Here is a 72,089-nt window from a genome sequence, read left to right on the forward strand (position 1 = left end):
AATCTGTTCCTCCATCTACTTGTTGCCCTGCCTTCCCAGCAATTCCCAACTTGCACATAACCATCTTATGTCTTTATTATTAGAAGCTAGAACAGAGATGCACGTATTCAGAAACCCAGGATTCCACCCCAAGTCGACATCAACAATTAAGCGTGCTAGAAACAAGGGTACTGTGTCTGCAAATGGTTCAAATGGCTCTGAGCACTATGTGACTTAACATCGGAGGTTTTCAGTCCCCTAGAACTTAGAACTACTTAAACCTAACTAACCTAAGGACATCACACACATCCGTGCCCGAGGCAGGATTCGAACCTGCGACCGTAGCGGTCGCGCGGTTCCTGTGTCTAGCAGTTCCGTAACTATGTTAAACAAAATCTGGTGATACAGTGTTTCAATTAAGAGTGCTGGAAGAAGCTCAGGACGTGGAAAATCATTAGCAAATCGCCATTGGAAAATTATTAACAAACCGCCATTAGATAGCTGCTCACATTCCCCGACTGAACTTTTCCGGATGTTGCAGCGTATGCCTCATATGTGAATGCATTATTGTGTAGAAGGTAGTGCCAGTGGGACTTTCGAGAAGAAACAAATGCACAAAATTCCACATGAGGCATGAAAACTAGTGAACCAGGGTCTGCGCCTTTTGTCGGTGGAACACGTGTACGTTGTGCTCTTGCAATACTCTCCTTATGGTTACTTAAGCTATGCCCAACGCAATGGTTAAAATTGCATTGCGAAGCCTCTCTTTCGCTCCAATCACAAAATGCTGTATTATCATATGTGACATTCCACCACTAATATGCCAAAAACGTTTCTCTTAGGCTTCAATAAAGTACAGCAAACATACTGCTGTCTTCCTGTTACGAGAACTGATGCTCGTAAATACTATGAGCATATGTTCAAAGGAAGCAAGAAAGGTAGCTCAGGGTTTAATGTCCCATCGACGAGGTCAATATGGACTGAGCAACATTTCGGAATGGACAAAGACGGGGAAGATCCATCTCAGGATTTAAGGAAACGATGGAAATCATTTTGACGCCGGCCGGCGTGGCCGAGCGGTTCTAGGCGCTTCAGTCTGGAACCGCGCGACCGCTACGGTCGCAGGTTCGAATCCTGCCTCGGGCATGGATGTGTGTGATGTCCTTAGGTTAGTTAGGTTTAAGTAGTTCTAAGTTCTAGGGGACTGATGACCTCAGCTGTTAAGTCCCATAGTGCTCAGAACCATTTGAAATCATTTTGGTCGCACCTCACGATCGTATCTTGCCACTGCGCCGCCTACCGTAACAGACAAACACCTCACCGAACTCAGGTGTCAAGAGTGATGTAGAGAGAATTGTTTGAAACGTCAAGAGCTTTCCTTAATCTGAAGTTAAATCTGTGAACTAATACAACGACAAATCAGAGCAGTTTGATGAGCTACACCATCTGTAGTTTGTGCTCTAGACACAGGAAGATGACACAAAGAAGAAAACGTGACTCATATATGGGATTACCTGAGTGAGGTCCACAAAATCGGCTGCCTTTTTGTTGGCACGGTCCGACTGTATATCATCGCCCCACACAGTATAGCTAAAATTGCATAGTTTGGAATTTCGTGCAACTCTGTCGTTACAGTCTGACAAACTATTCTGCACACAACCACAGGTTAGACGCTTCGTACAAACTCCAGGATATGCTAACCAAAGTCAACGCTCAAATGCTGCTCAACCAGACACAAGTCACAGATACAAAAATTGTGTGTGTGACCTTGCTCCAACATCTTGTGAAGTCGTTGACGTTTAGACGATACGGCGAACGTCTAATATAGGACTGGTCGAAGAATAAACCATCTGAGTTTCCGCCGTAAGTGATTTGGGAAGTCTAGTTGGTTATGGACGGGGATTTGAAAGCTGATCTTAGTAAGTGTCCGGTGTCTAGGTGCGCAGCTGTGGTCAGACTGTACAAAAATTCTCCGCCACAGCACTGCAACAAAGGAACAGTCTGCACTGAGGCGACAAGGTTATCGTGGGCCGCAGGCTCTCAAGATAACACGAGTGTGTGCAAGGTCAGGGGCCTCCGTTTATCGCCACTACGCCACGCGACCCACTAGAGCTTCATTTTTAGCGTTTTCGGGAGCGTAACTGGTGATGCAATGTTTTAATGAGTGTAGGAGTGTATTACAGCACTGCAGAGTTCAAATCAACCTATGAGTTACTGATAGTTTAACTCATTTCTTAAAACACGTATAGTCTATGAATATTTGCTTTGATAAATATTAAATAGTCGTAAACGATTTAGCAAGCTGTAATTATGACGTCCATAAACTTGGATTCGGTCATGGTCAGCAACCTGTTATGTACACTATCTGGAAATACACTACCTGGTCAAAATTATGCGGACACTACTACATAATGTGAAATTTACCAACAGATGCAAAAAAGGTGGAGAGTATCGTTCTGTCAGCTGAGAAGTAATAACAGCAGAATGAATCGGGAGGGAGAGCTCAGTGGCTTCGGAAGCTGACTAGCTATTGGATGCAACCTCACTACAAGTCCATTAGGTACATAAATTTAGACAACACTGTCTGTGGAGTGCAGTGGTCTGGTGATATACAGGGTGATCAAAAAGTCAGTATAAATTTGAAAACTTAATAAACCACGGAATAATGTAGATAGAGAGGTAAAAATTGACACACATGCTTGGAATGACATGGGGTTTTACTAGAACAAAAAAAGTTCACAAAATGTCTGACAGAGGGCGCTGGACAGCAAAACTGCTACCGTGACGGGTGAGAGGTACGCCGATATGTTAGAATCGTATCATCCCCAGGCTGGCTGATAAACACCTGCTGGAACGTAGGATGTTTATGCAGGATGGCGCTCCACCCCATATTGCTAGATGCGTGAAAGATCTCTTGCGCGCGTCGTTTGGTGATGATCGTGTGCTCAGCCGCCACTTTCGTCATGCTTGACCTCCCAGGTCCCCAGACCTCAGTCCGTGCGATTATTGGCTTTGGGGTTACCTGAAGTCGCAAGTGTATCGTGATCGACCGACATCTCTAGGGTTGCTGAAAGACAAGATCCGACGCCAATGCCTCACCATAACTCCGGACATGCTTTACAGTGCTGTTCACAACATTATTCCTCGACTACAGCTATTTTTGAGGAATGATGGTGGACATATTGAGCATTTCCTGTAAAGAACGTCATCTTTGCTTTGTCCGCCATCTGTCGGACATTTTTTGAACGTTTGTATTTTTTTGGTTCTAATAAAACCCCATGTCATTCCAAGCATGTGTGTCAATTTGTACCTCTCTATCTACATTATTCCTTGATTTATTCAGTTATCAAATTTATACTGACTTTTTGATCACCCGGTACTGAGGTTAAATCAACAGTCGAGATTTTTGTATTGTCTCGTTGTCACTGTAGGCTTGTACCACGGGAAGCAAGGACAGGATGGCCGGTATTCTCTTACTGTAACACTACTGCACGCATATACTAACAGGGTTCTTTATTCACAAGAATAAGAAAGCAACTTCACTTAAGCTAGTTGTTGTAGACCAAGCTCTTCCGTATAGTCCACGTTAGCCTCACCGCCGGTGAAGTGCAAGTCCCGCTATGTATACTACCCTGGTTGCTAGGTAGTGATTGATTCTGAGCTACGGGCAGAGCTAATTGCGACCGCGACTCCCACTGGGCTGCGACCGATGACTCGACTCGTTGACTCACTGGATGACTGACTGGGCCCTCCGGTGCTCCGCGGCGCAGCGATCTAAATATTAGCGGTCGAGAGGGCGTTGGCAGCACGTTGCTTGCGAATCTTTATTTGGCCTCTCTCTCGCAACCTCTTTGCCGCCTGGTGTGCTAGCGACAGCTTACACCAGAACAAAGATCGCAATAACATTTGCTTATTATGATCGGTTTCGGCTTATGCTAACGCCCTCCGCAGAGTTTCTGGGCCCCCTATGGCTGGTGCGGGGGGCTCCTCGATTTTTCACTGACGAGCGCAAGATCGTGGTATCACGTGAAAAACCGAGAAGCCGATAGCACAAGCCGTAAGGGCCTAAAAAATCTGAGGATGGCTCTAACATAGGCCGAAACCAATCATAATAAATATTATTGCGATCTTGACTATTGATTTAACCTAATTCCATCAGGTACATTTTAACCCTTCTAAAGTCGCCCAACTCGACGTTGGTGTTGTCATTGCGAATTGGAAACACGAAGCAACAACTACGGCTAAACCAAGATCAGAGAGACCTCGTGTACTGAAGTATGGGGGCCGTCGAGCAATGCAGAAGGTGCTTCTAAAAAATCGCATGACGTCTGCGGAAGGAATCACTCTCGAGTTCCAAACTGCTACCAGCAGTTGAGCTGGACTGTGTGTCGGGAGTTATAAAGAATGGTGTCCAATGGTCCTGGAACTACTCATAAGCTACACGTTTCCGTGGTCAGTGTCAGCGACGCTTGAACTGGTGTAAAGACAGACGCTACTGGACAGTGAATGACTGGAAACGAGAGATTTCGAGTGATAAATCATGCTGTACCCTGTGGCAATCGGATGGTTTGGGATTGGCGCATGCCTGTAGAACGTAACTTGCCATAACGTGCAGTGCAAACAGTGAAGTGCGGAGGAACTGGTGTTACAATAATGTGTGTGTTTTTCGCGGTTAGGACGTTGCCCTTTATTCAAAATGGCTCTAAGCACTATGGGACTTAACATCTGAGGTCATCAGTCCCCTAGACTTAGAACTACTCTAACCTAACTAACCTGACATCACACACATCCATGCCCGAGGCAGGCTTCGAACCTGCGACAGCAGCAGCAGCGCGGTTCCGGACTGAAGCGCCTAAAACCGCTCGGCCGCAGCAATGCTTTTATCACCTTGACGTAATACCTATGGCTTCATCCAAGTATGTTTCCGTTCCCCCCCCCCCCTCCAAATAAACACTCAATGCAATTGTGGCACTAGCAACTGCAGTGCGCAATAACGAGCTGTTGTCCGTCATCTTGAAATTTTACGAAAAATATGACGACAGTGTAATACCCCTTATTAGCGCCACGTCAAAGATCGATGTCAAAGAAATATGATAGTGTAATATCGGCCTAAGCTACGAAAAAGGTGACTGGAGAAGGTCGGACGAGGATCTGAACACCGATCTCCGCAAAACTCAAAATAATACCACAGTATACTCTCACGAATTAATACTGATGGCTTGTGGAACACAGAGAGAGCTCCAAAAGAAGACATTATTCACAGGGCTCGACGGTACCTTCAGTTAGTATGAATTTTCGGTGTTATGTACACACATCAAAAAAAGTTTTGCATCACCCCGGTTCTCAGAACTCCTGAAGATAGACGTTGACTGTGGATACTGTATCATAGACACAGTCCCTTCCACTGTTCAGAGATGTCACTAAACCCGCCCAAAGATATAAACAAGGAGGTACACGGCTCGTGTTGTCTGTACTTCAACCATGCCCAGACGGTCAATACAGCGGCTCGATCACGTCCGCATTGTTACTTTGTGCCAGGAAGGGTTCACAACAAGTAAAGTGTCCAGGCGTCTCGGAGTGAGCCAAAGCGATGTTGTTCGGACATGGAGAAGATATAGAGAGACAGGAACTGTCGATGAAATGCCTCGCTCAGGCCGCCCAAAGGCTACTTACGGATTATGGCTCGGAGGAACCCTGACAGCAACGCCACCATGTTGAATAATGCTTTTCGTGCAGCCACAGGACGTCGTGTTACGACTCAAAACGTGCGCAATAGGCTGCATGATGCGAACTTCGCTCCCGACGTCCATGACGAGGTCCATCTATGCAACCACGACACCACGCAGCGCGGTAAAGATGGCCCCAACAACACGCCGAATAGACCGCTCAGGATTGGCATCACGTTCTCTTCACCGATGAGTGTCGTACACGCCCTCAACCAGACAGTCGTCGGAGACGTCTTTAGAGGCAACTCGGTCTAGCTGAGCCGGCCACTGTAGCCGAGCGGTTCTGGGCGTAGGTTCGAATCCTGCCTCGGGCATGGATGTGTGTGATGTCCTTAGGTTAGTTATGTTTAACTAGTTCTAGGTCTATGGGACTTACGACCTCAGATTTTAAGTCCCATACTGCTTAGAGCCATTTGAACCAACCGGTCAGGCTGAACGCCTTAGACACACTGTCCAGCGAGTGCAGCGAGGTGGAAGTTACCTGCTGTTTTGGTTGGCATTATGTGGGGCCGATGTACGCCGCTGGTGGTCATGGAAGGCGCCGTAACGGCTGTACGAATGCCATCCTCCGACCGATAGTGTAACCATATCGATAGCATATTGACGAGGCATTCGTCACCATGGACGGCAATTCGCGCCACTATCGTGCACATCTTGTGAATGATTTCCTTCAGGATAACGACATCGCTGGACTAAAGTGGCTAGCATATTCTCCAGACATGAATCCTATCGAAAATGCCTGGGATAGATTGAAAAGGGCTGTTTATGGTTGACGTGATCCACCAACCACTCTGAGGAATCTACGCCGAATCGCCGTTGAGGAGAGGGACAATCTGGACCAACAGCGCCTTGATGAACTTGTGGATAGTATGCCACGACGGATACAGGCATGCATCAATGCAAGAGGATATGCTACTGGGTATCAGAGGTACCCGTGTGTACAGCAATCTGGATCACCACCTCTGCAGGTCTCACTGTATGGTGGTACAACAAGCAATGTGTGGTTTTCATGAGGAATAAAAAGGGCGGAAATAATATTTATGTTGATCTCTATTCCAATTTTCTGTACAGGTTCCGGAAATCTCGGAACTGAGGTGATGCAACACTTTTTTTGATGTATGAATGTCGCACATGCAAGTAGAATACTTCCTAGATTGATTACTCTAAAAGGAAGGTAGTGTGTGATGAACTGTTCAGCTACGCTGTATGACACACTTCTGAAATCCGTGTTTCATGAACATATTTAAACCAAACCGATAATCATATAAACAAATGTGGGAAACCGCCTGAAACCTACGATCTGCCTGAAAGTGAGTGCCGGTAATTCGACATAAGAGGTGTTGCCTCTCTGATGTGTTACACTCGGGTTCAGGGGTTGAGTTACCGTAATGACAGACAGCAGCTCCTGGGCTGGAGACACCGGGTCAGGACGGATCCTCGAGCAGCGCGACACAGTTGCGTAAATATGCATTCCGCGACGCCGAGCCTGCAGACTTTCTCTGGCAGGAACAACGACCCAGCAGAGCTGAATTCCGAGCGGCGACAGACGGACTTCCGCCGGTACCGCTCGCTCTACAGCAGGACGCGTGACGACAGCTGCGCCCGCACAAACGCCGTGTCTACACAACCGTGGCTCTTATTACATTACCATACACTGTTCGAGTGTGGGGATATGCAGGTACCACGTCTGAGTCGCCTGCAGGTAATTCAGAATAGAGTTTTACGAATCGTAAGCAGCGTTCCGATTTACACACGTACCGTGGACATAGAAAATGAATTCGGCCTCGGGATCATCCCTGAAGCATTCAAGAAACTCCCCATACGATTGTGTAAGCAATGGAGCCACTCTAATACCCCCTTCACCCTACTCCAATCTCGCTCTATCGCCTTCAGTTTCACAACCTTCGCATGGAGCTTCGCGAAGGTACCTTTGTGTACACCGATTACTCTCGGACTGACCGTGGTGTCAGGTATGTTTCGCCACTGGCTCCAATTTTTTTCGATATCGGCTTCCGGCAGCAGACTACTCAGTATTTACAGCCGAGCTCTTCGCCCTGTATCAGGCATGGAGTACATCCGGCGACATGGACTTTTCAATTGTGTCCTCTGCTCAGATTCTCTCAGCACCCTTCAAAGTCTATATGCGCTGTACATCGCCCAGCCCTTAGTGAAACGGGTCCAGGAAAACTGTCACTTGATCACTCTTGGTGGAGCCACTGTCATGTGACTGCTGACGCTGCTGCCAAGGCTGCAGTTCTCGTACCTCAGCCCACTAGTTTCTATATTCCCTCCAATGATCTATGTGTTGCCGTCCGTCAGGAGGTGGTGTTACTCTGGCATCGCCATTGATCCTACATTACTGGGAATAAGCTCCGGATTATTAAGCCTCTCCCAGTGGCTTGGACGACCTCTCGGACCTCCTGTCGGGAGGAGGTCATTTTAACTAGGTTGCAAATTGGGCACTGCCTTTTTAGCCATCGCCATTTGTTAAGTGGCGCTCCCCCATCACTTTCTACCCATTGCGCCCAAGTTTTAACTGTCCGCCACTTCCTGATGGAACGCCCATTTTATAAACGCTTATGTTCCTGCTTGGGTTTGCCGTCTAAGTTACCGGCCGTTTTAGCAAATGACACGCGGGCTGTCGACCGTTTTACTTTTTATTCATCGTAGCAATATGGCGAGGCCCATTTAATTTTTAATTCTGGACCTCCAGTCCTATATGGTGTCTTTTGTAGCCCTTTCTCCACGTCCCTGTTTTCAGCTGTTCTCTCTTACGTCAATTGGGATTGACGTATAGTCGTTTTTTAACCCCTCTCTATCTTCGTATTCTATAATTTTGACTTTGGCTTGTATGGTTAGTTGGTTGAGGTTTAAGGGACCAAACAGCAAGGTCATCAGTCCCTTGTTTCAAATATACTCCATTCTGCTAATGGGACATCTCAGAAAATTCAGAACAATAAAACGGAAAAAGGGAAAAACGTAAAAGGGCAGTCACGTTGTCATTGGTAAAAAAAAACAAAATGAGGGAAGTCGGCAAGAGAACGAACCCAACACTATGCTGAAGCAGCATAGGCAAGACCACCTGTGACTTAAAAGGTACAACTGCTATAAAGCAGGAAGTACGTATGGGAATAGAAAGACTAACCAAGCCTTAAAAAAAAGGGTAAAAACAGAGTAAAAGGGGAAGAAAAGAGGATTCCGGTCAGGGAGGTGAATCGGGAATCTCTGAACACTGCCTACAGTGGGAGACACCCAAACACTCACCGCCCTGCCCCAACACCAGCGAGAGATTAAAAACCTTAAAACTGAGAATAAAAACCACTCTCCCGGAGGAAACCGAGAACCAGAGAGACCATCCGGGAATCGTCAGCCAACATCAAAGGTAAAGTGTGGGGGAGTCTGTACTTAGCACGCAGAGCCAAAAGAAGGGGGCATTCAACCAAAATGTGGGCCACTGACTGGAAGGCTCCACAACCACATAGCGGGGGTGGCTCATCACGCAAAAGAAAACCATGGGTCAGCCTGGTATGGCCAATGCGGAGACGACACAGTATGGTCGAGTCCTTTCGGGAGAGGCGAAAGGAAGAACGCCACGGGGTTGGTGTCACCTTAATTGCACGAAGTTTATTAGACAGGGGAGTAGCCTCCCAAGAATTGGCCCATGACTGTGCAAAGCGGGATTTGATGTGAAGCCGTAAATCCGCTGCAGGAGGGGTTACAGAAAACGGGGGGTAAGTAACTGCTCCCCCAGCCAAACGATCAGCGAGCTCATTACCCGGGATACCCACATGGCCAGGGACCCAAAGGAAGTCAATAGAACAAGCAGCACGGTGAATATCAGCGAGATGGTCATGGATGGCAGAGACCAAGGGATGGCGCGAAAAACACCGGTCAATAGCAAGAAGGCCACTCATCGAGTCCGTACATAACAAAACGCGGTTGTGTTGGGATTGTTTAATAAAGGTAAGGGCCTGGGAAATTGCCATCAATTCCGCAGTAAACACCCCACATGTAGGTGGCAGCAGATGACTTTTCCGTTCCAACAGAGGACGTGAAGGCATACCCAACACGATCAGCAGATTTACAGCCATCAGTGTAAAAAACAACAGCATCCCGAAATGCCCATAAAATTTGGCGGAAAAAGGAACGGAACACCACCGGGGGGATGGAATCTTTCGGACCTCGGCGGAGATCCATCCGAATTCGAGGCCGAGGAACTAACCAAGGAGGGGTGGAGGGGAGGGAGCGAGGAAGACAGGACAAAGAAGGAAGCTGAAAATCACGGCAAAGAGACGCAAGGCGCAGCCCAACCGGTAAACCCGCCCGAGGGCGGGAGTCGGGTGGGCGACGTCCATGGTCTGGGAACAGGATAGCATAGGAAGGATGAGTGGGAGAAGAACGGATAGTGAGGGCATAAGACATCAGAAGCTAGGACCGCCGAACAGAAAGGGGGAAGGGGATCCCAGCTTCAACCAGGAGACTATCAACAGGGCTAGTAGGGAAGGCACCGGTGGACAAACGGATACCACGATGGTGGACTGGATCCAGCACGTGCAGTGTGGAAGGAGCAGCTGAACCATAAACTTGACAACCATAGTCCAAGCGAGACAGAAGTAGAGCACGATAAAGACGGAGGAGGAGGGAACGGTCCGCACCCCAAGAGGAGTGGGCAAGGAAGCGAAGGACATTGAGTTTACGGAAACATCCTACCTTCAGGAGTCTGATATGGGGCAGCCAAGTGAGCTTGTTGTCGAAAAGAAGACCCAGGAAACGAAACTGTGGGACCACAGGCAATCGTTGTGCAGCGAGATAGAGCTCTGGATCAGGGTGGATCGTAGTACGGCGACAGAAGTGGACCACTCGCGATTTTAAAGGAGAGAATTGAAACCCGTGTGAGAGGGTCCATGCAGAGGCACGCCGTGTATGTTGTGGCGTAGCAAGACAGCCACGCCACGGAAGTAGCCGAAAGGCACGCATTTAGTGCACGCAGGCAAGAGATAGGTCTGTAACAGGATACGTAATGAATGCTATAAAGAAAAGTACGTAGCTTCTGGAATACTTAACTTTAATCCATCCTTGGTACATCGCTATTGACGATACAAGTGCATAGATACATGCAATGTTACTAATGGCGCCTTGTTAGGTCGTAGCCATTGACTTAGCTGAAGGCTATTCTAACTATCTGCTCGGCAAAGGAGCGAGGCTTCGTCAGTGTAGTCGCTAGCAAAGTCGTCCGTACAACTGGGGCGAGTGCTATCCCGTATCTCGAGACCTGCCTTGTGGTGGCGCTCGGTCTGCGATCACACAGTGGCGACACGCGGGTCCGACATGTACTAATAGACCGCGGCCGATTTAAAACTACCACCTAGCAAGTGTGGTGTCTGGCGGTGACACCACAGTATAGCCACCTGGAGCTGCCGTTCTGCAGATGCCATCGAGGAGGAACTAACCCATATGCAGAATCATCCACATACAGGGCAGGGGCGACCAAGGGACCGACAGAGGCCACAAGTCCATCGATAGCAATGAGGAAAAGAAGGACACTCAAGACAGAACCCTGTGGGATGCCCGTCTCCTGGGTCCGTGGAGAACTAAAAGCAGTACCAACTCGGACTCTGAATGACCGATGGATCAGGAACTGGCGGATAAAAATCGGGAGTGGGCCCCGAAGATCCCACTGATGAAGGGTAAGTAAGATGTGACGGCGCCAGGCCGTGTCATTGGCCTTGCGAAGGTCAAAAAACACTGCGACCAAATGGCGGCGCTGGGAAAAAGCCTGCCGGACTGCGGATTCCAAGCGGAGTAAATGATCGATTGGAGACCGTCCCTCTCGAAAGCCACACTGGTAAGGGGACAATAGATCCCGAGATTCGCGGACCCAATTGAGCCGACGGGCTACCATCCGTTCAAGTAACTTACAAACAACATTGGTCAAACTAATTGGCCGATAACTGTCAACAGATAGGGGGTTCTTACCAGGCTTAAGTACAGGAACCACAATGCTATCCCTCCACTGAGAAGGGAAGTCACCCTGGAGCCAAATACGGTTAAACACCCGAAGAAGATGTTGCCGTTGTGGAGCACTGAGATGTTGAAGCAGTTGGTTATGAATGGAATCTGGGCCAGGGACCGTATCATGAGAAGAAGAGAGAGCAGAAAGAAATTCCCATTCAGTAAAAGGTTCGTTGTAAGATTCTGACTCACAAGGGGTGAAACATAAGGTGGAAGCTTCAGCCCGCTGTTTTTGATGAAGGAAAGCAGCTGGATAGGAGGCTGACGCTGATGCCACTGCAAAATGGGTCGCTAGATGTTCTGCAAGAACTAATGGGTCCGTACAAATGCCATCTGGGAGGTGAAGGCCTGCGAGGGTGGACTGCCGATGGCAACCTTGGAGAGAGCGAAGTGTAGCCCATACCCGTGACAGAGGAACAGTAGAACCAAGGGAAGAAACAAATCGTTCCCAACATATCCGCTTGCTCTGTTTGATTAAATAACGGGCTTTAGCGCGAAGGCGTTTAAAGGTAGTAAGGGTGGCTACGGATGGGTGCCTCTTAAAAGTGTTGCAAAGCTCGACGGCGATCACGGATGGCAATGGCAATAGCCGTACTCCACCACGGGACTTGCCGGCGATGAAAGGGTCCAGATGAGCGCGGGACAGCAAGGCTAGCAGCGCGAACAATCGCGTCAGACACGTCACGTAGGACGCCATCAATACAACCCGACAAAGAGGGAGAAAACGCGACCTGTGCAGTGTATAGAGGCCAATCGGCGCGTTGGATAGACCAATGAGGCAACCTGTCCATCGAGGAGCGGGAAGGGAGCGTGATAATCAACGGGAAATGGTCACTATCACAAAGGTCGTCGTGTGGCGACCAGTGTAATGAAGGGAGTAGAGAGGGAGAAGAAAGAGAAAGATCAATGGCAGAAAAGGTACCATGACCGGCACTGAAATGAGTAGGGGAGCCATCATTAAGAAGGCACAGGTCGTGGTGTGCAATAAATTGGTCTATAAGAAAACCTCGTCTAGATGGAAAGGCACTGCCCCACAAAATATGATGAGCATTAAAATCCCCAAGGAGGTGGAAGGGAGGAGGAAGTTGCTGAAGAAGGGCGGTTAAGGTAGCAGGTGTAAGAGTCCTGTCAGGAGGGAGATAAAGATTGCAAATTGTGATTGCAGAGTCGAAGTGGACCCTAACAGCAACCGCTTCCAATGTAGTTTGAAGAGGAATCCACGTGCTAGCAATGTCTGTAAGGACCAATGTACAAACGCCACCAGAAGCCCGCAGGGGTCCGACCCGATTTCGACAGAAAACACGGAAACCACGGAGGGTCGGTGAGTGAGCATCAGTAAAATGAGATTCCTGGAGAACCACACAAGCTGCAGAGTAGGACGAAAGAAGGGATTTCAATTCTGGAAGGTGACGATAGTATCCATTACAATTCCATTGGAGAACCACAGAACGATGGTTTAAATGGGGGCTGAACACTTTAAATCCAGTCATACCGCCGGGTCCCCACCCGTCACCGACAAGGAGGGGGCGACATCCATGAACGACAGGTCAGAATCCGGTTGTGAAGTCGGGGAAGGGACCTCCGGTGACACCAGAGGCTCTTTGTCCCGGGACTTATGTTTCTTCTTCCGTTCAGGCTGAGATCGAGGAGGGCTGTGTGGCATGAAGGAGCCAGCTGCAGCAAGATCAGGAACAGAAAGAGACCGGGCGACCTGGGGGCCGACAGACGGCGGCTCTCGCGGTCGTCGCGCGGCAGCAGACCTTTGGCCTGGAAGGTGCCGGGAAGGGGCATCCCGGGAGAGGCGCCCTTGACCGGCAGACGCCGAAGGAGTGGGACACTTCTCCGGCTGGGGAGGGGGAGCAGCGCCCATAGGAGAAGGTGTGGGAGCCGCAGGGGAGGGGGGGAGGAGAGGGGTCCGGGATGGGGGTAAGGAAGGGGGAGGAAGGGGTGAAGATGTAACCAAGGCGTAACTAGATGTCATGGACACAGGGTGGAGTCGTGCATATTTCTTACGGGCCTCTGTGTAGGTTAAACGATCGAGGGACTTATACTCCTGTATCTTTTTTTCCTTCTTATATACTGGGCAATCTGGTGAACGTGGAGAATGACTACCATGACAATTTACACAGACAGGAGGGGGAACACAGGGACTCCCCTCATGGAGTGGACGTCCACAGTCACCACAGAGAGGGGCCTGTGAACAGCGGGAAGACATGTGTCCAAAACGCAAGCACTTAAAACACCTCATAGGAGGTGGGATGTACAGCTTCACATCACAGCGATAGACCATAATCTTAACTTTCTCAGGAAGGGTATCCCCTTCAAAGGCCAGGATAAAGGCACCAGTATCAATACGATTGTCTTTAGGACCCTTCTAAACACGCCGAACAAAGTGAACACCCCGCCGTCCGAGATTGTCCCGAAGTTCCTCATCAGTTTGAAGGATGAGGTCCCTGTGAAAAATCACACCTTGTACCATATTTAGAGACTGGTGGGGGGGGGGGGGGGGTAATGGACACAGGAATTGTGCCAAGATGGGTACAGGCACGAAGGGCCGCAGATTGGGCAGCTGAAGTAGTTTTTATCAGCAACGAACCCGACCGCATCTTGCTCAGGGAGTCCACTTCGCCAAACTTGTCTTCAATGTGTTCCACAAAGAATAAAGGTTTGACACTGGTGAAAGTATCTCCATCAGTCCTGGTGCAAACTAGATAACGGGGGAAAGGTTTTGCCCCTAGACGACGGGCCTGACCCTCTTCCCAGGGGGTAGCCATGGAAGGGAAGGCCGAAGGGGCAAGAGAAGCAGCACTTGAGGAATCAGTTCCACGCAGAGAGACGGCCGCAGAAGAACGGCCAGAGTTCTGGACCCGTATGCGTTTCATTTGCATAGCGTCCGCCCTGATACCACCCACTCCGATCAGGGGCTCTCCTCACGGGCGCCACCCAGCCACAGCAAGGGCCGTCTGGCACGGCGGCCATTGCCGGGAGTTCCGATGCTCCAGGATGACGAGCAACCACTCCAAGGCATGCATGAGGAGGTCACAGCTCAGGTATCAGAAGTGTGATCCCTGTGTGTTCAGGGGGCTCAACCAAAAGGGTACATAGCGACCCCACCACACGGGCTGGCTACCGTGCTGGCTATGCACCCTAGCATCAGACAACGACGTGAAAGAAAAGGTGGAATGTACTAGGAGGGCGCACGTCGGAGACACTAGGTAAGGTGCTCTTCCCCAAATGGCTCACACTATGGAGGAGAAATTTTGTAATGGAGGTCAAATCCCAGAGGGGGACCAAGGAATGCCAAAAGGAGGAGATGATTACGCAACAAAGCCGGAGTGTAAAACCAACAGAACCAGGAGGATAGAGGGGGCCAACATAAGCAAGGACACCAATAGAGGGAGAGGAGAGGGCGAGGGGAAAGGAGCATGGAGGGGAAAGGAGGGGAAGGGAAAGGAAATGCAGCCCGGGAGAGAAAGAAGGCTGCAATGGCACGGGGCCCCGTGCTCGCCACGCACGTATCCACAAAAGAGTTGTGGGCCCCCTGGGGGGTTGGCTTGTATGACCCCAGTTGTTTTTGCGCCCTAAAACAAAGCAAAGCAAACAAACCCTAAACCTGGGAAATTACGATCACAGCCACAAGTGCAAGCACCCTGACCAGACACTCTTTAGTAGGGAAATTGATCACCTATGGATAATTCAAACCGAAAGCAAACATAACATAAGGTCAGTGAATACCTGTATCACATCAAGTCTGACTGGCTCTGTCCGGTACAATTAAACCAGCCAACAATGGAGTAGAATTCATAGTACTCCCAGTTGTCGACGGAACTGTCATGACATTTTTACCTGTTATGACTGGGTTAATGTTTTAGAATTTAACGCAAAACCCATTCCGCTGGCCGGCCGGGGTGGCCGAGCGGTTCTAGGTGCTATCGTCTGGAACCGAGCGACCGCTACGGTCGCAGGTTCGAATCCTGACACGGGCATGGATGTGTGTGGTGTCCTTAGGTTTAAGTAGTTCTAAGCTCTAGGGGACTGATGACCTCAGAAGTTAAGTCCCACAGTGCACAGAGCCCTTTGAACCATTTGAACCCATTCCGCTGAGCGTTATCCGGATGTGTGTCTCAGCTTGTGATGGAGCAGATATCGAAATTTGTTACGCCCAAAACAAAACAACCATTCCTTTCACCAAACGAAAACAGATTACCATAGTGATTGGGCAAATTGAATAAAAATGTAAGCCATGTCCGGCGCGCTGATACAGCAGGTAATTTTGGCTTAGAGGTTAGCAGTTATCGAGATGGTCGACTGTTCCACTTATGTGTAAGGGAGTTCATAACAGCATAGAGAGAATACTGGAGATGGTACGCCTTTGACTTCCTACGCCTTTTTGAAATGACTTACCTAGCCAGTTGTTGGGAGACCTGTACTTTAGCGCAGGAGGCGAACCACGGTAAAGCCATAATACGCGAGCATAAAATACGTTCAATTCCACATGTTTACACCAGCGATATAGGCCTATTAAGTAGTTAGTTATGCTCATCTGAAAGACTACCATTGTTGAAAATGAAAATGACCTGCTCTCAATTCCAATCGCTTCGTTGCAACCACGGTCTACGATAAACTATAGCTAAAAGGGGAGCAAGCCCTTTCGCATAATCTATTTCGAATCTTACAGGTCTATTCTAGGGGTGGGAAAAACCGATGCCGGTTTTTTTCGTTCTGAATAACCGGTATTTTTCGTTATTTGTTTGGTGTCGGTTACAACAGTTTTTTTTAATTTTATACTAATAATCGAGCAAAAAAAAAAAAAAAAGCAAAATATCAATTGGCCATAGCAGCTGTGATGTAATTTTTCGATTTAAATAAACCCTTCTTAAAAAGGAATAATTTTTATTTGTAAAATTTGCATTGGTTTGAGCTACTACGTTGTTTTAGAAAACGGCAAAGGCGATCAGTGCTATTTTAATAACAGTGCCGATAGAAACGAGCGACAAACACATGACATACAAATTGGTAGAGTGTAGCTGAGAGAATAAATGTCCCTGTTGCTATGAGTCGTGGTTTAGTAAGGCACACGTGTACGTAGTGTGCATGACCTGGCCCCACCTGGGCTGTACGGTAGGCGGACATACGTTACATTGCAGAATGACACCAACCCAAGTCTGGAAATACTTTTAGGAAGTGATGTAGCAATGAAGTACAATGCATCATTTGCTTTATAGAATTAAAGATTTCTCTGCCATTTCTATGACATAATAAAACAGGAAGGAATTATGGTAATAATGATAAATTATAAAGTTAACAAAAAGTCATTGCTAGTACACAATAACAACAGAAAGCAGCTGATCTGGTGTCTATATCTACGTAATATGCCTTTACCTGCTTGTAGCCTTGAAAACCGACAAATTAACACGAAAACAGAGTTTTTCAGCCTCCGTTTTCATCCTTTAGCACCTACTATTCGTAAAGCCCAACTTACGGCCGGCCGGATTGGCCGAGTGTTCTAGGCGCTTCAGTCTGGAACCGCGCGACCGCTACGATCGCAGGTTCGAATCCCGCCTCGGGCATGGATGTCTGTGATGTCCTTAGGTTAGTTAGGTTTAAGTAGTTCTAAGTTCTAGGGGACTGAAAACCTCCGATGTTAAGTCACATAGCGCTCAGAGCCATTTTGAACCCAAATTGTGGAAGATACCCGATTACAATATGGTTCTGAGCAGAGTTTCAAAAAATTAGAATCAATACCAGAATACGGGTGACTTTTTGTAGTATTCGACTACTTATCACTTTTCGAGAAAAGCAGCGACAGGTGGAAAGACGACGTTTTCTTTTTCCCACATTTACCGACTTAATGTTTTGATTCTACGTATCTTGAAACTGAGAGTAAAAATTTTTCAATCTTTGTTCGATTTCCACATTTATTACAGGAAATAACAGGAATAAAAGACCGAAATTGGTTATTTCAGAAAGCGGTTATTTTGGGCAGTTTTAACAGTCACGTTAAACTGGTCTAGTCTGTTTGCTCTATTGCATCACTTTAGTTTATTTACTGCCCAGTACCCAGCATTGGCCGTGTGTTTATTCCATTCTTCTATTAGTTCATATCGTACTACTCCCCCCCCCCTGTCCATCTCTTTCACCACCTCCCTCTAACCTCTTCCCCCCTTATCTCTGTCCATCTCCTCATGCCCCTCTCTCTGTCTACCTCATCTTCGCCTCACCCTCTGTTCATCTGCTCCTTACCCCAGTCTAATTCAATCCCCTCCTCCCCTCTCTTTGTCCATCTCCCCCTCTCCCTATCTATCTCGTCTCTCCCTTCGCGCTGATCATCTTCTCCATCCTCTCTCTATCCATCTCCTCGTCTTTCTTTTCTCCGTCCTTCTCCTCCTCTCCTCTCTCTCTCTGTCCGTTTAAGCCTCCCAACCTCTCTGTCCATTTCCTCCTACCCCTTATCTGTCCGCACTTCCTCCTTCGCTTTATTTGTCTGACCATCTCCTTATCCCCCTTCTGTCTCCACGCAATTGGAGGATCGTGGTTCTTATCCCAGAGTATTTCTTTCCAGATGATAACTAATATGTGTATCAAATTTGGCTGAAATCTTTCCATCTGTTTACGACGAGCTTATTACTTGTGGCTTTTCCCACATGTCAAACATATTTTACACACATTTAACATAATTCACAAGTACCTGTAAACACATTTCATCTCTGGCGCATTTCGCCCAGCAGTCCTAATCGGCTTACCTCCGGCCGGATACATACATACATCAGTTTTCATAATCTGTATGTATTCCGTGATCACTTACCACAATAAGTGTGATTTCGGCCTTCGTGTGATGATTTCTGCAATAGAACGGACATAATCGTGATTATTACGAAGCAGAAGTAAACAGATAAGCTATAGAATGTGCACTCCCGGTATTTTCAGCCAGTACGAGTCTCCTTTCGCAGGCCAGCTCGGGATTCTCTTCCGTAGCCAGACGAAGACAGCCGTTAAGCAGCGATAACTAGGAGGGCCGGCGTCTGAGCGCCGCTTTTGTCTGCCCACAATGGGCCACTTACCCGCCCGGCGACATGTCGACACTCCCTGGGCTCGCTTGTGGATGCCGTCGACGCGACGCTTTCTCCGGCAACTAAGCGCCCGGTTCCATTTCGCGCCGGCCACTGAACCCTTTGTATTCCGAGCTACTGACTCTCAAAATCCGTACGAGAGCCAACGCCGTAGCGTACAAGAGCTTTCTGCGCAGCCTACTGGAAGCCGCCACAAAGGTTCAAAATGGTTCAAATGGCTCTGAGCACTATGGGACTTAACATCTGAGGTCATCAGTCCCCTAGAACTTAGAACTACTTAAACCTAACTAACCTAAGGACATGACACACATCCGTGCCCGAGGCAGGATTCGAACCTGCGACCGTAGCGGTTGCGCGGTTCCAGACTGTAGCGCCTAAAACCGCCCGGACACCCCGGCCGGCCACAAAGGTTCCTAGAAGAAACTGAACTGAATAAGTCGCCCGAGACAGTATGGAAGCGGCGAGTGACAGACGAAACCTGAAAATCTCGAGTATTGTGAGAAGCGTCGAGCACGTGCTTTAGCACCTACACAAAAGACGTCTAATGTGTTCATTTAATGGTTTTTGCCTCGGTTCATGTTAGCAAACTCTCGTTTCCACAGGATTCCACGTCCATTTGCGGGATACTTTGACCTGCTTCACTAGGGAACTGCAGGAGAGCTTCTGTGGAGTTTGGAAGGTAGGAGACGAGGTACTGGCGAAATCATAGCTGTGAGGACGGGTCGTGAGTCGTGCTTGGGTAGCTCAGTTGGTAGAGCACTTGCCCGCGAAAAGCAAAGGTCCCGAGTTCGGCTTTCGGTCCGGGATACAGTTTTAATTTGCCAGGAAGTTTCATATCAGCGCACACTCCGCTACAGAGTGAACATCTCATTCTGAATACACACACCATTATAATGTATAAATTGTAATGTACACCCTAAGACGTAAAAAACAACTAACCACGAAGGAATTATCCGAATGGGACGGAAATCGGTAGATGCAGTGTACATATACAAACAAATGATTCGAGTCCCGTAAATAATTTATTCGAAAGCAAGAGCTTCACAAATTGCCGAAGTCAATAACGCGTTGGTCCACCTCTGGTACTTACGCAAGCAGTTATTCAGAATGGCACTGATTGATAGAGTTGTTTAAGGCCCTGCTGAGTGATATCGTGCCAAATTCTGTCCAATTGGCGCATTAGATCGTTAAAATCCCGAGCTGGTTGGAAGGCCTTGTCCATAATCCTCCAAAAGTTCTCAATTGGGGAGAAATTCGGCGGTCTTATTGGCCAAGGTAGTGTTTGGCAAGCACGAAGACCAGCGTAGAAACTCTCACAGTGAGGGGGGCATTATCTTGCTGGAATGTAAGCCAACGATGGTTTTCCATGAAGGGCAACAAAATGGGGCGTAGAATATCGTCGACGTATCTCTGTGCTGCAAGCCTGTCACATATGACAACCAAATGGGTCCAGCTACGAAAACAACTGGAACCTCGGACCGTCAATCCTGGCTGTCAGGCCATACGGCATGCGAAAATCTTGTTAGTACCCCACCACTGTTCAGGACCTTTCCACCCACGTCTTCGGCCTGGAATCTATTTGACTGTAGTGGAATTGTCTTCCGTGATTAGATCGCTTCGCACTGAGCCGCGATGACGTGTCTGGAGACGCCCCAGACAGCACTGGGACACCAACCTGACTGTTGCCCGCCATAACCATGTGTTATGGTCCGGGTGCCATTTGTTTTCATAGAAGGACCCCGCTTCTTGTCATCCGTGTCACCCTTACGTCACAGTGGTACGTCGACGTCATTCTACGCCGTACTTTGTTGCCCTTCATGGCAAGCCATCCTCGGCTTATATTTCAGAAAGATAATGCCCGCCCGTTCACGGCGAGAGTTTCTACTACTTGTCTCCGTGCTTGCGAAACCCTACCTTGTCCAGCCCGGTCACCGGGTCTCTCCCCAAGTGAGAAGGTGTAGAGTTATGGGCAGGTCCCTCCAATCAGCTCGCGATTTTGACTATCCAACGTGCCAATTGGACAGAATTTGGCACGATATCCCTCAACAGGACATCCAGCAACTCTCTCAATTAACGCCGAGCCCACTAAGCGCTTGCGTAAGGGCCAGAGGTGGACCACTGTGTTACTGACTTGCTCAGTTTGTGAAACTCTTCCTCTTGATTAAATCGTACAATCTTTCTGAAATTGTAATCATTTGTTTGTCTGTACATTTACGTAACACCTACCGATTTCCGTCCCATTCGGGTAATTCCTGCGAGGTGCGTCGTTTTTTTGGCTTAGAGTGTACGTATCAAACTTTGTACTACGCATGTGGCAGCTTTGATTTCGTTTGCACACTTATTTGGGCTCTCACGTTTAGATTACACGCTCTTCTCCTCGCTTTGTATTGCTCCAGGTCCGTTCTGCCAATCAAAGGTATTACTTTCCTCACTGGTTGGTTCTTACTGTTTTTGTAGTACGTACCACAGATACGCAGAAATCATTCGGATGACACAATCTGTATGGCCTAATTACTGAATAATCTTCAACAGAAATGGACACATTTTACAAGCACACCAACCGACGACGGTATTTCAGAGTACCAGCCCACGCGTTCACCGCAAAACTGTGTCGCTGTGTTGTTTAGTAAATTTCGAAATAATTTTTAACAACTCTTACACTGCTATTATTGTTGAAAATCCCTTCTTTGTGAGAAACTCTTAGTCGATAAGGAAAATTCCCAGTGGGAAGACAGACAACAGTTAAAATATGCAGTAGCAATCACTGGCATACGTTCACAACACGGGAAAAAAATTGTCATCCGGTATTTTGCCTTCTTAAATTGGAATCGATGCACCCCTACTCCTCAAGGTTTTCGGGAGAGTGGTGCTAGGTTACACATCATGTGCTGATGCCGAAATGGCCTTCAAACGTCTGTCATGTGATTCCTTCAAACGGAATAATTTGCGAGGTCTTTCGTGGAAGCGTCAGACAATCTCACGGTCGTCAAGACTTTGAAACGTAGGCAGTAACGTAACCCGTTAGAACACGTTCTCAGTTGTTGCTTACATGAAGCACAATTTAGCGATTAGACTACAGAATAATCTGATATTTAAAACCTTTCATGTAAACACTAGTGCGTGGACAGTGCTAGCACAAAGATAACCTACATTTCATAATAATAATCCTACTTCCATGACGGTGTGCTTATGTACCCAGGGTACATTATTCATAAATGTCGAATTTCAAACGCAGAGAATCAATAAGACTTTACCATCAAGTTAAGTTAGGTTCAAATGGCTCTGAGCACTATGGGACTCAACTGCTGAGGTCATTAGTCCCCTAGTACTTAGAACTAGTTAAACCTAAATAACCTAAGGACATCACAAACATCCATGCCCGTGGCAGGATTCGAGCCTGCGACCGTAGCGGTCTTGCGGTTCCAGACTGCAGCGCCTTTAACCGCACGGCCACTTCGGCCGGCTCAAGTTAAGTTAGTTCGTTCGCTACCTTGCCTACTGCTGCAACTCACCAGTAAACAATTTATCGCACTTTGAGCGAATTCGTGTAACATCGATTCAATTTGATTCGATAAATATGCACAATGAGCCACCTGCATGAATAAATGCGCTCTATTTGGAGAGATCCTCGCCGTTTAAGGGAGGTAGCTGGCCGGTCGCGTATCGTTAATGCCGAGGTCGCCAGGCGTAGAACAGGTCAGCTTATCGATGCAAATGCCAAGGCCGTAAGGAGAAACAGCACGGCGTGTATTTAGAATTATTAGTATGTCTCTAAAGCGGCAAAATGTGCACCACTTCGGGGATATGTCCTGTCTTCAGAGTTGTACGACTGTTTTTGGACACAAATACAGTAGTCCAGTAATTCTATTGGAGCGATAATCCCTATGTTAAGATGACGGTACTCTAGAAATGACACTGATTGTCCTTAAGTATACGTGCTCGAAACTGATAAGCTCTTACAGTTTTTCGTCTGATTTTCCTTATTACTTCCCATTTTAGCACAAACAGTGCATTTTGCTGTTAATCTCTCGTAGGTGATTGCGACGATAACGCTAATATCTGAAATAAACAACAGCAGTTAATGGAGTTTCAGGGAAAAAGAATGAGGGACCGGGAGAAGGGGTGGGGTGGGTGGGTGGAGGTTGCAGAACCCTACCAATGCGTACTGCGATCCCCTGACTCAGCCTATGTACCACCTGCCTACAAGGGTTGGAGGAGTAGGTAAGACCTAAGGGATGCAACAAGTTTCCGAAGGCGCGCAGTAGATCAGGTAACATCTTACCACCTACATAAAATTTTCTTCTGCATGCGCATGACGAGGTAACAATTCTGAAACATCAAGAATTCATGCACTGCAAGTTTGATCAGAAACTAACAAATACTGGAGGTGTCATGAGGAATATGCTTTGAAGTATGATCGTGTTAGTCATTCTGAACAAAAAACTTGATACGGATATATGCCCTATTCCGATTAGTTTCCGAGCTAGGAATATTCAGTCCTACAGAAAAAAAATGACTAGGACGGTTTCCTGTAGGAAATTTAATGTAGATTATTTTGTACAGCGAGATGTTTCGGCTGGAGGATGCGATTTTTGATTTATTCAAGAAAAACGGACAAACGTGATATTAAATGTGTCCTGTCTTTGAAACCTTTCGGAAAAGGGCATATATACAAACGAAGTTTTTTGATCAGAATCACTAATACTGTCGTCCTCAAAGTATTTACCTTTTCTCCTCACTCACCCAGTATATTAATAAGAACGAGAAAAAACACAATTACAATATCAGAAAACATTATGTTTTCGAATTAATAAAGAAAGCGATGTCAGTCTGAATCCTATATGGACAGTCCTAAAGGGCTAAATTCAATGGTCGGCCCTGCATTAATTAATTAAAACTATTGTGTCTTAGAGGACTACTTGCAAAATTGGACATACGAGGTGTGATCAACAAGTAACGGTAATTTTTTTACTTTCGTGGGCTTTATGTATGCGACTTAAAAAAATATCTTGTTAGTACACACGTTCCTGATGTATGTTTGCATTTTCAGCTGTTTTCATTATTTAGTTTATTATTGAGTATCGAAAAGGTTGTAAGTGCTTTCGAGCACTTGTGGAATTTTTAATTTCGAAAAAGATGGGGCAAAGCATTTGCAACAAACTTTGATCGAAAAATGGAATAAAGTGCAGCACCGAATCTGAAATGTTGAGTGTGGCTTTTCATGAATCCACTATGAAAAACACAATATTTTACGAGTGATAACGTTTCAAAGAGGATCGAGAAGACGTTGAATACGACGACCAAGCTGGATGCCCTAGCACTTCAATTACTGACGACAACGTGGAAAAAATACAGAAAATGGTTCGGGAAAATCTCCGAATCGCTCTGAGAGAAGTTTCTGATGATGTCGGCGTATGCTTTGGCTCATTCCAAGCTTTTTTTACGGATGTTTTGCACCTGAAACGTATATCAGCAAAGTTTGTTCCGAAATTGTTGAATTTCGACCAAGAACAACGTCACGTAGACATTGCTCAGGAACTGCTGAAGGAAGTCTATAACTATCCAGTTTATAACAGATGACGGAACACGGTATAAGGGCATGAGGTCGAAACCAAGGCCCAATCGCAACTGCGTGAAGAGCCAAGAAAAAAATTCGACGAGTTCGATCATAAAAACAGAATCGCTGAAAGAGCTGAACACACAACGGAAAGTGATTATTTCCATAAGTGCTTCCAAGACTGGAAAGAGCACTGGGACAAGTGTATTATATCAGAGAGGGTTTACTTTGAAATGGGCATAGTTGATACTGATGAATAAATAATCCCATTACACTGATCACATGGGGGACGCTAAAGCCATACGGCTGGTTCATGAAGCTCTGTCAAACACCATCTAAATGGCGAATATTTTCAGTCAATACTTGACCTTATATGCTCAGTACATATTGGCATTACCGTGAATATTTTTGGGGTCATCAACAACGCTCGTCAATATTTTCGAAACTGACAGTAACGTGAAATCACAGCCTTAGACGGTGAATATACTGACGGCTTGGCAAATTAATGAACGAGTGAGGGGCCCTCGACGAAACGACATTCTGAATAGGGTCGAGCGGACCGAGATTTGAGGCCCCGCCTATCGTGTCAAGAGCGCGCCAACTCTCGCTAAGCCGGGCCAGGCAGTAGCGGAGGAGACCCTAAACCGTGCAGCGCACACAAAGGAGACGATGCCGGCTGCCAAGGCCGGCGACATCCGATACGACGCCGTGTAGCCAGGGGGCCCTCGCAGCCAACCTCCGCCTCGCGATGCAAGGCGCCGGGCTAGCAACGTCACGACTCCAGACCCGCGCTGGGAAGCGCCGCCACATACGCCATACGACACAAAGAGAGGCGCATGCAAAAACTTGTGCTGAATAACTCAGACAGTGTTGGAAAGACAGACAGTTTTGGCGACGGGGCAGAAATCACAAAGGGAGTACCGCAGGGTTTAGTTTTGGGTCCGCTCTTATTCCTTATGAACGTGAATGACCCCAGAGTTTGTACTTTTTGCAGGCGATACTAATGCTCGATACTAACGCTAGACACGATCCAGTCACATTACTGTGGCAGCATTTGCAGTAGAGGGTATTCAAAATGTGTTGGAGGGACGCGGAAAACAGTGCAGTCGTTGTGGTAATCCGGAAACGGACGATTTATCTGGCGTCCTCAAGGGCATGATGGCTAGCTTTCGGGACAAGGGTGGAAGCTGTTCGCGTACCGTCGTGACTGAAGTACACCGTGCATGGAAAAATGATGCTATCCAAAACCGGCGCCGAAGCAACTGTGGTGCACCTCGGACTGTAGATGACAGGACTACAGGGCTGAACGACGGCTGCAGAGTTGTGTACGGGCGAACAGACGTACAATTAAAAGTCATACTGTAAACACACATTTTAACTGTCATTTTCGTACTTTCTAATAGTTTTCAAAACTTCATACGTATGACATCATTGTACTTCCTAGATCTAAGTTCAGTGTGGCTCAAAACAGTTCTGTCATTTCCTTAATTCGTAGTAGCTTTTCGTACTTTCTAATAGTTTTCAAAACTTCATACGTATGACATCATTGTACTTCCTAGATCTAAGTTCAGTGTGGCTCAAAACACTTCTGTCATTTCCTTAATTCGTAGTAGCTTTCAGGAATTTCATATGTATAACATCATTGTACTTCTCTGACAAAAATGTGGATCAAAAATTTCGCCATTCATAATAGATTTTTAAGTGTAATGTGTGCAACATCTTTGCACTTCCTAAGTCTAAGTTCTTTCCACACAATGTACATGTCTGAATGTAAACACAGTGTATATCACGATTTCACGACCCCGTAGTGAAATACGCAGCTAAATTAAAAAAAAGAAACTTAAACATGGGCATGAAAATGGTAACAAATGTGAAACTGAGTGAAGAAACTGTCACCACAGCAAAATTATAATAAGTATACTCCATATTTATGTAAGTAAAGATATATTTTCGACAAATGCTGCCTTGCAGCTTACAATTCTTTCCACTTGTACCTGTTTTGTCACCAGCAAATAACTTTCTTTGTACTAAAACAGTGACCTGCAGCAATATAAACATGTACATGAATGTATAAACACCTGATGATGGGCACATTCACGAAACCGGTCGAGCGACGAATAAATAATCTTTTATTGTGACTGGTAGCGGAAATTTCTCTACGCCCTATAAATGAGCAGTCACGGAGTTCAACAGCAACCACTATGGTTAAAATTCGCGTAAAGGCGTGCAACTGTTCAGGAACTCACCGCCCACATCAACCAAGGGGCTACTAACTGTGTCTCCTCAACAACCGTTCAGCGAACGTTGCTGCGTATTGGCAGGCGCCCGGTTCATACACCCGTGCAGGCTGGAATTCATCACTCCAAATCACTTGTTACCGATTGTCCATTGTCTACTCGCGTCATTCTTCTCACCACCTTAACCAGCGTTAAGCAGCAACTACAGAAATGTATGGCTCATGAAGAGCTGCTCCACCATTGTACGCCGTTATCTTCACCTCCCTAAGCACAGTCATTATGCAAGGTATACTGCAGGCAGCACTTTGAAACTCATGAGTGCTTCCTACAGCTATTTTTTAAAACCACTCTCTGCAGTGCTCGACGCTCCCTGTCCGTCAATACACGAGGTCCGACCGGTCTCGGTTTGGCTGTGGTTGTGCCTTCGCTTTTCCACTTCACAATCACATCACCAACAGTCGACTTGGGCAGCTTTGAGGCGTGAGTCCGTTAGCAAGTAATTTTCGCAACTGATTTCTCCAAGCAATCGCTGAGCTGTTAACATCAGAAGAAAAACTTGCGCAACTTTGCTTCCCCAAGTTGCAGAAGTGTTTCCACTAGAGTTACGTCATGTGACAGCCAAGTGGAAGTTGACAGTGTCATGGTTAAAACCAGAGCAGCCGCTACCGTTGTTCCATTATTATTATTATTCTTTCTTTCTTTTCTCAGACGTTATGTCTGGTCAAAAATGGAAAGTGACGCGGACCTTGATCAAGCGTGACTTCCTTTTAACTGTACGGTATATGTTATATTGCATTTAGGAACTTTCGGATGATTGAACATGTATCAATAATTACGGATTTCTGTAGTTGTACATATAAGTTTGGATGTAGCTGTGTTGCATTGATGTACTGGTGAATATTGTGTGGTTTTATTATTATTATGATGACTATTACTATTATCATTATTACTGATGAAAAATCATTACGAAAAACAAAATTAAGAAAAAAGAAATTCCCGCTTGAAGAAATGTATACAGAGGCGTGTACATTTCAAGAAACGCTATTGCATGAAATAAAATCAGAGGACTACCTCTGATCAAAAACCTTCTGAGAACGTCGTATGCCAGTGTGGAACATATCAAATTTTTACGCTAGGGTACAAAAAGGCGGCAGACTATACCACCAAGGGATGGCCTTATAATTACGCTTCGATTTTTGCAGATAGTATTCATTATAAAAAAATCGGCTAACATTTCAAGATTCCTGTATTGCCGTAATACTTATCCTTCCTGTGAAACAAAGTAATCTGTAAATTAATTTCGCCCCTCCTAGACTTTGGAGGCCAGTTATTAATGTTTAGAGGCTATTTGTTCCGGCCCATTTGTCTCTGCGGCATTCTCCTTTCCGACACTGACATTTTCGTACAGGCATTGAACACATAAAACTTCTACAAATATGAGAGAAACTTCTAGCAACTGGAAAGTTCGGCAAGTGCTTGCGGATGCTGCTTCTACAAGACGACGAAACTTGCGGGAGTCGACTTGCTGGGAGTGTTTCCACGTAAAACAACCGAAAAAAAGGTGTGAAATCTCATGGGACATAACTGCTAAGGTCATCAGTCCCTAAGCTTACACACTACTTAACCTAAATTATCTTAAGGACAAACACACACACCCATGCCCGAGGGAGGACTCGAACCTCCGCCGGGACCAGCCGCACAGTCCATGACTCCAGCGTCATAGACCGCTCGGCTAATCCCGCGCAAAACAACCAGCAGAAGTAGCTTCTGCGAATGACTTGCGGAAGTTCACTTGCTAATGGACACACGCCACTTCACAATCACATCGCCAACAGTGGACTTGAGGAGTTTCAGAATGGCTGAAATGTCCATGATGGATTTGTTACTCAGGTGACATACAACGGCGAGTGCGCGTTCGAAGTCACTGGGTTGATGTGACCCACCCATTCTGATGTTACACCGCTCCTTTACTGACAACACATTGCCCCCCGTCTTCTTTTATGTGGCGGGCCCCACTCTCGTCACATCTAATGGTCAATTCCGCAATACACTGGGTTGCCCAGATACTTTTAATCACAAAGTGTATTTTGTACTTAACAGCGCTCGGATATCTTCTAACCTTAAAAGTCGATTTTTTCAAGTTTTCTTGGAAATTGTACTGTTTTAAGATATTAGTATCCGGGTAATGACTTTCAACTCCTATAAGCGCAAAGATAATCGAATAGGACCAGTCCATAAGGTCCAACGGCGAGTGAAGAACAAGTGAAAAAAATACCATAACTTTAATTACTTGTTTACAGAGGTTTTTTTATCAACACGTCGCAGCAAATAATATTAATAAATCGCACGGAACAAATGGTGGCTTGCTGTCATACTGTTTCAGAACGCCCCACTTTGATCGAAGTCGAACAAACTACTAGCCATAAATTTGACTTGATGTCTGCAGTCTGTTGCCTGTGTGTAATGTCATTATTTATACCTTATTTGGCGACCCACTGCAATATCATTACTTCAGAGAATCAATAGGCACCGCTTTCTCACTTAGAATCACTAACCGACTAGCTTTGACTGGAAGGTAATCAACAGAAATATCGAACAGGGAATAACGATATTCCAAGAGCAAGATCGAGAAATAATGGTCGCAAGGAAAACCTAAAAGTCAAACGTTTCATTATTTCTGGTTCTAAAGGCGCTCTTCTTGCTAGAATAATGGCTTAGAACTGATCAGGGGCCACAAGTGATCTGAGGCAGTGGTATTCGTGCAGTGATACCTAATGGTACATCAGGCTTGTGCTGCTGGTCTAGAGCGTCTTTCATGATTACAGCTACGTAACCGCATACGAACTTATTTAACTGAGGAAGCAATATTACAGCAGAGCGCTGTCACCCGGTACATCAGACGTGACAATTGAGCCCCGCCACAGAAAGCCTTCGCGAAAAGTACTTGGTACCACGAAAGTTTTGCAATGCGACGCAACACTAAGTCGCAGGAGAATGATTGTTGCTGCGTTCTGAGAATACTTCATACTTGCATTGTAGCCGCTGTGTCAAGTCTGTGGGCGTAGTCGTTCACTAGCAGGATTAGTTTGAAGTATCTGGCATGGCATTATGGTCACGAAGTGAGATTCTAGCAATTTTGCGATTCAACTTCAAGCGTGGTTTAAAGATAGGCCAGTGATTTGAAGAAATGACTTTTGCGCTAGGCGATGTGTGTCCACATCGTACAACTATATTCCGGTAGACAGAGAATTCCAACGAGGAAATTACACTCTGGAGGACGCCGAGAGGACGGGATCGCCAGTTACGGAGGAAAACATTGATGCCGTGAGGGAAACGCTAGACGAAGACGGGTGAGTGAGCGATAAGCACATAGAGGTTACCTATGCACAAGCAATTCGTTCGATTATCCATGATCTTTTGCAAGTAAAGAAACTTTGTTGTCTCTGGGTGCTGCACAGACTGACGAAGAACAGATGACACGACATGTAACTTGGTTCCGGGAGATGTTCAAGAAGTTTTTTAAGGGACAATCTCAGTATGTGGAAAACATCGTGACATAGACATGGCTGTACTATTATGATGTGCCGACTAAGACTCAAAACAAAGTTTGGACTTTTGAAGATGAAGACCCAACCGTAGCTGTCAAAAATTCCCTATTAGTTAAGAAGAAAATGATAGCTTTTTTTCAAATCGAGTGGAATTATGGAGCGTATTGTTTTGGACAAACAGAAGACAGTCACAGGTAAGTGGTACACTGAGCAGTGCCTGCCCAAAGTCACTCAGTCTTTGAAGAACCTGCGACCGAAGTCTAGAACGGACACTTGGTTCATCCATCACAACAACGCTCCAGCTCACGGCGCCAAAGCATGCACCGAATATTTGCGGGGTACAGGTCTGAAACTTTTTGAGCACCCTTCTTACACTCCAGACCTTGTTCCTTGTGACTTTGCACTGTTCCCGCATGGGAAAATGACGCTGAAAGGAGTACAGTTTTCAAGAGGTGAGGATCTCCTGAAGGCTCCCTACAGAAATTTGGGAGTACTGGTTTAGGATTTGTTTCGCAGGATGGAGAGATGTATTCAATGTGGCGTAAATTACTTCGAAAAAAATAAATAAATAAAGCTGTATTGCAAAACAAAGAGCGGAAATATGGCGGATTAACCATCAAGTGGTCGGCCGAAAGTTGATCGACGAGCAAGGTGCAGTCTCTGCTACTCTCATCCATATAGCGAGTGTGGTCTCTCAGCTGGTAGACCGTACACGACACTGCGCACGTGTTTAAAGAAGCATCTGGACAGAATTCATGCTGTTGATAAGTTGTCATCTAGAAAATGGGAAATACGTGGCTTTCTATCGGTACTTCACGCAATCGGTAATGCCAAGTGGGGAATGACTATGATTGATTTTGGTCTGACGAGGATACATTCAGCATAGTTCAAGCATTTGGGGTTTTATCGATTACTACTACAACCCCTTTAAAATTTTCATTTGATGGTTCTGCCCCATGTTCATTTTTAAATCAGAGGATATAGTAGGATAAAAGAATGCAAAGGCGACGTATTCAGGAGGCAGATAGCGTAAAAGATTTTTCAGTTCGTGCAAAGCCACATGGGACAAATCGTAATCGACAACTTGACATTAGCGTAGACAGAATGCTGAAATCTGTATGTCTGTACAAGAGGCAGAGAACCACGCTTCGAAATACACACTACCTTAAAGTTACAAATATCACAAATTGTATTCTCTTCTCATGTTGAGAATTAAAATTCATCACGGAACACAAACATTTTCAAGCAATAATGGCTTTCGCTGTCCAGCTGGTAGCGAAAAGATACTTCGGAATCATTGCTGTTTGATGTCCTCTTTTTTACTTAGCGATGCAAGTTTTGCGATAGCGCTATCAGTTTATGTTGCTAGAGCTTCCGCGAAATCAAATAACTCTGATTTACCTCTAATGGAATTTGACGTCACCAATTCGACAAGTCGGTGTGAGAAAAACTGATAATGAAGACCTGAACGATGGCGAGTGAAAAAGACCGAAATACGAACACAGTGTAGAATAAGTTATGGGTTTTTCTTTTTTTTTTTAATTTCAAAAGTACTTATCTATAAAATTTTTATTACAAGCTCATAAATAATTGATTTACCAAGTTGCTGGATTTAGTATTCGCTTCGTCCTCGACTCTACCCACCTGCCTTTACGAGTGGAGATGCTCTTACATCCAGTAGCTAGTAATCGATTCCACAAATGAGCCCTGGCTGTCCGTTCTGCCGTTAGGTTATCAAAAACTGTTTATCTCCTGTAATACTATTAACATTTAACGCATTAGCATGCGCTATGTCAAAATGTCATCAAGTTCTAGAACAAAACCTTCTTTCTTTTCGTTTATCATTATTCGACGACGTTTTTATAGTTGCCTCCAATGTTGATGTGGAATTCCAAATTTCTTGCTTCAAGTCAGGTGGGAGCTTAAATTCCTTTGCACCAGAGTACATACTTCGGTCTCCTCTTAGACTTGGGGCAAAAATGTATATGAAAGTTTTTTCGTATTTTGTATTGTGACTGTGTGGATCAAATTTCAGCGGAAACGGATTTTCATTGTCAGCAACAAGAACCACTGTGCCTATTTTCTACCGTACACAATGTTCTGAAGCTCCTCGCTTTTTCTGAAAAAGCTCCTTACTTCGGGTGCGCGGCCCAAGAATATAATACCGTAACACAACAATGTAGAAACATGCAAAATAGACAACACTCTTGTACTTAGGCCAACAAAATGATACTTATGTGGGGAAAATATGGCAAACTGAGCATCACGATTAGTTTTTCTCTGTGTTTTAACTTCTTTCCAGTTGGACGCCATGGAATTTTGCAGTGTTTAATTTAGTGTATGACTATTTCTGTCTTCTATAGTGCATTTGGTTTGTCTGTAATCACATAATATGAACCTTTATGAGATTGTCTTATTTTTATGTCATCAGCTAACTTAAGTTTTTTCACCACCCTTTAATTAAAAGCTGCTGTTAGTAAACGTTGAAATTATCACTGGTTGTTAAAAGTCTTAAGTAACACATATTTTAATACGTAATATGTGGTTTATGTAAGCACAAAGAAAAAAATTGTAAACACATACAAAGGAAAAAAGAAAAAAAAACGATGTGCCACGACGAGGTTATGCGAACTGGTCACAAACTGATATTCATACAGGTATAGCAAACAGGGGCCATGTCGATATCTGGGCACAGCCTTTGAGAATTTCATTCCGTGGACTAAGTTAGACAGTAACGAAGTCTCGCATCAGGCGTTTGAACAATATACGCAGATGTCAGTCAACCTTTGAGTGAGGACGCGTACTTGGGCTCAAATTAAGCTAGTTGGAGTGATCGGCAAATCGCTCGGCATTTAAAGAGGAACGATGCCACTATTCGACGATATTGGCAGGAATGGGTGAACCACGATCGAGCATAACGAAAAGAAGGAAGCAACCTGACGGTCGGCCGTCATACATCCCGACAACCAGGAAGGAGTGATGGCCATAGAAGTGCCACTTTGTCATCAGAGGCACCCTTACAGCGCCGATATTATCCGACCCATTTTGTTTCCCTTCATGGCGACCCAACCTGGGCTTACATTTCAGCATGATAACGCCCGCCCGCACACGGCGGGAGTTTCTAATGCTTGTCTTCATGCTTGCCAGCAAGGTCGCCGGACCTCTACCGAATTGGGAACGTTTGGAGCATTAGGGGCAGGGATCTCAAACGAGCTCCTGGGGATCTAGCGCGCCAATTGGATTGAATCTGGCACAATATCCCTTGGGTGGACATTCAACAGCTCTAAGAACCAATGCCAAGCCGAATAAACGCTTTCACAAGAGCGAGCGGTGGACCAGTGCGCTATAGATTCGCTCAATTCGCGGCGCTCTTTTCCTATAATGAATCATACATTTTTTCTGAAACTGTAGTCATATCGTTGCCGACAGCCTACATCCTTTTCGTGAATCAAATGTCACATTCGTCAAGAACAAATGGCTGCATGAAAAGAAGGAACTTGCAGATACTTCTGTTTGCGCCTTAAAAATATACATTCGTCGCAAGAATCCACTTGAAGCTGCATTGGAAACTTCACTGTACCGTCTGCGACTCTGTCTTTCCCACACTTGTCAGACTCCACGTAGCAGATCTCGAACCACTATCACAACATCGAACAGAGCCTTCTAATGACTTCTACTGCCTGTTAACCACGCAAAAAGCAAGTTAAAACTAGTGACAAAAATTGAACAGACAGAACTGCAGAAATTCTCTCCTACTCGCTCTGCGGAGGCTGACACGTTCTCCGAAGATCGAAATAAAAGTCTTGGGCAACCAATAGCCAAGGTTTCGTAAATCTTTGGCTGAATTTGGTAATCCACACACTACAAGTTCTTTGTCTTATCGTAACGATACAAAACGGCAACTAAGAAAATACGCAGTTTTAATGTTTCCTAAATTGCGTGCGCGGGAGGAAAATGGGCAGCAAACAGAAATTGAATATGGTCAAGAAATAAACCAAGTTCCCCGTAATAGGAGTCTTGCGTCTGACCACCATGCCCGTCGACGAAAAGACACGAAACTCCAATCGTTTGTGAAATAGTGCAACAAATTCGCAAATAAACGTCAAGCTTTTTAGACTATTTCCAGAACAATTATAGGACTGCAGCAACGGCGGCAACGAACATACGGTGTGTAACATTAATAATAAAAATTAGGTAAAAAGTGGCATGTATATTGATTGACCGTTAGTCGCGGAACCGCCCTCTCATGAACCCACAACCGTCCTGTTTCCCTCACATTTGGCACGACGTGATTATTCAAATAACACATCATTGAAACACTCTTTAAAACTTGTCGACAAATACCTATTCATTAAGCGGTTCTATGAAATGTACAGTAACACTAATGTACAAGTTCGTAAGCACCTGAAGGGCATACATAAATTTCAATAAACAAAATTGAACTTCCATTTGCTTGATAGTGGGGAAAAAATTCGACTAATATTCAGATGGCCATTGGCCAAATATTCATGTCAGCGAGTCGAACTGCAATACAGTCTAACACGAGACTTTAACTAGTCACGGAACAGTTGGAAGGAATCTCGCCTACTTCAGTCACTAGTGAGGACGAATTAGTTTACGTTGACCTCACAATGAAACGAACTATTGCACATAACACGAAACCAGATTTCTATAGGCAACCTGTTCCAACTTTGGCACATGGTGTTAATAAATGGTATGGCAAGCAATGAACATACTGATGCCGCAGTACTGACCTTTTCATTATGTCACATGTTCCAATACCTTCTACATCAAACAACTCGTATGATTAAGATGATCTAAATCAAAGATCTCAGTGCGTTAATGACGTTCATGAGCTTCAACGAATGCAGCAAAACATATCGGAAGAGGAAACTGGTGGCTTACATTTCATGCCACAGTGACGCCGATTCCCACACGCCCTTGCTACGCACTCACAGAAGCCACCCACCCATCCACATGTTACTGAACAAATTTTTCCAAAGTGTTTGTTCCCTACATGTTACGCATTTTCTTTGCTTCGTTAACATTAATTATCTTATGTTAAGAATAATTAGAAAATCAAAGAATTCTCGTAGTCCACAAAACATTCTACCCTGAAGTCAAAAGCGTTACCGAGAAAACCATAATACACAGAACCGACATTACAGTTACACACTTAACAAAATACGTCGTATAGATTAGCGACATTTTACAGCTGTGGTACAGCTAGTCTAGATCTGAGCAAAATAAATGCTTTAGTATTCCGAACGTTCAAGAAACATTTTTTTTTTTAAAAAAAGGGCAGTTAGGAATTAGTTCCTCGTATTTTATAAATTAATTACATGATTGTAAGAATTAAATAAAAATAATTACCGTGCACCAACGCAGTCGAAGTCCCCTGTTGCCGGTTTTGGAGGGAAAATGTCCAAAAATCCTTTTCAAATTTCCCACAAACGACGCGAAATGCCGGCAAAACAATGTAAACGGCTGTCACAACACTAGCATGCATACAATAGTGCGTAAGCTTCTCGACACACGCGCGGTAGTTTATGCCCGAAGAACACAGAACTACTGTTCAGTACCTTTCCTTTTTTTTCGCCGGTACCAAACTGTAAGCGACTACGACGCTTATGCTTCGTGAAGCCGTTCTCTCGCGTTCCCTCCTCTCCAGAGCTGGTCACGTGGTTACACTAACCAGTCAGACAGCAGATCGTAGCACCCTGGAAGGGAACAGCGGCTTTTTCATTTTCAACTGTGGCAGGGCAGCCAACTCAACAGGAAAGTCCTATTTAACTTGATATGTCCGTTATAATCATTATACAGATTAGTGTTAGTCATCTAGTTTACTTACTAGCGTAAAAATTAATAGTAATTATCGCCATTTACATGAAGGATTCCAGGTTTTAATTCAAAACAGATGTAGTTGCATATTTCTCTTCTGGACATTATTTTTGTTTTGCTCAGAAATCGAGTTTTCAGAGAGTTCGCAGCAGATTTTCCGGTATGCTAATCGCCTGCAAAGAAGAAATTACGATGAATTCCTTAAATTTTACGTCGAAATCGACTTAGACAGAACACCAAACAACTCGGAAGAACGGAAGCCTGTTCAATAACGCGCCCGGTAAATTTGAAAGCATTATGGGAATATTTAGCATACGTATGTCCTTTTTCATGAGTACAGAATTAACGATGTCACTCAAGAATAAACTGATGAGATGGTTACCGTACAGTTGTCCCTGCTACAATAAATTTAGATTTTGCCCTTGTCAGAATACAATTAGTTTCGAATTGGATAGAAACATATTAAGATATAATCACAGAACAGAAAGCATGGAGAGAGAGAGAGAAACAGTAAATCGAAACGTTTCATAGGGCAAACTTTTTTTTAAGTTCTTGTCTCATGTACGACATTTACAAGTCGGATCCCAGGATTTAATGGGCTAAAGCGTGGTAGTTAGCAACTCTTGAGCTGAAGGGAACAGAGCCTTCATCACGCAGGCATGTGGATTATACCACAAAAAGCAAGTAAGAGATCAAGAAGAGCAAAACTGAGTGCACGACTTGCGCATTAAAATAAAATGACCCACTCAAATTGTGTGATATCAGTACGCAATGCAATAAAAATGTAACGCTCCTTTTGGAAATATGTTAAGAACGCTGGACGTTTCCTTCATAGAACCTTACCTCGTAAAAAAATAATAGAAAAAAGTGAGTACTCAATTTCATGTAATTTATAATATGAAGTGACAATCCAAGAGAAAAAGCAGAGAAATTAATGTAGCAGCGTTGACCTCATAAGGGCCAAAAGGTGATCTGGGATGAAATCAACTATAGAAAGTATAATTTAGAATGTGAATATGAGTCAACAGCTTGATGCATTGATAAAACAAATATCTGTCTTCCCTATTCAGAAGTTTAGACAGTTAATAAAACCATATTTTTATTTAACAAGAAAAATGTTTCTCATCTTATTAAAATTGTATGTCTTCTAATTACTGCCTCAGTATATTGATAACTCCTTTGTTCATATAGTGAACAGCAGTGTGAAAACAATATCCATTCTGGTGTGGTTTACTGTTCCAAGAATGTACATCCCTAGATGAGTCAACCAATATATTGCATCCTGCTACATATGTCTCACGAAAAGACAATGAGTTTGAGTCACATGAAGGTTTACCAGCAATCATTTTTCCTGCAAACCATTCGTGACTGGAGCAGGAAAATTGGAAACTGACAGTGGTACACAAAGTGCCCTCAGCCACATACTGTAAAGTGTCTTGTGAAGTATAGATGTAGATGTATATAAAATTTTTTCAGTCACAATACTTGTTTGTTACTCAGCTCATACTGTTCTGCGGCCCCTCCATCTGGTTATGCAACATTACTCCTAACCAAGCCAATTTCTCCCTGTTTAACTGGTGTTGTCTTGATCCAATCCCACACAGTTTCCTCATGTCAGATACTTCTTCAAGACTCTTGTTGAATCTGTTTTTCTTGGGCTCGCTGCCCTTCCCTGACATTTAATGAGGTGATTCTTCTTCCCATAACAATAATCTGTGTAGTGCCAATTTTATCAATAAGAGACTGGCTGTGACTAAGGTGTCACAATCAGTCAATGTAGAGAGTTGATATTGTCATACTTATCCTTGGAGAGCCTCCAGGAGGAGAAATACAGTGGCAGGTTGCACACAGTTGATAGCCAGCCCTTGTATACCATAAATAGTGGGGTAGTGATTGCTGATCACTGTCAGTGACCAGAGAGAAGCAAGCAGAGGGCTCTGTAAACACCACCAACAAATGCCAAAAGGGAGCAGAGTCCCATACTAAGAAATTATAATAAATGTCCATGTTAGTCCCTTTGTTATGAACATAGTTTTGCAGTTGTTCATATCTTGTCTTGCATAGCACATCCATGTATATCACGTTCAATGGATAAACTGAGCATCTTGTAAACGTAGGCTTCTGCGGCCGTTGTCACAGTCAATAAAATTCTTCTGGGTTTGAGGCCGCATTGTCATCTATAAAATTCCGATGTTTCGGCGACTATTGCAAGACGCCTTCCTCAAGGTGTATTGCTAACTGTCGCCAAAACATTGGAATTTTGTATATGACAATGCGGCCTGAAACCCAGAGGAATTTTATTGACTGAGCATCTTGTTATTTCCTCAAACATACAAAAATTATTTTCGTTGTGTGAGAATTATTTTATTAAAGCATAATCTTGAAATTGAATATTAATGAATCTGATTTTTCTACAGTGCTGGCACTAACAGTGACTCTGACACAGATAAATTTGTAGCAGTCTGTACAGTTAAATTCTAAACATAAACCTACAAGAAAGTACTTAAGCAGAATTGGTCTAAAACAGGAACTGGTTCAATAAGGAACTTCATACCCTTACATAGTGCCTTAAACAAGATTTACTAACCTCAACAAGTAATATATAAAGAACGATCAAAAGCTTTCTGTTCAAAGGCTGTACAGTCCAGAATTGGTATGCCAATTCAGCAAAATCACTGATGCAACAGACTGAAGAGAGCCATTTGGTAGAACACCATGTCCATCTGTGTGAAAAAGTTGGTAATTGCCTGTTACACATCCTTGTCTGACAGAAATCATCGACCCTTTAAGGCCTTTTTCAAGGGTCCGAAGGTACGATAATCATGTGGTAGAGATCAAGACTAATAGGGCGGTTACTTGGATGTCTCCTGCTTTAGTTGACAAAACTGTTGCGTTACAACATTTTCAATATGGGGACATGCGTTATCATGATGCAGCAGCACCTCTTGTCACATGATTCCCCAATGGTGGTTTTCAACAAGCATGCTGCCCGATACACATTCTTCATTCTCTGATGGATGTTACCGGTGTTTGTCCTTTGGCAGCCAAGAAAAAAATAACAGAGCGTTGGTACTGTTTGGACACATTTGATAATAATGTCGCCATTGTTCAAGTTTCCGCATTTACTGCAGTGACATTGGAAAGACACGAATGCAACACTAATCCGTTGCGTACAGGTCGGTGCTTATGTACCCACATCAAAGACACAGTGCGTCGCAAAAAATTTCGCAACAATGCCCTCAACACAAACGTTTTGATAGTTCTTTATACAAGCAGGGTTATTGAAGAAATGCAATGTAAGACTGGATACTTGTGCTCAACCAATCAGCAGTACTCAACTAATCAGCAGCAAAGTCTTGTATATGATGTGTGAAAAAATGCTCACTGAATTTGTCTATTAAAGAACATGTAACAAGTTTATTATCTAAGGTGCACATTCAATCCATGTACAAGTCAGCTCTTAAGTGTCCTGTCAGAAGTTTAGATGGAAATTGAATCACAAAATTCAGTTTGCAGAGGGAGGAGTAGCAGAGGGGCATAATTAATTTCAGTGTTACAGCGGACTTAGTAATGAATGAATATTACAGTCACACGAAAAACTAATAAAAAGTGAATAAGATAATACTTAAACAACTACAAATGAACTGCACACACAGGATTTTTTTTCTGATAAGGTGGTTTTCTTTGTATCTTACATAATAAGTGAAAGGAACGTTTATTTACGTAAGCAAACATAATATATATTACTCTTTCTATGGAATTATGAACGTAGTTTGTTTAGTTATTTTTCAGTAAGTTAAAGCAATGGGTTATAGATGTTTAAACAGAACATTATTTTTTCTACCTTGTAGATGATGTATTTAAACCAATAGTTTATAAGTCAAATTCCAATCAATTTTAGTTGGGGAGCTACAAGCATTCAAAGTTGTAGGGATCAGTGCAACATAATCAGCTGTGTTCACATTGGTGTTCTGGTGTCTGAATGTTCAGTGTAGGGAGGTGATCTAAAGAGCACCAATTTTCCTAAATGCACTATTCAGCAAAACTTCTAAATGACCTGCAGACAAGATGTTAAGCTGCTAGCATCATGGAATGAAAATCTTATTAGACTGGTGGTTCATGCTTTCACTTTGGAATAGGAACTACTACATTCTTCTTTAAGTCAGAGGGTATTGTGCCTGCCTTGTATATCTTACACAACAGGTGGAACAGTTTTGTCACAGTTGGCTCTCCCAAATATGTAAATAATTATGAGGGAATATTGTCTTCTACAGGGGACTCATTTCAACTACACATTCAGAGCTCTGTCAAATTCTTCTCACTGTATCATATATCTCCTCTCATCTTCATTTACTTACTCTTCTCTTTCTATAATATTGTTTTCAAATTTTTCTCCCTTATAGAGACCCTCTATATATTCCTTCCATCTTTCTGCCTTCCCTTCTTTGCTTAGCACAGGTTTGCCGTACATGCTCTTAATATTCATACAGGTGCTTGCCTTTTTTTCCAAATATCTCTTTAATTATCCTAAATAATTTCCCTTAGCCAGTACATTTCTACAGCCTTGCATTTCCGCTTTGGCAGTTTGATCTTCATGTCAGTCTCATTTTTTTTGTCATCCAGATCCCCCCCCACCATGGGCCTTGCCGTTGGTGGGGAGGCTTGCGTGCCTCAGCGATACAGATAGCCGTACCGTAAGTGCAACCACAATGGAGGGGTATCTGTTGAGAGGCCAGACAAATGCGTGGTTCCTGAAGAGGGGCAGCAGCCTTTTCAGTTGTTGCAGGGGCAACAGTCTGGATGATTGACTGATCTGGCCTTGTAACCCTAACCAAAACAGCCTTGCTGTGCTGGTACTGCGAACTGTTGAAAGCAAGGGGAAACTACAGCCGTAATTTTTCCTGAGGGCATGCAGCTTTACTGTATGGTTAATGATGATGGTGTCCTCTTGGGTAAAATATTCCGGAGGTAAAATAGTCCCCCATTCGGATCTCCGGGCGGGGACTACTCAAGAGGACGTCGTTATCAGGAGAAAGAAAACTGGTGTTCTATGGATTGGAGTGTGGAATGTCAGATCCCTTTATCGAGCAGGTAGGTTAGAAAATTTAAAAAGGGAAATGGATAGGTTAAAGTTAGATATAGTGGGATTTAGTGAAGTTCAGTGGCAGGAGGAACAAGACTTTTGGTCCGCCGAATACAGGGTTGTAAATACAAAGTCAAATAGGGGTAATGCAGGAGTAGGTTTAATAATGAATAAAAAAATAGGAATGCGGGTAAGCTACTACAAACAGCATAGTGAACGCATTATTGTGGCCAAAATAGACACGAAGCCCACGCCTACTACAGTAGTACAAGTTTATATGCCAACTAGCTCTGCAGATGATGAAGAAATTGAAGAAATGTATGATGAAATAAAACAAATTATTCAGATAGTGAAGGGAGATGAAAATTTAATAGTCATGGGTGACTGGAATTTGGTAGCAGGAAAAGGGAGAGAAGGAAACATAGTATGTGAATATGGATTGGGGGTAGGAAATGAAAGAGGAAGCCGCCTGATAGAATTTTGTGCAGAGCGTAACTTAATCATAGCTAACACTTGGTTCAAGAATCATGAAAGAAGGTTGCATACATGGAAGAACCCTGGAGATACTAAAAGGTATCAGATAGATTATATAATGGTAAGACAGAGATTTAGGAACCAGGTTTTAAATTGTAAGACATTTCCAGGGCCAGATGTGGAATCTGACTACAATCTATTGGTTATGAACTGTAGATTAAAACTGAAGAAACTGCAAAAAGGTGGGAATTTAAGGAGATGGGACCTGGATAAACTGAAAGAACCAGAGGTTGTACAGAGTTTCAGGGAGAGCATAAGGGAACAAATGGCAGGAATGGGGGAAAAAAATACAGTAGAAGAAGAATGGGTAGCTTTGAGGGATGAAGTAGTGGGGGCAGCAGAGGATCATGTAGGTAAAATGACGAGGGCTAGTAGAAATCCTTGGGTAACACAAGAAATATTGAATTTAATTGATGAAAGGAGAAAATATAAAAATGCAGTAAATGAAGCAGGCAAAAAGGAATACAAACGTCTCAAACATGAGATCGACAGGAAGTGCAAAACGGCTAAGCAGGGATGGCTAGAGGACAAATGTAAGGATGTAGAGGCTTATCTCACTAGGAGTAAGATAGATACTGCCTACAGGAAAATTAAAGAGACCTTTGGAGAAAAGAGAACCACTTGTATGAATATCAAGAGCTCAGATGGAAACCCAGTTCTAAGCAAAGAAGGGAAAGCAGAAAGGTGGAAGGAGTATATAGAGGGTCTATACAAGGGCGAGGTACTTGAGGACAATATTTTGGAAATGGAAGAGGATGTAGATGTAGATGAAATGGGAGATATGATACTGCGTGATGAGTTCGACAGAGCACTGAAAGACCTGAGTCGAAAAAAGGCCCCGGGAGTAGACAACATTCCATTAGAACTACTGACGGCCTTGGGAGAGCCAGTCCTGACAAAACTCTACCATCTGGTGAGCAAGATGATGGGACAGGCAAAATACCCTCAGACTTCAAGAAGAATATAATAATCCCAATCCCAAAGAAAGCAGGTGTTGACAGATGTGAAAATTACCGAACTATCAGTTTAATAAGTCACGGCTGCAAAATACTAATGCGAATTCTTTACAGACGAATGGAAAAACTAGTAGAATCCGACCTTGGGGAAGATCAGTTTGGATTCCGTAGAAATATTGGAACACGTGAGGCAATACTGACCCTACGGCTTATCTTAGAAGCTAGATTAAGGAAAGGCAAACCTATGTTTCTAGCATTTGTAGACTTAGAGAAAGCTTTTGACAATGTTGACTGGAATACTCTCTTTCAAATTCTGAAGGTGGCAGGGGTAAAATATAGGGAGCGAAAGGCTATTTACAATTTGTATAGAAACCAAATGGCAGTTATAAGAGTTGTGGGGCATGAAAGGGACGCAGTGGTTGGGAAGGGAGTGAGACAGGGTTGTAGCCTCTCCCCGTTGTTATTCAATCTGTATATTGAGCAAGCAGTGAAGGAAACAAAAGAAAAATTCGGAGTAGGTATTAAAATCCATGGAGAAGTAATAAAAACTTTGAGGTTTGCCAATGACATTGTAAATCTGTCAGAGACAGCAAAGGACTTGGAAGAGCTGTTGAACGGAATGGATGGTGTGTTGAAGGGAGGATATAAGATGAACATCAACAAAAGCAAAACGAGGATAATGGAATGTAATCGAATTAAGTCGGCTGATGTTGGGGGTATTAGATTAGGAAATGAGACACTTAAAGTACTGAAGGAGTTTTGCTATTTGGGGAGCAAAATAACTGATCATGGTCGAAGTAGAGAGGATATAAAATGTAGACTGGCAATGGCAAGGAAAGCGTTTCTGAAGAAGAGAAATTTGTTAACATCGAGTATAGATTTAAGTGTTAGGAAGTCGTTTCTGAAAGTATTTGTATGGAGTGTGGCCATGTATGGAAGTGAAACATGGATGATAAATAGTTTGGACAAGAAGAGAATAGAAGCTTTCGAAATGTGGTGCTACAGAAGAATGCTGAAGATTAGATGGGTAGATCACATAACTAATGAGGAGGTGTTGAATAGGATTGGGGAGAAGAGAAGTTTGTGGCACAACTTGACTAGAAGAAGGGATCGGTTGGTAGGACATGTTCTGAGGCATCAAGGGCTCACCAACTTAGTATTGCAGGGCAGCGTGGAGGGAAAAAATCGTAGAGGGAGACCAAGAGATGAATACACCAAGCAGATTCAGAAGGATGTAGGTTGTAGTAGGTACTGGGAGATGAAGAAGCTTGCACAGGATAGAGTAGCATGGAGAGCTGCATCAGACCAGTCTCAGGACTCAAGACCACAACAACAACAACATCCCCATTTGCCTGCTTCACTGCTGCATTTTTATATTTTCTTCTTTCCTCTATTAGATCTAATATCTCATGCATTATTCAAGAATTTCTGCTGGGCCTTGTCCTTTTGCCTACCATCTTCTGTTGTGTTCCTTACTCCTGTTTTGTTAATCATTTTCTAATCCTACCTTTGAAATTGTCTAGAACCTCTAGTTGTTTCATTTTAACTATGCCCCATCTCCTTAATTTCCTGATTTTCTGCAATTTCTTCAGGTTTAATCTGCAGTTCATAAACAATAAATTGTGGTCAGAATCCACACCAGCACTCGGAAATGGTTTGTAGTTTAAAATCTAGTTTTGAAATCTTAGTTTTAAATTATGAAATCTATTTGAAACCTTCCAGTGTCCCCACGTGTTTTCAATGTATACAATCTTCTTCCATGATATTTAAACAAAGTATTAGCAATGATTAAATAGTGCTCAGTGTAAAATTCTATCTAGTGGCTTCCCCTTGCATTCATCCATGTTCTCTTACTATTTTGCCACCTCATTCCTTTCCTGCTATTGAATTCCAGTCCCCCATCATAGCTAAATTTCCTTCTCCTTTAACAACATGAGTCATTTCTTTTATCACATCCTATGTTATTTCAATATCTTTATCGTCTGCAAAGCTAGTATTACTGTCGTGTTGTTACCTTTGTATCTATATTGCCAACTATAATGTGCTCACTGTAGCTTCCCTGCATTCCCATTTTCTTACTCATTATTATGCCTACTCCTGCATTAACCATTTTTGAGTTTGTGCTGGTATTGCTGTACAGGGGTAAAATACAGGATGTGAAAGGTTATATATATATATAAATAAATTCTACAGAAACCAGACACCACTTATAAGAGCCAAAGGACATGAAGGGGAGGCAGTGGTTGAGAAGGGAGTGAGACAGGGTTGTACATTGATCAAGCTTTGAAGGAAACTAAGGAGAAATTTTGTAAGGGAATTAAAGTTCAGGGAGAACAAATACATGCATAAAAAAAAGTTTTGCATCATCCCAGTTCCAAGAACTCCTGAAGACAGACGTTGACTGTGGATATTGTATCACAGACACAGCCCCCTTGACTGTTCAGATATGTCACTAAACCCGCCCAAAGATGTAAACAACCACACATGAGCAGCACCTACTAGACGGAGAGGATCTGACAGCTAATCAATTCCAGTCATCCCACCAGGAAGGAGATACACGGCTCATGTTGTCTGTACATCAATGATGCCTAGACTGTTAATACCACAGTTTGATCATGTCTGCATTGTTACTTTGTGTCAGGAAGGGCTCTCAACAAGAGAAGTGTTCAGGCGCCTCATAGTGAACCAAAGTGATGTTGTTCGGACAAAGAGGAGATATAGAGAGACAGGAACTGTCAATGAAATGCCTCACTCAGGCCACCCAAGGGCTACTACTGCAGTGGATGACGCTACCTACGGATTATGATTCAGAGGAACCCTGACAGCAACACCACCATGCTGAATAACACTTTTCGTACAGCCACAGGACGTCGTGTTATGACTCAAACTGTGCAATAGGCTGCATGATGTGCAACTTCACTCCCGACATCCATGGCAAGATCCATCTTTGCAACCATGGCACCATGCAGTGCGGTACAGATGAGTGTCGCATGTGCCTTCAAACAGAAAATCATCAGAGATGTGACGAGGCAACCCGGTCAGGCAGAACGCCTTACACACACTGTCCAGCAAGTGCGGCAAGGTGAAGGTTACCTGCTGTTTTGTGGGTGGCATTATGTGGGGCCAATGTATGCCACTGGTGGTCATGGAAGGCACTGTAATGGCTGTACGATATGAGAATGCCATCCTCCGACCGAAAGTACGACCATATCGGCAGCATATTGGCAAGGCATTCGTCTTCATGGATGACAATTCAGGTCCCCATCATGCACATCTTATGAATGACTTTCTTCAGGATAATGACATCGCCCAACTAGAGTGGCCAGCATGTTCTCCAGACATGAACCCCATCGAACATGCCTGGGATAGATTGAAAAGGGCTGTTTATGGAAGCTGTGACCCACCAACCACTCTGAGGGATCTACGCCAAATCGCCATTTATGAGTGGGACAATCTGGACCAACAGTGCATTGATGAACTTGGGGATAGTATGCCACGATGAATACAGTCATGCGTCAATCCAAGAGGACGTGCTAGTGGGTATTAGCGGTACTGGTTTGTACAGCAATCTGGACTACCACCTCTGAAGGTCTTACTGTATGGTGGTACAACATGCAAATGTGTGGTTTTCATGAGCAATAAAAAGGGCAGAAATGATGTTTATGTCGACCTCTATTCCAATTTTCTGTACAGGTTCTGGAGCTCTCGGAACCGAGGTGATGCAAAACTTTTTTTGATGTGTGTAGAAACTTTGAGGTTTGCTGATGACACTGTAATTTGTCGGAGATGGCAAAGGACTTGGAAGAATAATTGGACAGAATGGACAATGCGATAAAAGGAGGATGTATGGTGAACATCAACAAAAACAAAAATAAAGATAACAGAACATAGTCAAATTAAATCAACTGAAGCTGAGGGGATTAGATTAGGAAATGAATCAATAAAGGTAGTACATGAGTTTTGCTATTTGGGCAGTAAAATAACTGATGGTGACCAAAGTAGGAAGACATATGAGGGGCATTCAATATGTAATGGAACATACTTTTTTTCTTCACCAGTTTTGGTTTAAAAAAATGCTAAATTTGTTGTGGGAGATTATGGAATATTCCTGCTTCAGTCTCAATGGTTTCAAGAAGTTCGGATTGGTTGCGGTGCTTTACGTAGCCTTTGAAATGGCGTCTGTAACTGAGGTGTGTTCCGAGCAGAGAGCTGTCATTGAGTTTCTTTTGGCAGAGAACCAGAGCATCACAGGTATTCATAGGCACTTGCAGAATGTTTGCGGAGACCAGGCAGTGAACAAAAGCATGGTGAGTCAGTAGGCAGGCATCTGTCATCATTGCAGCAAGATCATGCAAACCTGTCCGATCTCTTGTGTGCTGGCTGTCCGCACATAGCTGTGGCTCTTGCAATGTTGGAATGTGTGGATGCTCTCATTCGAGGTAATCGATGGGTCACTATCAAACACTTTGCTGCTCAACTGGATGTCACTGTTGGCAGTGCTGATACGGTCATCCACTAGTAGAATGGTACCATATGGGCATACAGGCACTCTCAATAAGATGTGATCTACCCATTTAATCTTCAGCATTCTTCTGTAGTAGCACATTTCGAAAGATTCTATTCTCTTCTTGTCTAAACTATTTATCATCCATTTTTCACTTCCATACATGGCTACACTGCATACAAATACTTTCAGAAAAGACTTTCTGACATTTAAATCTATCCTTGATGTTAACAAATTTCTCTTCTTCAAAAATGCTTTCCTTGCCTTAGCCAGTCTACATTTCATTCCCTCCCTACTTCAACCATCATCATTTATTTTGCTCCCCAAATAGCAAAACACATCTACTACTTTAAGTGTCGTATTTCCTAACCTGATTCCCTCAGCGTCACATGATTTAATTCGACTACATTCCATTATCCACATTTTGCTTTGTTGATATTCATTTTATATCCTCCTGTCAAGACACTGTCCATTCCATTCAACTGTTGTTCCAGGTCCTTTGCTGTCTCCGACAGAATTGCAATGTCATCAGCAAATCTCAAAGTTTTTATTTCTTCTCGATGAATTTTAATTCCTACTCCAAATTTTTCTTTTGTTTCCTTTACTGCTTGATCAATATACAGATTGAATAGCATCAGAGATAGGCTACAATCCTGTCTCACCCCCTTCTCAACCACTGCTTCCCTTTTGTGTCCCTCAACTCCTATAACTGCCATCTGGTTTCTGTATAAGTTGTAAATAGAATTTTGCTCCCCTGTATTTTACCCCTGCCACCCTTCAGAATTTAAAAGAGAGCATTCCAGCCAACATTGTCTAAAGCTTTCTCTAACTCTACAAATGTCAGATATGTAGGTTTGCCTTTCCTTAATCTGTCTTCTAAGATACATCATAAGATCAGTAATGCCTCAATCATTCCAACATTTCGATGGAATCCAGACTGATTTTCCCTGAGGTTGGCTTCTACCAGTTTTTCCGTTTGGCTGTAAGGAATTCGTGTTAGTATTTTGCAGCCATGACTTATTAAACTGATAGTTCAGTAATTTTCACACCTGTCAATATCTTCTTTCTTTGGGATTAGAATTATTATATTATTCTCAAAGTCTGAGGGTATTTTGCCTGTCTCATACATCTTGCTCACCAGATGGTACAGTTTTGCCATGGCTGGGTCTCCCAAGGCTATCAGTAGTTCCAATGGAATGTTGTCTACTCCCGGGGCCTTGTTTTGACTTAGGTCTTTCAGTGTTCTGTCAAATTATTCACACAGTATAGTATCTCCCATTTCATCTTCATGATAAAGAGATTGAAGAAAAGTATGATGTGATAAAAGAAATTATTCAGATAGTTAAGGGAGACGAAAATTTAATAGTCATGGGGGAGTGGAATTCGATAGTAGGAAAAGGGAGAGAAGGAAAAAGTAGAAAAAGGGGTATGTCATCTATGTCCTCTTCCATTTCTATTGCCCTCAAGTACATCTCCTTTGTAATAGACCTTCTGTATACTCCTTCCACCTTTCTGCTTTCCCTACTTTGCTTAGGACTGGTTTTCCATCTGAGCTCTTGATATTCATACAGGTGGTCCTCTTTTCTCCAAATGTCTCTTTAATTTTCCTGTAGGCAGTATATATCTTACTCCAGTGATATATGCTCCTACATCCTTACATTAGTCCTCTAGGCATCCCTGCTTAGCCATTTTGCATTCCCTGTCGATCTCATTTTTGAGACATTTGTATTACTTTTTGACTGCTTCATGTACTGCATTTTTAATTTTCTCATTTCATCAATTAAATTCAATATCTCTTCTGCCACCCAAGGATTTCCAGTAGCACTCATCTTTTTACCTACTTGATCCTCTGCTGCTTTCACTATTTCATCTCGCAAAGCTACCTATTCTTCTTCTACTGTATTTCTTTCCTGTTCTTGTCAATCATTCCCTAATGCTCTCTCTGTAACTCTCTACAACCTCTGGTTCTTTAAGTTTATCCAGGTCCCATCTCCTGAAATTTTTACTTTTCTGCAGTTTCTTCAGTTTTAATCTACAGTTCATAACCAATAAATTGTGGTCACAATCCACACCTGCACCTGGAAATGTCTTACAATTTAAAACCTGGCTCCTAAATCTCTATCTCACCATTATATAATCTATCTGGAACCTTCCAGTGTCTCCAGGCCTGTTCCACATATACAACCTTCTTTCTCGATTATTAAACCAAATGTTAGATATGATTAACTTACGCTCTGTGCACAATTCTACCAGGCGGCTTTGTCTTTCATTTCTTACTTCTGGTCCATATTCACCTACTACTTTTTCCTTCTCTCCCTTTTCCTACTATTGAATTCCAGTCCAGTCCCCCATGACTATTAAATTTTCATATCCCTTAACTATCTGAATAATTTCATTTATCGTGTCATACATTTCTTCAATCACCTTATCATCTGTGAATTTAGTTGGCATATAAACTTGTACTACCATGGTAGGCATGGGCTTCCTGTCGATCTTGGCTGCAATAATACACTCATTATGTTGTTCGTAGCAGCTTATCTGCACTCCTATTTTTTATTCATTATTAGACCTACTCCTGCATTAACCTTATTTGATTTTGTATTTATAACCCTGTATTCACCTGACCAGAAGTCTTGTTCCTTCTGCCACTGAACTTCACTAATTCCCACTATAACTTCAACCTATCCATTTCCCTTTTAAAATTTTCTAACCTACCTGCCCGATTAAGAGACCTGACATTCCACACTCCGATCCATAGCACACCAGTTTTCTTTCTCCTGATAATAATGTCCTCCTGACCTTGAGATATGAATGGGAGACTATTTTACCTCTGGAATATTTTATTCGAGAGGACACCATCATCATTTAACCATAAAGTAAAGCTGTATTCCCTTGGGAAAAATTACGGCTGTAGTTTCTCCTTGCTTCCAGCTGTTCACAGTACCAGCACAGCAGGTCCATTTTGGGTAATGTTACAAGGCCAGATCAGTCAGTCATCCAGACTGTTGCCCCTGGAACTACTGAAAAGGCTGCTGCCTCTTTTCAGGAACCACACGTCTGTCTGGCCTCTCAATGGATACCCCTCCGTTTGGTTGCAACTACAGTAATATATAGCAAATTTGGAGCCAGATTCTGGCCAGTGCTTACCTTCAGGACATGAGACATTATTACTGCTGATAGACACATGTAAAAACATGCAAACCATCGAAGCTTTTAGAAGTATTAATTCCATTTTTGGGGAGGTGAGTGCAAGGTCTAACTAATTGTAAGTGCCATACCAGAGAGTTACTCAAACCCTTCTTGCTTTATATTAACAACTATATTCATTCAACATCTTTCAGCTTCTCACTGCACAATGGAACATCACCTGGTACTAAAGAACATGAACTGGCAGACACTGGAAGAAAAAAGCATTCATACCATGAAAGCATACTTGTTGTTGTGGTCTTCAGTCCTGAGACTGGTTTGATGCAGCTCTCCATGCTACTCTATCTTGTGCAAGCTTCTTCATCTCCCAGTACCTACTGCAACCTACATCCTTCTGAATCTGCTTAGTGTATTCATCTCTTGGTCTCCCTCTATGATTTTTACCCTCCAAGCTGCCCTCCAATACTAAATTGGTGATCCCTTGATGTCTCAGAACATGTCCTACCAACCGATCCCTTCTTCTAGTCAAGTTGTGCCACAAACTTCCCTTATCTCCAATCCTATTCAATACTTCCTCATTAGTTACGTGATCTAACCATCTAATCTTCAGCATTCTTCTGTAGCACCACATTTCGAAAGCTTCTATTCTCTTGTTGTCCAAACTATTTATCATCCATGTTTCACTTCCATGCATGGCTACACTCCACACAAATACTTTCAGAAACGACTTCCTAACACTTAAATCTATACTCGATGTTAACAAATTTCTCTTCTTCAGAAATGCTTTCCTTGCCATTGCCAGTCTACATTTTATATCCTCTCTACTTCGACCATCATCAGTTATTTTGCTCGCCAAATAGCAAAACTCCTTCACTACTTTAAGTGTCTCATTTCCTAATCTAATTCCCTCAGCATCACCCGACTTAAGTCGACTACATTCCATTATCCTCATTTTGCTTTTGTTGATGTTCATCTTATATCCTCCTTTCACGACACTGTCCATTCCGTTCAACTGCTCTTCCAAGTCCTTTGCTGTCTCTAACAGAATTACAATGTCATCGGCGAATCTCAAAGTTTTTATTTCTTCTACATGGATTTTAATACCTACTCCGAATTTTTCTTTTGTTTCCTTTACTGCTTGCTCAATATACAGATTGAATAACATCGGGGAGAGGCTACAACACTGTCTCACTCCCTTCCCAACCACTGCTTCCCTTTCATGTCCCTCGCTCCCTGTATTTTACCCCTGCCACCTTCAGAATTTGAAAGAGAGTATTCCATTCAATATTGTCAAAAGCTTTCTCTAAGTCTACAAATGCTAGAAACATAGGTTTGCCTTTCCTTAATCTAGCTTCTAAGATAAGTCGTAGGGTCAGTATTGCCTCACGTGTTCCGATATTTCAACGGAATCCAAATTGATCTTCCCCAAGGTCAGCGTCTACTAGTTTTTCCATTCGTCTGTAAAGAATTCACGTTAGTATTTTAGTATTTTGCAGCTGTGACTTATTAAACTGATAGTTCAGTAATTTTCACACCTGTCATCACCTGCTTTCTTTGGGATTGGAATTATTATATTCTTCTTGAAGTCTGAGGGTATTTCGCCTGTCTCATATGTCTTGCTCACCAGATGGTAGAGTTTTGTCAGGACTGGCTCTCCCAAGGCTGTCAGTAGTTCTAATGGAATGTTGGCTACTCCCGGGGCCGTGTTTCGACTTAGGTCTTTCAGTGCTCTGTCAAACTCTTCACGCAGTATCATATCTCCCATTTCATCTTCATCTACATCCTCTTCCATTTCCATAATACTGTCCTAAAGTACATTGCCCTTGTATAGACCCTCTACATACTCCTTACACCTTTCTTCTTTCCCTTCTTTGCTTAGAACTGGGTTTCCATTTGAGCTCTTGATATTCATACAAGTGGTTCTCTTTTTTCCAAAGGTCTCTTTAATTTTCGTGTAAGCAGTATCTATCTTACCCCTAGTGATATGTGCCTCTACATCCTTACATTTGTCCTCTAGCCATCCCTGCTTAGCCATTTTGCACTTCCTGTCGATCTCATGTTTGAGATGTTTGTATTCCTTTTTGCCTGCTTCATTTACTGCATTTTTATATTTTCTCCTTTCATCAATTAAATTCAATATTTCTTGTGTTACCCAAGGATTTCTACTAGCCCTGGTCTTTTTACCTACTTGATCCTCTGCTGCCCCCACTACTTCATCCCTCAAAGCTACCCATTCTTCTTCTATTGTATTTATTTCCCCCATTCCTGTCAATTGTTCCCTTATGCTCTCCCTGAAACTCTGTATAACCTCTAGTTTAGTCAGTTTATCCAGGCCCCATCTCCTTAAATTCCCACATTTTTGTAGTTTCTTCAGTTTTAATCTACAGTTCATAACCAATAGATTGTGGTCAGAGTCCACATCTGCCCCTGGAAATGTCTTACAATTTAAAACCTGGTTCCTAAATCTCTGTCTTACCATTATACACTCCTGGAAATTGAAATAAGAACACCGTGAATTCATTGTCCCAGGAACGGGAAACTTTACTGACACATTCCTGGGATCAGATACATCACATGATCACACTGACAGAACCACAGGCACATAGACACAGGCAACAGAGCATGCACAATGTCGGCACTAGTACAGTGTATATCCACCTTTCGCAGCAATGCAGGCTGCTATTCTCCCATGGAGATGATCGTAGAGATGCTGGATGTAGTCCTGTGGAACGGCTTGCCATGCCATTTCCACCTGGCGCCTCAGTTGGACCAGCGTTCGTGCTGGACGTGCAGACCGCGTGAGACGACGCTTCATCCAGTCCCAAACATGCTCAATGGGGGACAGATCCGAAGATCTTGCTGGCCAGGGTAGTTGACTTACACCTTCTAGAGCACGTTGGGTGGCACGGGATACATGCGGACGTGCATTGTCCTGTTGGAACAGCAAGTTCCCTTGCCGGTCTAGGAATGGTAGAACGATGGGTTCGATGACGGTTTGGATGTACCGTGCACTATTCAGTGTCCCCTCGACGATCACCAGTGGTGTATGGCCAGTGTAGGAGATCGCTCCCCACACCATGATGCCGGGTGTTGGCCCTGTGTGCCTCGGTCGTATGCAGTCCTGATTGTGGCGCTCACCTGCACGGCGCCAAACACGCATACGACCATCATTGGCACCAAGGCAGAAGCGACTCTCATCGCTGAAGACGACACGTCTCCATTCGTCCCTCCATTCACGCCTGTCGCGACACCACTGGAGGCGGGCTGCACGATGTTGGGGTGTGAGCGGAAGACGGCCTAACGGTGTGCGGGACCGTAGCCCAGCTTCATGGAGACGGTTGCGAATGGTCCTCGCCGATACCCCAGGAGCAACAGTGTCCCTAATTTGCTGGGAAGTGGCGGTGCGGTCCCCTACGGCACTGTGTAGGATCCTACGGTCTTGGCGTGCATCCGTGCGTCGCTGCGGTCCGGTCCCAGGTCGACGGGCACGTGCACCTTCCGCCGACCACTGGCGACAACATCGATGTACTGTGGAGACCTCACGCCCCACGTGTTGAGCAATTCGGCGGTACGTCCACCCGGCCTCCCGCATGCCCACTATACGCCCTCGTTCAAAGTCCGTCAACTGCACATACGGTTCACGTCCACGCTGTCGCGGCATGCTACCAGTGTTAAAGACTGCGATGGAGCTCCGTATGCCACGGCAAACTGGCTGACACTGACGGCGGCGGTGCACAAATGCTGCGCAGCTAGCGCCATTCGACGGCCAACACCGCGGTTCCTGGTGTGTCCGCTGTGCCGTGCGTGTGATCATTGCTTGTACAGCCCTCTCGCAGTGTCTGGAGCAAGTATGGTGTGTGTGACACACCGGTGTCAATGTGTTCCTTTTTCCATTTCCAGGAGTGTATAATCTGTCTGAAACCTGTCAGTATCTCCAGGCTTCTTCCATGTATACAACCTTCTTTTATGATTCTTGAACCAAGTGTTAGCTACGATTAACTTGTGCTCTGTGCAAAATTCTAGCAGGCGGCTTCCTCTTTCATTTCTTACCCCCAATCCATATTCACCTACTACGTTTCCTTCTCTCCCTTTTCCTACTGCCGAATTCCAGTCACTCATGACTATTAAATTTTCGTCTCCCTTCACTATCTGAATAATTTGTTTTATTTCATCATACATTTCTTCAATTTCTTCATCATCTGCAGAACTAGTTGGCATATAAACTTGTACTACTGTGGTAGGCATGGGCTTCGTGTCTATCTTGGCCACAATAATGCATTCACTATGCTGTTTGTAGTAGTTTACCCACATTCCTATTTTCCTATTCATTATTAAACCTACTCCTGCATCACCCCTATTTGATTTTGTATTTATAACCCTGTAGTCACGTGACCAGAAGTCTTGTTTCTCCTGCCACCGAACTTCACTAATTCCCACTATATCTAACTTTAACCTATCCATTTCCCTTTTTAAATTTTCCTTACAAAGTTTCAAAAACCATCTTTAAATGAGAAATCTAGTAATATACTAAGACCTCTAATGTAGCATACCAGTAGGGATAGCCAAGATAAGATTATACAACTTACAGCTTCCCTTGCTCCACCATAAATAGAATGGAAAGAAGACATAATAAGCAGAACAATGGAAAGTACCCTCTGCATGCACTTCACGGTGGTTTGCGGAGTATAGATGTAGATGTAAATCTAGCACATTTGTCATTATTCTATGGTGCACACAATGTAAATTTGAACTGCAAGTTGTTTTTTACCTAAATGAAATTTTAAGCACTATGTTAAGTTGGCAAATTTCTGTGCCAAGAAATAAGAAATGCCAATAATAATATGAGACAAATTAAGTCATTTGAAATTGGATGCATACATTGATCAAGTGTGATTTAGAGTAAAAGAAATTTCTCATAAGAATGGAGGACTACATTGTGATCTGTGATTCTTCATACATCAACTAACAACTGCATCTGTATGTCTTAAAAAGTAATTCCCTAACAACTGAAACATATCAGTTTAACACTTATTGACATTCAGAAAAGAGCAGCTTTAATTCACTCCTAATTTTCTTATGATACAATAAGACATACAAAAAAAAAAAAAAAAAAAAAAAATACATCACACATTAATTTTGCAATAGTAGCTTTTTTAAAAGTAACCACATTCCTGTTAATGTAATATGTTAAATTCAGTTTTGGTTCGTGCAAACAGTTTTATAGCAGTGATTCTTCACTCGAACAGTCCACGGGTATACTGTCAGTTCATAGTGTCCAATGTGCGCAATATTTCGGCGATCAGACATGTCGCCATCATCAGGTGCGCTGACGAACTGAGCTCCTGAGGGCGGGCGGCTGATTTAAATCCCCTCCCTCCGCGGGCCGCTCTCTTCGCCGATGCGCCCGCGGTTGCGGTTGCAAAGACGTGGGCATCGGAATCTGTCATAGTGTCGATGTGCTTGCTACGTCTGCCCTGGTTGCCACTTCGTACTTCTTGCTTCTTAATTACATTCAATGCCAGGTCCCAAGCCTTGCTGAGGTTGTAGCCGCAATCTCAGTTGATAAGATCTTCCCTGGTGCGAATTTCAATAGCCTCTCTTATAACGCTGTCCCAATATTTAGAGGTCTAAGCCAGGATCTTGGTACGCTCATAATCCATCTCATCTTTCTTTGACAAATAGTGCTCTGCTACTGCCAACTTATTTGGATATTTCAGTCGAGTGTGCCTTTGATGTTCTCAGCAACGATTTTCGATGGTGCGTACTGTTTGTCCGATATAAGTCTTCCCACACTCACAGGGAATGTGGTATATGCTGGCCTTCCTCAAACCCAGGTCATCTTTCACACTTCCCAGTAATGCCTGTGTTTTATTGGGCGGGCAAAAGATGGTTTTAACTCTGTGTTTCTTCTTCCGTGACTTCATCCGTCTCCACAGGTTGTGCTGTGGCGTTGGGATGGTGAGCGCATCTAATCTGCCATTCTGAGTACCCGTTTTTTTGGAACACGGTTTTGAGGTGCTCCAATTCCTGGGGCAGATTCTCTGCATCAGAGATACTGCACGTCCTGTGTACTAGTGTTTTTAGTACTCCATTCCTCTGAGAAGGGTGGTGGCAGCTGTCTGCATGCAGGCACATGTCAGTGTGCGTTTTCTTCCTGTACACACCGTGGCTCAGGGTACCATCAGCTCTTCTCTTGACCATGACGTCCAGGAATGGTAATCTTCCTTCTGCTTCGATCTCCATAGTGAATTTGATGTTTGGATGTATGGAGTTTAGGTGTGTAAGGAAATCCAGGAGCTTGTCCCTACCATGGGGCCAGATGATGAACGTGTCATTGACATAACGGAAGAAACAAGTGGGTTTCCAATTGGATGACACCAAGTCTTCCTCCTTGAAGTACTCCATGTACAAATTCGCGACCACTGGCGAGAGTAGGCTGCCTATTGCGACTCCATCCATTTGCTCATAGTATTCCCCATTAAATAGAAAATACGTTGAGGTCAAGACATGCCTAAAGAGTTCAGTGGTCTTCTCGTCAAATTTCTGCCCAATAAGCTCGACTGACTCTCGTAGAGGCATCGTGGTGAATAGTGAAACCATGTCGAAGCTCACTAGGATATCAGTGTCTTTCAGTCTGAAGTTGTCGAGATGTTTCACGAAATCCACAGAATTACGGATATGGTGAGGGCATTTACCTACATAAGGGCTAAGTAATTCAGCCAGATATTTTGCCAGCAAGTAAGTAGATGTCCTAATGTTGCTGACACCTCTTTGTGGATCTTAGGGAGTCCATAGAGTCTTGGTGGTACAGGTCCTTGAGGTGACAATTTCTTGGTGTCCCCCTCTGGTAGATCCGCGTCCTTGAGTAGAGTCCTGGTCTTGTTCTCCACCTTCTTCGTGGCATCAGTGTTGATCTTCCTACAGGAGTCGTCATCTAGCAGGCACTGCATTTTCTCAATGTAGTTCCATTCATGTATGGAATGTGGGAAGGAAGTAAGAATTCTAATCTCATCCTCACGATCTCTATGTGAGTGGTATGTAGGGGGTTTGTAGTATATTCCTAGAGTAATCATTTAAAGCCAATTCTTAAAACTTTTTAATAGACTTTCTCGGAATAGTTTACGTCTATTTTCAAGAGTCTTCCAGTTCAGTTTCTTCAGTATCTCTGTCAGTATTCACTGTTAGCCCCATGTGGTATGGGTCCCACACACTTGAGCAATATTCTAGAATGAATAATTGAAATGAATGATTTGTAAGCAATCTCCTTTGTAGATTGATTGCCTTCCCCAGTATTCTACCAATAACCCGAAGTCTACCATCTGCTTTACCCACAACTGAACCTATGTGATCATGCCATTTTATATCCATACAAAGTGTTACACCCAGATATTTGTTTGAGTTGGCCAATTCCAGCAGTGACTCATTGATATTATAGTCATAGGCTACTACATTTTTTCGTTTTGTGAAGTGCAAAATTTTAGATTTCTGAACATATAGAGCAAGTTCCCAATCTCTGCACCATGTTGAAATCCTATCAAGATCTGACTGAATATTTATGCAGCTTTTTCCAGACGGTACTTCATTATAGATAACTGCGTTATGGCAAAAAGCATGATTTTACTGTTAATGAACAGCAAGGGTCCCAACACACTGCCCTGGGGCACACCCGAAGTTACTTCTACATTTGACGATGACTCTCCATCCAAGATAACATGCTGTGGCCTTCCTACCAAAATGTCCTCAATCCAATCACAAATTTCACTTGATACCCCATATGACCATACGCATAGGTGTGGTCAGGGGTGCTGACTTATAAAAAATATTGGGGTGGGGCCCATACTGGGGGTCTTGCCCTAGGAAATTTTCTAAATTTTAGATGAAAAATAGTGAGTTTTAAAGTTCTTTTTAAGCATTTTAGAGTCATATGATCAACATTAGAACCCCAAAAACTGGACTCTTGATAACTCGACACTAAGGGAAACTCGACAAGCCTGACACATTTTTTGGCTTTGAAAAAAGAAACAAAACATAAACACACATGGTATTTTTGTAAAAAGCTAATTTAATTTACAGTAATAATCATGCTTATAGACTATTACACAGCAGTGAATAAATAGCTCTGAAAAGACTGAAATTGTTTTCAAATAAATCCTAAAGTATCATTAAAAGAATAAAACATAAAATATTGCTGTTGCACAGTAATAGCACTTTGATTAATAAGTAAAATAGTTAATTTAAGCTTACATTGAATAAGGCTCAGGGTTCGTTACATAAAAACAATATCTCAAAGTTAATGCTTTAATACAGTTAATACAGTATGCCTAGTACTTTCAGTCAAAAAGTGTGTAAATAGTGGGTTTTAATTGGGTCTTACACCCTAAAAATTATTAAATGTTTGAAAATAAATAATATAGTACTATAGTAACATAGTAATACACTACTACACTAGTACTAATATTTCGAAACTGAAAATTTAACATTATATATGTATTTAATTCTCTACTTTATAAAGATTTTTAATATTGCTTAAATGCCATTATTAGGGCTAGAGTGTCTTTAGAAAGGTGCAAATGTTGATCATCTGACTGGATTACTGAATATGAAGTTGTTGATGACTGGCTGGATATCCAATTCACCCAAACATCTTGGTAGGTGTGAAGAACAGCCAAGTTGTCCCATTGTTGATCAGAGATATGACTTCAGATGTCTAGGGGCGCTAAATAACTGCTCTGCTGTTGCTGTTGTGATTGGAACTACTTGGAGAAGCTTAATACACTTCACTACTTCACATAACATTTCTCCAACTGCAGGCTCTTGTGTAATGTACTTTCTTACATCACGTATGTTTTTTAAGACCAGTTGTTTTTCATTAGCGATGTTGGCTAACGTATTCAAGTGTAAGTGCAGTCTCTCAATGTCTAGGTCATTTTTGAAAAACTCATTTCATTTTTCCAAATTTGTTTCACCTCTGTTTACTAAAATCAAGCACTCTTGTTCAACTACAGTGACCTGAGTGGGTCCAGTTGAAGCAAACCGCTCAGTAATGCAAGATTGCACCGTTTCACAAACTTCAATGTAAATAGCTTCGTAGTATTCCTTTGGGGTTTTGAAAGTGTGCAGTGAGCTGGCTTCATTGTTTTCATACTTCTGTGGTATACTTCTATTCCAAGGAAGTGAAGGATCATCAACTTGTGAAGGTTTTTCTTTTAAGCACAATTCCCAAAAGTGTTCAAAACTATCACGCCTTCCATTCAATATACAAATCAAGCCCTCATATATTTTTTCCAGATCAGCAACACTTAGATGAGGGCACTGAATTTTTTCACTGACATCCTCTACTGGATTCACTGCATTGTAATAAAGATGTAAAAAGAAATAAGTCTTGAATTGTAACATTGACTCAAGGTAGCCTGCATATTTGTAACCTGCACCTGTTTTGTCCTCTGCAGAAAATGTTTCAAAAAACTCTAAAAGTTCTTCAAAGTTTTTCAAAATATTTTCAAAATACTAGACGCTCTCATAGTCCATCGAGTTGGGCAAAGGGGTTGTAGACTAGCTTGGTCATTGGCACTGTCACAGCGTATGCTTCTGGAAAGTCCCATCCTTACGGTGTTTATTAAGTCCTTGGCTAAAGCCATAATATCCCTCATTGAAGTAAGATGGCGGAAACTGTCTACAACTGCCAAGTCAACTGTGAGCAGTGCAGTGCACATAAAGTGCTTTTGGTTGTATATCCAAAATTAACTTTTTTAGTCCTTTGAACTTACATCTCATATTTGTGCCACCAGCATTGCACTGTCCTCTTAAGTTATCCATTGGCAAATCGAGACAAGCAAAAATGTCTTTTAAAATACTAAACAGAGTTTGTGATTCAGTGTTGGGGGTCTCGTATAAGCCGATAAAGTCTTCGTTGATGATTAAGGAATCATCAGCAGTATGAATACAAAATGACACTTGTTCGTGAATCGAAGAATCACTTGTTTCATCTACCATAATAGAAAAATGTTCAGTCTTCTTGATTGAAGCCAATACCTTTCTTAACACAGACTTTCCTGTAGATCAATGATCTCATTTTGAATATCATGCGATGCCCACTTATACCCCAAATGCCCTACCCATCTTTAAACTCAGGTATGTCATTCTTTCGGAGTACCAACAATTGTAAAAAAGATTGAGTTTACATCTTCATGCCCTCTAATTGCTAGTCCTTGTCGGCATAGAAACTGAACAGTAGTAAAAATTGTCTCAAGAACTAAATGGCCTTTCGTCATATCACTATCTAACTGTTTATTTAATTGGGAGGCCACACTTCAGTTAGTGACAGAATTTAGTTTCAGGACACCTTCTTTATGCATAAACATTTTTTCATGAAGACAGAATTTTTCCAAAGCCTTTTTCCAGTTAGAAAACCCAATGGAAGTAAATGCATCTTCTTCTTTTGAAGAAAATTGTAATAGATTTTTAGCATCTTCCCCTTTGCAGGTTTTGCAAAAAACTTTTGTGGTAGATGCTTCATATTCTAGCCCTGTATATTTGATCAACCAAGACTTCTGAAATGATCTTCCCTTACCAGATTGTCGAGATTTTGGCTGTGAACAGTTCTCGCCTGAAGATGATGAAGCAATTGACAACACAGTAATTGTTGGAGGTTGACTTGCAGTATCATCAACTTCCAAGCACACCTTTTTGGTAACAAATTTATCCATTCCAAACTTAATTCACAATACACTAAGAGACTAAAGTAAATGAATAAAATATAGTCATATAAAATAGTCCACTAGACACCAAAGTTGGAACATTAAACACGTCTGCAGCATGCATTGAACAAAACTATCCACACTGAATGACTGCGACGGCAGGGTGGGCTTTATATAGCTGCGGTGTCGTAATGTCTCAAAGCATCAAGGCGATGTGAGGTGAAGGGTTCCAGGTGCTTCTGCTCCAGACCTTTTGATGTCGCTGCGGCCACAGTGCTGGCCGGCCGGCGCCAGACTTTACCCGAAGGTTTGCGCACTGGGACAAATTCTAAGTGTGCCCGCAGGACCGTAACACTTTCATGATTCACAGCACTCGTTTTCAGTTAACCTGCTTACTCCTGTAATAATTATTTGTTTTAACTGATTACTGAATGTATTCTAAAAAGTAACTCGTCAAACAAGGAAAATAAAAAATTGCAACATCATTTTGTGATTTTACAAAGCATAATATAACTAATAATTTTCTTTAATTATTGGGGGTCTCTGCCCCCCCCCCCCCCCCCCCCCAAACGAATTTTTGAGGGGGCTCAGGCCCCCTCAGGTCCCATGCAGTCAGTGCCTGTGGGTGTGGTACCGAGTCAAATGCTTTTTGGAAATCAAGAAATACTGCATCTACTTGGTTGCCTTGATTCAAAGCTTTCAGTATGTCATGTGAGAAAAGTGCTAGTTGGGTTTCACATGATCAATGTTTTCAAAATCCATTCTGGTTGGCATTGAGAAGTTCATTCTGTTCAAGATACATCATTATGTTTGAGCTCAGAATGTGTACCAAGATTTTACAACAAACTAATGTCAAGGATATTGGATGGTAGTTGTGTAGATAATTTCTACTTCCCTTCTTGTAGACATATGTGACCTACACCTTTTTCCAAGGCAACAGGTATGAACAATAACTCACAAAATCAAAAGGTTGCTGCAAGAAAGGCAGTGGATATAATCAGGATACCTTGCACAGACGACCAGGAAAAAGCAGGATGAAGACGATTCTAAAGAGTCCTACGATGCATGCACACAGAGAATCTTATACGAATCAGCAATTAAAATACAGATTAAAGATGCCTTCCTCAAATCATCAGTTAACAGATTTTTTGGGTGTTTTTTGTAACTGCTTCTGAATATAAAAGCTAGGAATTTTTCATAAAAATATTAATGGCATATGCAGTTAGCTAAATGAATTAATGGTCAATATGGGTGAGCAGAAATATATAGAGTTTGCCCATACTCTATGTTCAAGTGAGTACTAAGTTACCTTTGGTAAAGAAAAACTTGTAGTCAGAAATTATAAGTTAGCAAGATAATTTCATATAAAAAATAAACAGAGAGACTGGGTTGCATACAACACAACTGATGATTTGTTGCATAGACATTTCAGTACTTCCACATGCGTAATGGCATTTAATGGTGGTGTCCCCAGGAAGGAATTCCTTATGAATTAGCCCCTTAGAGTTGAAGAAAACCACAAGAATTGTCTTGTTGTGGGATCTCTTACTGTACAGCTTCCTGCTTTTTGGTTACCCTGGACCCCACCTCTTCACACATTCATGCTTGTCTTCAGGTCACGCTTCAGACCTTAGTTCTCATCAATTGTGAAACAGTTTTCAGGAAATTTCTGTCTTGATCTGCCATGTCGATGAAGTCTCCACATGTGTCAAGCTGAAGTTGCATTTCTTCCAGTGTCAAAGTGTGGGCATCAGTTGGGAATAATCCAAGATTCACCCAAATCATGGATTACTATCAGGTGGACTGTCTCGCAACTAATTTCCACTTCCTCTGCTAGCTTTCACACTGTTGCAATATGATCCCGGGACAAAAATTCCTTTACTTTCTGTACATTGTCCAGTGTGAATGTACTTGTAGGTCAGCCAATTTAGTGGGCATCTTCCACAGTGTCCTGCCCTTCTCAAAAGTGTTTAAACCACTCATAAACACTCTTCAAGGTGACAACATGTTATTCATTAACCATCTTCAGCATTTCATGAATTTCTTTCCTCGATTACCCAAGTCTGAAACAGGACAGTGTATTTGTTCACTGATCCATTTTGGGTTTTGACTGTAAACACTACACCATCACCCTACAATGTGCTGCCATGTAGGAACGTGTTCAGGTATGTCTTGACCTGTTCTGCATGGGATTCAGTAGTGGCACACTCTTATGACTGTCGGCAGTATGACATCAGTCAACACGCTTTCTGGACAGAAATTAGAGAATCTTCCTACTGTGATCAGTTTTCCTCCAAAAATAGCTCCATATGCAAGCACAGTAATTGAAAATTAGTTGACATCTGTATTAGTCAAGTTCTAATTTGTGTCTCTGATCATGATAAACTACAACTCACTATTAACAGCCTAAACATTCATAAAACAGAAACTAAGTCCCATTGGAAAGTAATTAGGACAATAAATGGAAAAACTATGCTGGCCATTAAGTTATGTCTCCAAGGAGCAGATAAGAGACCTGTGTATAACAAAAGCAGTTCAAAGTACAAATTATTCAACAACCAAGTGGCACTAATATTTGGAATTACTTTTCCTCAAGGCATTTATATGACTAAAAAAAAAAAAAAAAAAAAAAAAAAAACAAGGACCATCACTAGCGTAAAATATCATGTAAAAGAAAGCAATATCTGCATACTACATCAAACAACCCAGGCAATCCTCATTTTTAAAACACTACAGAAATATTGTAAAATACTAATTATAGTTATCAAATAAATAAATGTTCTTGTTTAAACTTTAAACTATTAATTTTAATAAAAAAATCAAAACAATTTGAGAGATGATAAATAGCAAGTTTGATCCCAGTTGTTTCAATGGGTAATTCCAAGTTAAATGATTTAGGGGTTTCTGCATTACTACCTCGAATTCTGTACAAATTTTGTGTGTAGATGCCTATTCCACAAATGCTTAACACTCTATATGCTCTAGCTGGCCTTTAGGAGCCCCTGAAGCCAAGACCGTTGAAGTTTCAGAATAGGAACACAGAAGTTATCATTTTTATGGTGCTGTCTTTCATTGAATAGTTAAGCTACACATTACTACGAAATTTCTTTATGACTGATTGCCCTTGGTATGATGAATACTATACCAAAACTTGTATAAGTTATATGCCTTATGCTATTCACACCATTGAACTTCTGTGCCAGCTCTCAGAAACTTTTAGCTTGTCCTCCAATTCCATGACGGCTTCTAAAAGTCTACCACTGGATGTTTTTATTTCATTTATTTCTGTTCACTTATGGGTTATAAAATTATTTTCAAGAGTGATTAATCAGTATTGAAAAATCTTTATTATTTAGGAAACATTGCCAGAGCTACATGCAGAATGCCATCAAGAACCATCTGTCAGTCTTTCTAAGCATGAATTTTTACTCTGTGCTACCTCACAATTTATTTATTCAAATCATGATTTGAATACTGACAATTATTCTCCATTTGAAAGGAACTAAACGGCATAGATACAACAAACAAGTAAATATAACAAACATTATGACCTGTAGACTCTCTCTTGCACAAAAGATGTGATATACACTAGTACCAAAAATTTGAACTCGTTTCAAGGAGATATTAAGTCCCTGTGAAAATATAATAAATTATTTAAAAGAAAGCTAAAGGAGTTTTTGCTGTGGATAGCTTTTATTCTTTTGACAAAGTTATTTACGAGAGACAAGTACACTAGACTTAAATTTTGGATTTAAACTATGTTGAAGCCTTATTAACAAACAAAAAAGAACAAATTACAATGGCATAAGTGAAGCAATAGAAAAACATTCAGTTAATTCCTAAAGGTATTTTGTCTACTGATGTGAAGACAGATCCTAAAAGTTTCTACTCTTATGTACTGTCCGTAACTGGATCAAAGTTATATATACTGTTGCTCTACGATGATACTGGCATCAAAACAGAGAACAAATTCATAGAAGGCTACAGTACTGGATTTGATATTATTTAGTTCTTATATCTCGAAGACCATAATACTGTTCATTCCTCCTTCTAGTCTCCACAACAATCAACAATACCAGATTTAGATAACTGATCAAGTAAAAGAAAATTAAATTAAAATCACGCACAAAGGATAGCCTACTAGACCCTACAGTATATTCACATAAATCTAGGTATAGGCTATTAGAACCTATAGGATATGTAACAATATTGTCAAAAGGATAGTTGCTACTCACCACATAGCAGAGGTGCTGAGTCATAGATAGGCAAAACAAAAAGACTCTCACAATTAAAGCTTTTGGCCATTAAAGCCTTCGTCAACAATAGGCGACACACACACACACACACACACACACACACACACTCACACACTCAAATGCAAATGCAAGCTTCTTGTAGGTTACTGGAACAACAAAGATTTCCAAGCAAATGGAAAAAGTCTCAGCTCATTCTCATCTTCAGGAAGGGTTGTCAGGTAACCACACACATCTGTAGGCCCATATTTTAGTACAATTATGGGACATGGAGGAGACGCTAGGACCGGCACCCGCGGCTCCCCCCCACCACGCACCACCGCGCCGATTCCGCTCTCACCTGATTGGCGCGACTGGCGAAGAGGATGCAGAGAAGCCTGTGGTCCAGCGGCTATAAAGATCCAGACAAGAAAGATGGCAAGTAAGAAACTTGCTGAAACATTCCTGGAGAACAACACAATGACTTGGCTGTCAACCCGAGAAGATTTTATCATCGAGATTCGGCAAGAAAGCCTGCATTCTCATAGAGCATGAAGATGTCTCACACTGCTGGTGCTAAAGCTGCCGATGTCTTCCTGGAGTACAATATGCAACAACCAGATACATGCAGTACTAATGTAATGCTTGTAAAGCGGTTGTGTGATAAAGCATGCCACCGTTGCATGTCATTATTGCGATAGTTAAAAATCAGGGACATATTTCATAGAGAGTGATACGTTGTATAATTGTGTACAGTATACACCCAAGGACTACGTTTTCTTTCAAAATTAAATGTATTTTTGGATTTAATAAAGTATATCCTCTATGTTTTAAAATTGTATCCTTTGGTTTAATAAAGTACAGTAACTATATCCCTTACGTTTTCAAAATAAATAAAAAACAAAATAAAGGAATAAAATAAATTTCAGACACTCAATAATCCAGCACTTCCACTATTCCGGCAACCATATGTGCCAGGAATGGCCGGATTAGCGAGAGTCTAGTGTATGTTTTTTGATTTGCATCAAGCTTTTGGACTGGGAGTAACAACAATCAAACAGTGTGGTTTCAGTTGCCTGAGACTGCAGTTGTGTGTGTGTTTTCTCTGTCACCTGTTGTTGATGAAGGCTTTAATGGCCGAAAGCTCTAATTGTGAGAGTCTTTTTGTTGTGTCTATCTGCGACTCTGCATCTCCTCTACATGGTGAGTAGCAACTTTTCTTCTCATATATGGTTACAAACTGTAAGAAAGGTTTTATAGTAAAAAAATACATAAATGTTTGTCAGAACTAATAAAAGATGATTGGCTGCAAGTAGTATGAAAAGATTTTGAAACTAAGGCCAATTTCTCAAACTGTCCGACTGCATTTGATGGAAGCAGTGTGTGACTAGTGAAACTTGCAAACAATGCATGAATGTTCTTTAACATGTTTACTATTATGAGGCTGCCACCAGCCACAGCAGAGCTGTTTGCTGGGGTCACTGGCCACCTCATGACAGTCAATATGTTTATTATATGGAATACTACTCTATCATATTAATGGCTGTCTGTGATGCAAACTATAAAATGGTCACTGTAGATATAAGAGTCATAAACTGTCACTACAGACGTAGAGTCATATAGTAAAATGTGCTATTCATTTGCAGAACCGTGTTCTATTAGGGAATACTGTCTAATAACATGAATATTCCTGAAGACAAACATATTTCACTTATGAACAAAGGGCAACGTATTGTATAATGAGCTTGTTATTGACGATGCATTTCCACAGTCACACAGATTTCTGTGTCCTTACATCAGTCTGCTACCTGATATGCAAAACAAAGTATTCAATTATCATCACTGTCAAGCAAGACATTCAGTATGATGTATATTTAGGACTGTGAAAATTAGGTGGAACATTTTTCACAGGACTCTAAACGTAGACACTGATTTTGTTACAGACACCATTTAGGGGTGCGGTGTTCCACATGACTATGTACAAATCAATGAAGGTACACCAGTTTCTAGATACATTGTACGGATATCCTCCAGTTCATGAAGATATTCCACAATGAATATGCAGAGGCTTGTTAGAACTCACAGAACAAAAACATATTGCCATGAAGTATGCTGAATGCAGTGTTATATATTTGTTAGTGTCACTGGCTGGTTTGCTTCCGGTCAGCAAACAAACCACCAATAATTATTATTTGTTGTTTAGTATTTATCATCTCCAAAATGTTCTTGAAGTTTATTATGTTTGTATATTCTGGACTATTTGATTTTGTAAAAATAGTAGCACTCTCCATCCAGGAGTCAGTTCTGTTCTACCTGTATGTTGGAGTTCTGTTCTGTCCATTCATTGGTGTTCACAATAAATGTTCTTTCAGTGCTAAGGGCTGTACTTCACCGGCAACCCTGTCTCAGATTTGACATTGTTTGGTGGAGACACTGGGTATGTTTTCATTGTGGATGCTCTGGACATATTGTTCACTATGACAGAGAAAGAAGACAAGTGTTCAGCGACTACTATACTGCAAGACGTTCTATTCACATCAGTCAACTGCATATGATTAAACTTAACCCGTGGGACAAAGCCCTGCTCCCCAGAATTTGATACCTGTTTCCTGTCACCATTCACAGGTACGAGCTACTCACCTAGCTGCTAAATTCAGGAAAAATAAGCAAGGTGACCAACCATGGAGGTGAGGCCATCACAGATGAAAACCTTCAAACAGTTATAGGATGTCAGGAAATCTTATCAACAGCCAACCTGTCCAGATGCTAGTCAACTCTGGGGATTCTTTTTCTATAATGTTGAATGCTTATAACCAATAGCTAAAGAAGACTGCAGTCTGTGGTACAAAAACAATTGTGCTGAATGTTACTAATGGGAAATATGTTCAGCTGACAGGAATATGTGGAGCAAGAATAGCTATCAATGACAGAAAGCAGCCCACTGAATTTGTCATTTTAGCAGAATTGTACTGCTGTTCTCAGCTTGCCTCTTGCAGGCATCACAAGCAGTCACAGACTGAAAAGTCAGAGCTTCAGACTGACAAAGCTATTCCAACAAGCACATAACAAAAATTGTTCTGGCTGGTTACTTGCTGCTGAAGGTGTTGTTATCATGCCATCATCAACAAGGCCAGTTTTAGTCATCAGTCTAGATACTTAGTTAAACAGTAAAACTTTTGTTGATTAACTCATACCTATTGGTTCATGCGTAAGGACAGCTGAACTACCAATACAGACAGTGCCACAGAGGATGCTACTGTCAAAGTGCCGATAGGATCTGGTCTCAGCAAGGAACTGGGAGTGGAGAAAAGACAGACCAAGCAGCCCATGGTAAAACATGGTATCAACACTGGGGACCAATTGACAATTATCCAGCACTTGTATTGTGTGTCACTAGATGAATGACACTTTATTAGGGAGGAAGTTGAGAGCCCGCTGCAAGGTGATGTCATTGAACCTTCAGAGAGTCCTTGGTCTGCTCCTGCAGCCCTTGAGAAGAATGACAGCATATAACATTTCTACATAGACTACCAATGACAAAACAAAATCATGAAGAAAGCTGTCTATCCATTGTCGTGCATTGATGACACCCTAGACTACTTGAAAGGAGCAAAGTATTTCTCAACTATGGAACTTGAGAGAGGCTACTGACAAACTGAATTTGAGGAGGCTGCATTGATAAGACCTTACGGTCTCTACGAGTTCAAAGTTGTGCCGTTGGGACTACATAATGTTCCAGCCATCATTGAGTGTATTACAGACAACATTCATTGACATCTTCAATGTTTTGCTATCTGGAGGACTTCATCATTTTTTCAAAGATGTTTGAAGAACATCTCAGCCAACTGACAACCACACTGAAATGTGTTCAAGACAGAACACAGCTGACCCTAGACATTATTGGATGGGTGAGGTCTAGTACAAGCCCAAAATGGCAATAGACATACTAGTCCCATTTTAACTGGACAGTACTCAAGATGCCTATGTAACACCTTATCATCAGGACTGAAGAAGCTAGACATTTGGCTTGCATACAAACCCTGGATGCCCAGCAGAAGGACCATCAACACTATAACACCAAGCACTGGCCAGTGAGATACAGCCCAGGAGACTTGTTATGGACATTTATGACTTTTCAGAAAGTGGGACCATCAGAAGAATCACTAAAGTGCTACTGTAGCCCATAATGTTTCCTTTGTCACTAGTCAGAAGTCACAGTCAAATTTCAGTACTATGACTCTTCATCAAAAAGACAAAAGTGCAAAGACACTGTCCATATCCCCAATATGAAGTTCTATTATAGTCCTGCGGTGCATATTAATGATGGGGGTTTCTCGTTCAAGGAAACTGAAGACATGGTCCAAGAACACACAGTTTCAATGGGAGAGACTACTTCCACAGTGGAGGGGATGTGACTAGAATGTGAGGAACTGCCAGTGTTGTCATATAGAAGATCACTGACAAGATCTAAATTCAGAGTGCTGTAGTCAGCCCCAATGAGAACTTCTGAAACAATAGGTTGCTGTTTCTCCAAATGAGAGAACAATGTCGTGGGCTGCACTTCATGCAAAGGGCACAGCCATTACAATCACTGACTGACATGGTGCTTGTTTTCAGACAAACCTCATCACCAGCAATTATTTGTTATTTAGTATTTATAATTTCTGTAAGGTTCTTGAATTGTCTTATGTTTGTAATGTATGTGTATACTGGAATATTCAGTGCATGTATAAATAACAGCAGTTTCCTTCAAGATGTCAGTTCTGTTCACTCTGTACATGTGCATTTGTAATAAATGTGCTTTTCTTTCCAAATGTACTTCACTGATGACACTAGTTTCATATTCGGACTTGATTGTTTTAAGGATGCGACAATATTTACAGATTACTTTGTAGATGAAGATGTTCTGTCATGAAATTTGGATTATAAACAGTACATCATATATAATGGTTGCATTAATTAAACTGAAATAAAGGTAAAATAGTTTACGTGTTAGGTTCCTGTAGCATTGTTTGTTCCCTGCCACCAAACAGCTTAGTCATTTTCTCTCACATTCTGTCTTTTGTGCAACTGTTCTTTATTCATCTCATGGCATGCGATCCACTTGGTTTGCATACAAGGGCAAGTCAAAGATTTACAATACAGGTACAATAATTATTATACTAATAAATAACAATGTAACACTGAAAAGGTATTTACTGAGATATATCACACACTGTATCCAACTTAAATTTCCAGTTTAACCTGCAAGGATTCATTCCCTGAGTAATACCATTTTAGTTTCAGTCCTTCTTGTAGCTTTCTTTTAAGTGAATCTAAATTAATCTTCATTAACTTGTTCCCTTTTAATTTATTACAAATTTTTGTTCCCTGGGCATACAGTTTGAGGTAATGGGTGGATGATTTACAGTGCACATATTTTTAACAATTTTTTCTGTATTTTTAGTATATGCACTATGCTTGTTGAGTTACTCCAAAAAACAATACCATACCTAATAATGGATTCAAAGTACTTTACTCCTAAGTATTTGACTGAGTCAACTTCTTCTGTATCCTGGTTGTTGTGAATAATTTTATTCTGCTCAAATTTTTAATGTTTAGTTTTGAACTGCATCATGTGAGTCTTAAATATGTTTGGATTCAACCTGTTTAGCTGAAACAAAATTTTTACGAGCTGATCAGAGATTCAGGAATTTTTTCTGAATCCTGAGTTTCAAATAACACAGAAGTATGAGCTGCAAACAAAACTGATGAAGAGCTGATATTTAATGGTATGTCATTAACACAGAAGAAGAACAAGACTTGGCCTAGTAGGGAACCTTGTGGATCATCCTGAGCTATTGTTCTCCAGTCAGAACAATAATTTGCTCCATTTACAGAAATGCTAACTCTTTCTGTCTGATAAGTAGTATTTAAGCCATTGTAAGGTAATGCCCCTAATGCCGTACTTCTAAATTTTGCTCAATTTTGTAAATAAGCAATGCATGTTTTATGGAATCAAACACCTTTGCTGTTGTCTAATGATGTACTTATTTTCTCAATGAAACTGTTTTCTGCATCTGAGGAGTTTTACCTCTTGTTGAAAACCAAATTGATTGTTTAGGACAACAGACTACTTTGCAGTAAAGTTTTGGATTTGGTTAACAGCAACTTTTTCAGATCTTTTAGCTATGACTGGGAGAATTGTGATAATGCGATAATTTCCCAAGACTTCTTTTGTTTCTGTTTTGAAAAGTGGTTTAACTTCAACATATTTAAATACTTCTGGGAAGCAGCCCTCTTCAAAACATTGATTCATTATTTGTGGTAGCGGGTTTGCAGTTATGTTGTGTACTGCTTTAATAACAGTAGTGGATATTCCATCCCAACCTACAGAGCTATTGTTTATTAATGCTAGACTGCATTTTCTATATCCTTCACAGACACTTTAAAAAAATTTGAACGTGTTCAGAGTTTTCATTGAGCCCACAAGGATTTAATCTGTTGTGATAACATTTATATTGATATTAGACTTTGCCAATTTATAAAGAATTCTGTAAAAATGTTTCCAAATTATCTAATTACAAAAATATGAACTACTATTGTATGTCTAATTGTGTTGTTAAAAGAGTAGTTCACATGATAAGTAAGCCAGTGCGTTTTATTGTTAATAAATTTTTAGAATATGGAGTTTTTCTGAATTAACTCAAAATCTTGACAGTTATTCCCATTTTCAAAAAGAGTGATAAACAACTCCTGCAAAAACTACTGACCAGTTTCTACTGTGCTGATATTCTCACAAATATTTGAATCACTAATGTACATTCAATTAAGCAATTATTTTGGAAACCACGACCTTAGGAACACTCAGTATAGATTTCAACTGGGTAAAATACCACTGCAGTTGTTTTGGAAATCGCTGATCAGACTTTAACAGCTTCTGAGAATAAGATAACAGTGTCACTTGCATTATGTTATCTAAGTCCA

The sequence above is a fragment of the Schistocerca americana genome, chromosome 6, assembly GCF_021461395.2.
Source record: "Schistocerca americana isolate TAMUIC-IGC-003095 chromosome 6, iqSchAmer2.1, whole genome shotgun sequence".
Taxonomy (NCBI): Eukaryota; Metazoa; Arthropoda; class Insecta; order Orthoptera; family Acrididae; genus Schistocerca; species Schistocerca americana.